The 70,841-nt window shown below is 45.8% G+C and overlaps 3 protein-coding genes across 3 annotated transcripts; all 3 read right to left on the bottom strand.

Annotated features, from left to right (window-relative positions):
* Positions 1–3,050: 3,050 nt before the first annotated feature.
* Positions 3,051–13,226, bottom strand: LOC142825328 (protein maestro-like). Its single transcript, XM_089775750.1, has 7 exons — positions 12,455–13,226; positions 11,263–11,445; positions 10,224–10,379; positions 9,057–9,191; positions 6,738–6,840; positions 5,700–5,765; positions 3,051–3,779 (listed from the first exon to the last, which is right to left on the bottom strand). Exons 1-7 carry the CDS (start codon positions 12,641–12,643, stop codon positions 3,706–3,708), a joined length of 906 nt encoding a protein of 301 aa, XP_089631876.1. The 5' UTR covers positions 12,644–13,226; the 3' UTR covers positions 3,051–3,705.
* Positions 13,227–16,221: 2,995 nt separating this feature from the next.
* Positions 16,222–28,413, bottom strand: LOC142825339 (maestro heat-like repeat-containing protein family member 2B). Its single transcript, XM_075917295.2, has 9 exons — positions 28,295–28,413; positions 26,714–26,837; positions 25,362–25,471; positions 23,110–23,262; positions 21,149–21,303; positions 19,468–19,630; positions 18,828–19,024; positions 17,398–17,535; positions 16,222–17,189 (listed from the first exon to the last, which is right to left on the bottom strand). Exons 1-9 carry the CDS (start codon positions 28,409–28,411, stop codon positions 17,072–17,074), a joined length of 1,275 nt encoding a protein of 424 aa, XP_075773410.2. The 5' UTR covers positions 28,412–28,413; the 3' UTR covers positions 16,222–17,071.
* Positions 28,414–35,356: 6,943 nt separating this feature from the next.
* On the bottom strand, positions 35,357–40,323 carry LOC149525967 (maestro heat-like repeat-containing protein family member 2B). The gene is made up of 4 exons (XM_089776540.1): positions 40,223–40,323; positions 39,624–39,722; positions 37,970–38,121; positions 35,357–37,036 (listed from the first exon to the last, which is right to left on the bottom strand). Exons 1-4 carry the CDS (start codon positions 40,308–40,310, stop codon positions 36,872–36,874), a joined length of 504 nt encoding a protein of 167 aa, XP_089632666.1. The 5' UTR covers positions 40,311–40,323; the 3' UTR covers positions 35,357–36,871.
* Between the last annotated feature and the right edge of the window lie 30,518 nt (positions 40,324–70,841).

Here is a 70,841-nt window from a genome sequence, read left to right as displayed (position 1 = left end):
CGTACATCACAGGGGCTCCATGATATCCAGGAAGGGCATATCCAGCCTGGGCTTTGTAATAGTTGCTGTAGACTTTGGAGTCACCGTAATTTTTTACGATCGCCATAATAGTGTTTTGCTTTTTAGAAACCTCGCTCTTTCCGGGAACGCAGGTGCAGCTTCACAATCACCTTGCCAAAGCGAAATGAAACGCATCTGTTTTGATCCGTCTTTATTTCAATGGTGATGGTGTCGATGTGGTGTTGACTGATGGGTACGTAATGAGGCTTATCGTAGGTGATGGTAACAAACTCATTGTTATTTCCTCTGACAGGGACGCAGCGTAACAGGGGGACAGAAAAGTCCCCCACAAACTGGTGTTCTACAATATCCGTGTATAGATACAAGGAGTTGAAACCCCCTGTGATGTCTGCTGAGAAGGGACTCTTCTGGACACTGTGCCCGGGGGCCAAACCCAGAATGTTAGCTAGCTCCCCGAGGGTAGAAAACGTAGCAGTAGCATCGGTGGATTTAAGTCTACATTTTCTACTCACGGGGTCATAATTCATGATAACATCAGGCGGTCCAGAATGACGTGCCACAATGCTATTCATATGTTCCAATAATTCGGGTATAGTTGAGTAATAACCTCGCCGTAGGATATAACTCCATGGTTTATCTCCAAAGGTGATTTGGAAAGGGGTGTCCTCAGTAATGTTGTTCCAGCTGTGTGGATATTGTATTTCCGCTAACCCCACTTCCCAGGCCCCCGGGAGATCCAACGACTTTATTAGCTGTATTGTAAAGGCCGAGCTGGTGTTTTGGGGAAAAACCCCAGAGCTGGCGTTGCTGGGCAGAGTGATGTAGAAGCCCCCGTCCCCCATTTCTCTCCTTGCAGGTGGGATTGTTTTTATTCTCGCTTAAACGTTACAGAGTTGAGAAGCTTCTACCCAACTGTTAAATTTGTTGGGCCACCCCAGCCATTTCACCAATAGCTGCTTTTTTCTTCCTTTCCCTTTCTCTGCTAGAACTTTTTCAATCCTGTAAATCCTGTCTTGTTTGGGGTTCACCTTTTGTAATTCTTCAGGGTAAAACGACCCCGTCACTGTCTCACCCTCGTAATCTTTTAATCGGTAGACAGGTCTCTCACCCCTGGTTAAGGCTTCATCCACTATGAATATCTCATCGGTAAATGTTTGTTCATAACCTTTTTTAAAGGCACCTTTGGTTTTAGAGAGTCTCACGTGGTCCCCTTTTCTAAAAGGAACAACAGCCTGTTTTATTTTAACATCATCTCCATAAACAGTTTTCCAGACCTTCAGAGAATTTGCGGGGTTCACATCAGCAGGTCTGGTCCGTATAGTTCTGTGAAAGCTCCAGCTGTAACTCTTTATAAACTCAGATAATATGTCAATGTAGCGAAAGGTATTGTGGGCTGTAAAATATCTCCACATCCTAGATTTTAAAGTTCTGTTAAATCGCTCCACAACCCCCGCTTTGACTTCATTGTTAGTAACAAAATGGTGGACACCATGCCGCTTTAACAATCCACTTAAAGGTTTGTTTAAAAATTCTTTTCCCCGATCCGTTTGTAATTTTTGAGGCACGCGACCTTCGCTGAAAATAGCTTTAAAGGCCTTGGCTACCTCCTTGCCCGTCTTGTCCTTTAGGCCTAAGGCCCAGGCATATTTTGATAAAATGTCTATCACTGTTAAAATATACTTAAAACCGCTGTTGCGTTTGGAGAACCGGTGCATATCCACCAAATCTGCTTGCCATTGTGCATCCACGTCTGAGACAATGGTCTTGTCTCTTTTAAAATGTATTCGAGCAGGCTTGTGCAAAGAGTAAGCGTCTTGGTCCGAAAGCCATGATGTTACCTGTCTTCTGTTCAAAGTTTTACTGTGCTTTTTGACTGCTTGAAACAGAGGGTTCACCCCACCAAAGCTGCCAGCTTCCCTGGGGGTGTAATGTATTTTCTCTAACAGAGCAATCTGCGTAGACATGACTGTTATTTGTGTTAATAAAAGATGCTGTAAGTATGGAAGGAACACATTCACACCAACACATTTCATACAAGTTTTATTAAGCATCTGGATTAACACACCCTTTTACAGCCATCTGCAAATGGGCACCATGACACCCCCACCACTATCGCTATTAGGGAGTCCGAGTTAATTCATTCTTGCACGTTTGTTCTCGAGATCCATGTGTCAGATATGAGCAAAAAAAGCGGGCACAAGATAGATTTACTCCCACAGGATTACCGATGTGCAATTTCTCAAAGGTTTCTAGAAAGTCATCGTCGACCTGGCAAGAGATTGTCAAAAAAGAGAATAAGCTACAGCTGCTGGTTTTTAGATTCACAAAACACCCATGATGCCCCCCACCTCGATTTTTTCATTTACCTGTTTGACTTCTTTTCCGTTCACCTTGTCCGACTCCTGGGAGAGATGGGCAGCATCCTCCACAGGGACAGATAACGAGAGGCCGTCTAGCTCGTCAGGCTGCCGTGGGAGGAGTTGGGTTTCGGGATCAGATCCTGGTGTATCCAATAGCAGAGGGGGCAAAGGGCCCCTTTTTGCCTCTCCCTCGTCCTCGGAACTGTTGCTGATGTGGCACTTTCTTCTCATGTGGTGGAAGGCCCTCGTCACCAAAACAAACTCCAAACTTCTGGTGGGGGTGGTGAAAGAGTCCATGTTTCTGCTCAGCGTTTGCACGCTCTCTGAAACACGCGCTCTTGGAACAAGATGGCTTCTTTTGTGTGGCGCTAGAACTTATGGGGAAGTGCTATGCTCTGATTGACAGAGGGTGTCACGGGAAGCTCTTAGAGGGGTCACACGACCAGCTTCCGGTCTGGTCAACGGGTCCCAGAACTGCACCCCCCAAATGGTCAAAGCGATTTGTGGGGCGGTCCTACAGGGAAAAAAACCCTCCTGATTGGTAGAGGGAGGCAGGGTGAGTTCTTAGAGGGGTCACACAACCCACTACTGGGCGGGTCTTCCGGTCCCGGAACTGCCCCCTGATTGGTCAAAGCAGTTCACGAGGCAGTCCTACAGGGAAAAAACCCCTCCTGATTGGTGGAGGGAGGCGGGGCGAGTTCTTAGAGGGGTCACACGACCCACTTCTGGGCGGGTCATCCGGTCCCGGAACTGCCCCCCGATTGGTCAAAGCGGTTCGCGGGGCGGTCCTACGGGGAAAGCCCTTCCTGATTGGTAGAGGGAGGCGGGGCAAGTCCTTAGAGGGGTCACATGACACCCCTTACTTCCGGTCACCTGCCCCTCTTGACCCCGGATGTATTACCCCCAAGGGCGGGACTTCCGGTGACAGGGGACGGGCCTAACGGGGGTCACATGACATCCTTTTTTACTTCCGGTCACCTGTCCCTCTCGACCCGGATGTACTACCCTCCAGGGGCGGGACTGCCGGTGACAAGGGAGAAGGAACTTCCGGGGAGTCGGGGGGGGGGGACTTCCAGGGTCAGGTGGCAGGGCTAATGTTTGATTGATGGTAGGGCCCTTATACTACTCTCCTACCCCATAGCAGAGCTGGCCGCATACCACCAAGGTCTAGCTTCCCACCGAAGTATATGAGGTGCAAGCTGGAAACAAGCTGGCACAGACAGAGCACATTGTCCTCCAGCAATCCCTCTCTTGTTCCCATTCAAGGTAGCAGGAGCTCTTTGATCTATTTGTCTGTGCTTCATTCCCCGAGCACTCATCCAGGTCAGATGTCTCTTAGGACCTGAGTTGCCACCATCTGGACAATGGGACTTGGGTCATTCTGTAGTACCTGGAGAGCTGGAATTACAGAGAATATGACTCACTTTTCATATAGTCACCTATGCCTGCAGTAGCTGGAGATTTAGTACCAGTGAGTACCAAGCTACAGAAGCTCTCTGTACAAACAAAGCTTTAGGTTCCTCCATTGGGATCCTTCCAAGCTCCAAACTGAGATGGAGGAGGGGGGAGAGGGGAGACCCTGACCCTACCAGAAACTCATCCAATTGGAAGGTGCTCCATTGACTCAATAGCTTCTGCTTTTAAGTTATTTTACATCTCCTGACAGAAATAAATCTGATGGTGTGGAGTTTGGGGTAGCAAAAAGTGGCTTCCAGGGAGCCGATGGAGCCCAAAGAGTGGATCACACAGGTTGGGAAGAGGCATTGCCAGGATAGCCAGGAGATGCACTGACTTATATCACACTGGCTGCAGTTTCCTCCAGGTACGTCTACACCGCAAAGTTAATTCAAAATAACAGCTGTTATTTTGAATTAACTTTAATAGCATCTATACATGCAAACCGCTATTTCGATATTAATTCGAAATAGCAGAGCGCTTAATTCAAATTTGGTAAACCCCAGAGCTATTAAAGGGATAGACCCTGGCCCGTGCCAGATCCAAGCCTACCAGCCAAGAGCCAGCAGTGGCCACTGGGGCCCCTGAGCCAGTAGCCACAAAACGTGAGCCAGCAAGGCACTGGCAGCCAACCCTCCACTGCTCCTCAGGAGCAGTCTGCCAGCACCCAGGAGCCTGACAGGGGCTGGAGAAGGCGGGTGCCTTCCTGGTCCAGGGTGGAGATCATGGACCTTATTCAGGTTTGGGAGGGATGCCCCAGCATCCATGATCTCCGCACTAGACAGAGGAACACGGCCGTCAATGGCAGGATAGCTGCCAGCCTGGCCACCAAAGGCCACATGCGAACCCAGGAGCAGGTTTGCATGACATTCAAGTTGGTGCGGTGAGACCCCCAACCTTGGGCCCTGATCTTCCCTTCTCCTTTCTTCCCTTTGCTTCTCCCTTCCAACTTCCTCCTCCCAGGTTTCACCCTCCCCTCTCCCACCCACTCTATTCCTCTCTCCCACCTCCTTTTCCCAGTCTCCCCAGAGGTTCACCCTGTTGTTCAATAAACCCAGTTTCTATTTTTGAACATACATGTCTTTTATTTGACATCAGGAAGGGAGGCTAGGGAGGAGTAAGTAGATGGACGTGAGGGAGGAATGGGGCACGAGCCCCCGGTGGGGAGGACCGGGGTGGTTCTGAGGGCTCCTCGGGGTGGACACTCTCCTGCAGGGCCTCCTGGATCCTGACAGCCCCCCAATGGACTCCCCGGACGGTAGCCTGCAGCAAGTGCAGCTGGGCTGATGGCAACAACCCTACGAGACGCACCGGTGTGCCCAGGGGCAGCTCTGGCTCCATGTGGCCGAGTGCTGTGGTGTCCCGAGTGCAGGCACTCAGGGCACTCCAAGACAGGACTGCTTTGTTGTCCCTCATCGGGGTAGACAAGCGAGCGGGGAACCCGGGGTGGGGGTAGGGTCCCGTGAAGCACGGAGCTCAGTTAGCCTGAGGCAGCAGCCCCACACACTATGTCCTAACCTGATGCCCTGCCAGCACTGGTTCCGGCCAGCCTGAACTTCGGTTCAGGGTCCACTCAGTGTGGACGCGCTATTTCAAAATAACAAAATGCTATTTTGAAATAGGTTTTGTGTATAGATGCATAATTCGAATTAGCTTAATTCAAATTAACTATTTCGAATTAAGTTAACTTGAATTAACGCTGTAGTGTAGACGTACCTCTTTCAGAGCAGACTAAAGCTGAATCTGTCCTTTGATGTGTGGCTGATGCACTTCACACCTGTGGTATCAGTTACTGCTTGCTTGTCAGCTAAATTTCTTTATAACTCACTAATGAATAGGATTTCACCTGTATTTGTTACTTACAGGTCAACAGATGTTCCATGTCCAGCCATTTCATATTTTTGGTGTCCGTATGTTCCAGGATGATGCCTAAATAAGCAGTGTAAAATAAACATCAATAAAAAACCTTCTCTTGTTAAGTGCAAGGTGATAACATTGGCCCTTTGGCTTCTATTGTGGGTCTAAGGTGAGCTGTAGGCAAGAAAATACTAGAAAAGTTTAGCGTCCACACTGAAGAGAATAAGAGAAAAAAATTAAGAATGTTTACATAAAACCTCATTTGCTTTAAACAATCTATGTTCCTCTTGCCACTGCTGTCAGTTATTGGAGATATACTAGGATAGTGTATTAATCTAGTGGTGTGAACAAAGGGCTGGGGCCAGGAATAAGTGCGTACTAAGCAAGGATCTCACATGGATAAATTAATTAGGCCACAATGCTTGCCTGGCTTGCATGGGTGTGCTAAGGAAAGGATGGCACAGGGCCAAAGGGGAGGAATCTAGTGCTTCCTGGGCAAGGCAATCAGGAACCTGCAACAGCAGGCACTGTGTGGCGGTGGCCTGCCTACCTCCCAGTGATGAAGCACCAGTAAGGAACAGTGAACAACACTGAGCTTAGGTCTATCGTTTGAGTCCACACTAACTCTGACTACTAAAAATAGAGTGCAGGTAAGATGACAGAAGCAGTCGGAGGAGCTAGCCACCTTGAGAACAGACTTTTGGGTTTGGATGGGATCATCCTTGGAATAGTTAACCCCTCCTGCTACTCCTGCCACAGCTACTCTATTTTTAGCACACTAGTTTGATCGGAGAATAAACATACCCTACGTGACAGTGTGCCAGCCTCTGCTACTAAATGACTGCGCCATCTCAAAGCATTCTATTGCAACTTACAAATTCCTCCTAACACCACACTGGAGAAGTAGGAGAACATTAACATCTCCATTTATGCATGAGAAGTCACAGCACGGAGAGATTAATAGTAGCTCAGTGCTGCACACAGGGACTTTTTCTGTCTACCTCAAAGGGAATACCAAAAGGGACACGGCACACTTTCTCTCACCAGCTAACTTGGCTGCAACTGCCCGGATCTCTTCCCAGCTGCTGCAGAAGTATGTGATGGTAGTTTTGTAAAAGTTCTCCAGTAGCTCAGCCTTCTCTTTGGCCTAGAGAAAATCAGGGACACATGAGCTCTCTCTGGCTAGAAATGCCCTTTGACTGCCAACACATGCCTTTACAAACCACAAGTAAACAGTCTGTGTTCCTCTTGCCACTGCTGTCAGTTATTGGACTCACTCAGACTTTTTTTTTAATTTAAACAAGTAAATAAAAGAAAGGACAGGAGGCTGTGTAGAAGTGGGGAAAGTGGGAATCTATGGCAGATTTACATTCCTCTCACCCTCAGTCCTGTATCCCACTCTAATAGGGTACGTCTACACTACAACGTTAATTCGAACTCACTTAGTTCGAATTACTTAATTCGAACTAAGCTAATTAAAACTAACGGATCTAGACTAAAAAACTAGTTCGAATTAGCGTTTTACTAATTCGAACTAGCATGTCAACATTAAGTGGACCCTGAACCGGGCTTAAGGATTGCCGGAAGCAGTGCCGGCAGGTCATCAGAGGAGGACTTAGAGCGTGGAGATGCTGTCTCAGGCTAGCCGAGGGCTGTGCTTAAAGGGTCCCAACCCCCACCCCGGACAGACAGTTCTCAGGGGTGCCCCGCTTGCAAAGCAGTCTTGGCTTGGAGTGCCCGGAGTACCCACACTGGGCACATCACAGCACTTGGCCATCAGACCGGCTGCACTTGCCGCAGCCTGCCATCTGGGGAGATGGGGCAATTGGGGGGCTGCAGGAGAGCTTCCACCACAAAAGCCCGCAGAGCCAGCCCAGTCCTCCCCATCGGGGGCGCGTACCCCATTCCTCCCTCAACTCCTTCCACTTACCCTTCCTAGCCCCTCTTCTTGATGTACAAAATAAAGGACAATTGTGTTCAAAAATGGAATCTGTCTTTATTGAACAAAACTGGGGGAGACTGGGAAAAGGGGGTGGAAGAGGGGAAGAGAGAGGGTGGCAGAGGGGAGGGCAACTAAAATGATCAGGGGTTGGGAACAGGTCTCATATGAAGAGAGGCTAAAGAGACTGGGACTTTTCAGCTTAGAAAAGAGGAGACGGAGGGGGGACAGGATAGAGGTCTCTAAAACCAGGAGTTGGGTGGAGAGGGTGCATACAGAAAAGTTCTTCATTAGTTCCCATAAAGAAGGACTAGAGGACACCAAAGGAAAGGAATGGGTAGCAGGCTTCAAACTAGTAACAGAAAGTTGTTCTTCGCAAAGCACAGAGTCAACCTGTGGAACTCCTTGCTGCTGGAGGCTGTGAAGGCTACAACTAGAACAGAGTTTAAAGGGAAGTGAGATCAAGCCATGGAGGTTGGGTCCATGGAGTGGTATTAGCCAGGGGGTAGGAGTGGTGTCCCTGCCCAAAGTTTGTGGAAGGCTGGAGAGGGATGGCACGAGACAAATGGCTTGGTCACTGTCTTCGGTCCATCCCCTCCAGGGTCCCTAGGGTTGGCCGCTGTCGGCAGACAGGCTACTGGGATAGATGAACCTTTGTTCTGACCCAGGATGGCCATTGTAAGCTCAGTGCTCAGGGTCGGGGGTCTCAGTGGACCCCCTTGATTTTCATGCACACCTGCTCCTGGGTGGCCAGGCTGGCAGCTCTCCTGCCCTAGCCGGCCACCTTCCTGTGCCTAGTGCGGAGATCGTGGATGAGGTCCACGATGTCCGCACTAGCCCAGGAGGGAGCCCGCCTTTTGCGGTCCCGGGCAAGCTCCCAGGACCTGCCAGCCTGGTCCCGGGAAGAGGGGGAGGGCTGGGGGGCATCGGGTGGGTGGCTCGATCCGCACCAGGTGCAGGGTCTGCTGGCTGGGTGCTGGCAGGCTTGCACCTGGCACGGGCACCGTAGCCAGCCCGTGCCCCTTTAAGGGGTCCGGGGCCGGGAGGGGGGCATAGAGTTTCCCTGGTGTTGGCCGGAGTGGCCACCAGGGAAACCTGGGGAGGGCTAGCCTCCCACTAGTTCGCATTAAGGGGCTACACAGCCCTTAATTCGAACTAGTAAATTTGAACTAGGCTTAATCCTCGTGGAATGAGGATTACCTAGTTCGAACTAAGCGCTCCGTTAGTTCGAATTAAATTCAAACTAACGGAGCGCTAGTGTAGCACCTATGAAAGTTAGTTCGAACTAACGTCCGTTAGTTCAAACTAACTTTGTAGCATAGACATACCCATAGATACTTACATTGCCCATCACACATTCCCCCTGCTTCTACACCACAAGCCTATGCTGTCAATAATCTCATATAATTCTGTAGGTCACTCACAAGGTGTCTGCAGATATCCATCTGGAGCTCCTCAGGGTTCAGCTTGGTTCTCCAACTAAGATGCTCATTAAGTATAGTTTGGAGCCTCTTCAGTCCCAAAAATGGGGCACAGAGATGAAATGTAGCTCTGCACTCCTGAAAAAGAGGGTTGCACCATTGAATTGTTCCATAACACGTATTGTGCTCATTCAAATGGAACTCATGTCCTTGACTGCTCATCTACCCCAAGAATAAAAGGGATTCCCCTGAAGTAATAGACAGAAAATATGCCAGCATGACTTTAATAGGGGGAAAGGGATTCTACTTCTGGAGTATTGCATCCAATTCTGGGCACCCCATTACTTAAAAAATGTTGATACATTGGAGAAAGTCCAATGGAGGGCAACAAAGATGATTAGGAGGCTGGAACACATGATTTACAAGGAGAGGCTGAGGGATTTGGGATTATTTAGTCTTCAGAAGAGAAGAGTGAGGGGAGCTTTGATAGAAGGCTTTAACTACCTGAAGGGGGATTTCAAAGAGGATGGAGAGAGGCTGTTCTCAGTGGTACTAGATGACTGAATGAGGAGCAATGGTCTCAAGTTACAGTGGGGGAGGTCTAGGTTGGAGATTCGGAAAAACTATTTTCCTAGGAAGGTGGTGAAGCACTGGAATGGGTTACCTAGGGAGGCAACGGAACCTCTAAATCTAGAGTTTTCAAATCCTAGCTTGACAAAGCCCTGGCTGGGATTGTTTAGTTGAGGCTGGTCCTGTTTTGGGCAGGAGGTTGGACTCAGTGACCTCCTGAGGTCTCCTCCAAACCTATGGTTCTATGATTTTATAATACTGAAAACTGGAGATAGCAGCAATGTTTTTTCAGAACAGATGTAGCTATGAAAGCTGCTTCACTAGGCATAGCTGTGGTCTTTCCTCTGTTGTGGGGAGGCAGGAACGTGGGGTGCAGAGATAGGCAGGAATGAACTCTTGGGATCAGACCCATGACCTATCCTGAACTCCAGTGAGACAACCCTGGCTGCTAAGGACCAGCCTGTCTGGGATTGACTCAAAAGGAGGGCAATGAACTGAGGGAAGAATTTAGGTCTCCACTGCGGGAAGGAATAGCAGAGCTCCCCTGGCATCAGGAGGAAGATTCTTTTTGCTTAGTAATTAAGTCACTGTCATTCTTACCATTGAAACCTCAGGGCTTGGATCTTGCAGGTGCAGCAGAAGCGTGACCCAGCTCTGTCTAACCTGCTTGGCAAAATAGTCCTTCCATTTTCTCTTTGCAGAGCCGGCCAGGATACCAAACAGGACAAAGGCCAATGCACGAAGAGTGTTGTCCTCCTATAGCCAAGAAAGCCACACAGGTTGGTAACGAAGAAATAACCACATCATGTATCTAGCACAGCTGTCTCTTCTACATTAGGGTAGAGTGATTCCAACTACAGAAGTTTAAAAGAACTGGAATTAATCAAGTTTGGGCCAAATGTGTTGATTCATCAAAATACTTTGAAGACAGTTCAATTTTGACAACATTCTTCCAGAAGCCAAGTAGGGGTACTTGGTCAGCTTCTTGGTGACCCATCTAGCAGGCTAACTGGGATCTTGGGCTTCCTGGCCCTCACCTTCAGAACAGCCTGTCTGGCAGGCTGACAAGGAGCCAGGAAATGTGCACCCTGGCACCTCTAATTCCCAGTGTTTCCAGGTTCCCTGTCTCCAGCATAGTCTGCCAGTAGACTGCCCTCAGGCAAGGCTCCCAGTAGAGCTGGGTTGAGAATAGTATTACGGTTTCACAAAGAGTTTTGAAATTTGGGCTGGGGGGTGTGTCCCCCAAATAGGAACAAAACCAAAATTTGAAATCTCAAACTTCTCTGCAAAATGGAATAATTTCAACCATCTGACATAAAAATCGTATGGAGCAGGCCCAAAACAGTCTATTACACCCTGTATGCCCATTTTCCTTGTATGCAGCTACCTAATCTAGTATTCATACTTCCTTTGCCATTCTCATTGGAAATAAAGATGAACAGAAGGGTGAGACTGAAGGAGCAGGGATGGCATCCTCATTTTCTTAATTCTCTGCTCCTCCATAAAACACATCTCTTCCCTAAGGCCTAAAATCACTTCATTCTGACATGAACAATGCCCAGTGAGGACACATCATGCATTGTAAATGGAGCCTCATCAATGTCAGCTGAACTGGGGTTGAAGGCTTCTGTTCACGTACATTATCGAAGTACTTCCGGATCTGTGTGGTGAGGTCTCTGAAGGAAGAACCTATGTCCTTCCCTTTCAGCTCGTTCAGAACGTTGGCCAGTGCCTTCAGGCTTTCGGCAATGACTTCAGAACTGAAAGTGTCTTCTAAAGTCCTGATCAGTGCCTCCAGAAGAAACTTCTTGTACTTTTTCACCTGTTCAGACGTATGACATTAAAAAACACTTTCCACTAACCACATTTCTAATATGTTTTTTTAGCAATTATGAAGCAGTGGGAATTTCATCTGCCCCCCTAGTGACCTATAGCTATATTTTACATCAGGTACTAGCTACAATAAGCCAAACTCTGTGCCATATTACACCTATGTAATCCTATTAGATTTCTAATTACTTAGATTTGAAGGCCAAAAGGGACCATTGTGATCATTCAGTCTGACCTCCTTCACAACACAGAACCTCCCCAAAATAATGTCTGTTTGACTAGAGCACCTCTTTTAGAAAAACAGCCCATCTTGTTTTTAAAGTTGCTACTGATAGAGACCCCACCACAACCCTTGGTAAATGGTTCCAATGATTAAAATTACCATTAAAATGTATGCCTTACTAGCAGTCTGAATTAGTTTAGCTTCATTCCCCCTCCCTCCCCCATTGAATCTAAAGGCACATTTTCTAGCCCTTTGAAAATTCTTGTGACTCTTCTCCAATTTATCAACATCCTTCTTGAATTGCAGGCATGATCCTGACATAGTATTCTAGCAGTTCTCACACCAGTGCCATAAGCAGAGGTAAAATAACTTCTTTATTCTTATTCAGAATCCCTCTGTCTATGCCTCCGAGGATCACCTCAGCTCTTTTGGTCACAGCTTTGTACTGGGTGCTTACGTTCAGCTGATTATCTATCATGATTTGAGTTTTTTAGTGTCTCTGTTTCCTGGAATAGAATCTCTCATCGTGGAAATAAAGCCTACACTCTTCATTCCTAGGAGTATACATTTACATATGATCATATTAAGTACATATTGTTTCCTTATGCCCAGCTTACCAAGAGAACAAACCTGCTGTGTATTGACTGCAAAGAGGTTACAGGGGTATGAGAGAGCAGACATTGGCCTAGTGCATTGTGCATGGCCTCTGTAAATCCTGAGCAATTGTTTCCTTTAGTTTCTCTAGTTATGCTGCATTGTATTCAGTATTCTATCTTACCTTCTCAGGTGCCCCATAGACTAAATTGCCTAGGCCTCTTACAGCCATTTGACGGACAATGCTGTTATTGTCCCGTGACCTTTCTTCTAAGCTATGTAAGATAGACTTAAGGATCTTCTTCTCCCTGAGTATGGGATCAGTCATTAGCTGAAATAAAATCAACATGTCCATTAGCTCTAATATGTTCATTAAGATAGCGAATATAATTTGAGGAGACACGTAATACACTGTAATTTATTATTCTATATGAATGAGTACTGTGTTAAAAACATGGATTTTTCCTTTTAGGCACTATAATGGGTGATTGCTCATCCCTTGAAAGCCTCTCAGTGACTGCATTTGATACCACAATCCTTTTCTCGCCCAGGTGCATCCTGCCAGTCGATCTTAGTGAGTCTTCCATGGCTCAGCCCTCTGGCCAAGTCCCAAAGTCCAAACAAATGCCTTTTAGGTCCTGTTGCCCTCACTAGGGTCTTCAGCCCCAACTCTGGACCCTTTATAGTCTGTTCTTTGTTCAACCTCTCCATAAGCCTTGTCCCCTTCATCGGGTTTATGCCACTGGGGAACCTGAGCCTGCCCACTACTCTTGGTTCCAACCTAGAAATAGCAGCGAGTCATTGCTTCATTTCAGTTTATTGCTACTTTTTCCTTGGGTTCTTCCTATGGGGCCACTTTCAGTTTCTCCCTCTAATTATATGTTTAAGGCTCGTAAGGACTCTCTCTCTGCAAATTCAGCTTCAGAAAATGCTGCCTGAAATAAACCCCTGTGAATTGGTTTGGCCAGAGAATAGCATCTTTTCTTGGCCCTCCACTTCCTGAAAGGAACTGACCTAATAAAGCCCTGTAGCTCCATATATCTGAGCCAGCTGGGCTCTGATTGGCAGCTTTCATGAGGCCTCTCTAGGCAGACCTTGAAAACCCACGTTTGTGACTCCTTTCCTAGGTGGGGTGTAGAAAGATTTTGGGGCACAAACAGATTCCTAGAACCACCAGATGAGCCTCTAAAATAGCGACTTAGCGTAAATGTGAAATATGACACAGACGTTATAGCAAGGCTGTGGAGAGGGAGGATGCTCCAGTAGTTAGCAGCCTAGGACTTAGGAGGTTCCAGTTCAATTTCCTGCACCCTCAAAGACTTCCTAGATGATGTTGGGCAAGTCACTTGGGCCTTCTGTGCATCAGTTTCCTGTTTGCAAAATGGGACTAATAGTGTTTCCCTGCCTCACAGGGGTATTGTAGGGATACATACTTTTAAAGAGTTTTGAGGCACTCAGATACTACATTATCATTTTGAAGTACTCAGATAATACAAGTTTCTAAAAGGATGTTTTAAGGAAGATGGAGAAAAATTGTTCTCCTTGGCCTCTAAGGATAGGATAAGAAGCAATGAGCTTAAATTACATCAAGGGAAGTTTAGGTTGGACAGCAGGAAAAACGTCCTGCCTGTCAGGGTGGTTAAACCCTGCAATAAATTGCCTCAGGAGATTGTGGAATCTGCATCACTAGAAATATTTAAGAGCAGGTTAGACAAACACCTGTCAGGGATGATCTAGACTGTGCTTGGTCCTGCCGTGATGGCTGGGGATTGGACTCGAAGACCTCTCAAGATCCCTTCCAGTTCGAATGTTCTATGAATCTATTATTCTAGATTAATGAGAATCTAAGATAGATGTTAATGTATTTGTATGTTGCTTATTTTATAGTATTAGGACACTAGATTCATTTAGAAGATTTGCTGAGCTAGACCAAAATCAGGAGCTGTTGGTCAGTATTAGCCCTAGGAATTGTCAGAAAAGGTCTAGTAATGCAAATTCTATGGCTACATCTACATTGGCATGATTTTGCGCAAAAGCAGCTGCCAGTCTACACTGGCGGGGAGTTCTTGCACAAGAACACTGACATTCTAATGTCTAAAATCAGTGCTTCTTGCGCAAAAACTATGATGCTCCCGCTCAGGAAAAAGCCCTCCTGTGCAACTGTTCTTGCGCAAGAGGCCAGTGTAGACAGGCCACATTAATTTCTTGTGCAAGAAAGCCCAATGGCTAAAATGGCCATCGGAGCTTTCTTGCGCAAGAGAGCGTCTACACTGGCACGGATGATTTTGCAGAAAAGCGCCTCTTAGCACAACAGCACATGCCAGTCTAGACGCTCTCTTGCGCAAATATTCTAATGCAAAAACTCTTGCGTTAAAAGTATGGGTATGTCTACACTACAAAGTTAATTCGAACTAACAGCCATTAGTTCGAATTAACTTTAATAGCGGCTATACATACAAACTGCTAGTTCGAATTTAAATCGAACTAGCGGAGCGCTTAATTCGAACTAGGTAAACCTCATTCTACGAGGAGTAACGCCTCGTTCGAATTAAGTAGTTCAAATTAAGGGCTGTGTAGCCACTTAATTCGAACTAGTTGGAGGCTAACCCTAATCAGGTTGCCCTGATGGCCACTCTGGGCCAAACCAGGGAAACTTTTCTGCCCCTCTCCCAGCCCCAGAGCCCTTAAAGGGGCATGGTCTGGCTACAGTGCCTGTGCCAGTGGCAAGCCTGCCAGCACCCAGCCAGCAGACCCTGCACCTGGCATGGCATGAGCCAGCCACCCGCTGCCACCCAGCCCTCCGCCTCTCCCCAGGACCAGGCTGGCGGCTCCTAGGAGCCTGCCCAGGGCCACAAGAGGCAGGCGCCCGCCTGGTCTAGTGCAGAGATCGTGGACATTATCGAGGTTTGGGGGGAGGCCTCCAGCGTCCACGACCTCCACACTAGGCACAGGAATGCAGCCGTCTAGGGCAGGATAGCTGCCAGCCTGGCCACCAAAGGCCACATCCAAACCCAGGAGCAGGTTTGCATGAAAATCAAGTTGTTCCAGTGAGACCCCCGACCCTGAGCCCTGCGCTTAGTACATAAGAACATAAGAATGGCCGTACTGGGTCAGACCAAAGGTCCATCTAGTCCAGTAGCCTGTCTGCCAACAGCGGCCAACACCAGGTACCCCGGAGGGGATGGACCGAAGACAATGACCAAGCAATTTGTCTCGTGCCATCCATCTTCAGCCTTCCACAAACAGAGGCCAGGGACACCATTCCTACCCCCTGGCTAATAGCACTCCACGGACCCAACCTCCATGAATTTATCTAACTTCTCTTTAAACTCTGTTATAGTTCTAGGCTTCAAAGCCTCCTGTGGCAAGGAGTTCCACAGGTTGACTATAAGAAGAACTTTGTGTGAAGAAGAACTTTCTTTTATTAGTTTTAAACCTGATGTCCATTCATTTCATTTGGTGACCTCTAGTCCTTATATTATGGGAACTAATGAAGAACTTTTCTTTATGCACCCTCTCCACACCACTCATGATTTTATAGACCTCTATCATATCCCCCCTCAGTCTCCTCTTTTCTAAGCTGAAAAGTCCCAGTCTCTTTAGCCTCTCTTCATATGGGACCTGTTCCAAACCCCTAATCATTGTACTTGCCCTTTTCTGAACCCTTTCTAAGGCCATATCTTTTTTGAGGTGAGAAGACCACATCTGTAGACAGTTCTGAAGATATGGCGTACCATAGTTTTATACTTCCCCTCCTCCTTCTTCCCCTGGCTTCCCCCTTCCAGCTCCCTCCTCCCAGGTTTCTACCTCCCCTCTCCCACCCTCTTTCTTCCCCTCTCCCACCTCCTTTTCCCAGTCCCCCAGAGGTTAATCCCCCCCGCCCCCAGTTTTGTTAAATAAAGAGAGTTTCTTTTTTTGAACACGTGTCCTTTATTTTTTACATCAGGAAGAGGGGGCTTGGGAAGGGTAAGTGGAAGGAGGTGAGGGAGGAATGGGGCACGAGCCCCCGATGGGGAGGACTGGGGTGGCTCTGCGGGCTCCTCGGGGTGGAAGCTTTCCTGTAGGGCCTCCTGGATCCTGATAGCCCCCTGATTGACCTCCCCCGGATGGCAGCCTGCGGCAAGTGCAGCCGGGCTGATGGTCGAGTGCTGAAATGTGCCGAGTGTGGGCATTCAGGGCACTCCAAGACAGGACTGCTTTGATGTCCCCATCGAGTTAGACATGCAAGCGGGGAATCCTGAGAACTGTCTGTCCGGGATGGGGGTCAGGTCTTTTTAAGCACAGCCCTCGGCTAGCCTGAGGAAGCAGCTCCACACCTTAAGTCCTAACCTGATGCCCTGACGGCACTGGTTCTGGCCAGCCTTAACTTCGGTTCAGGGTCCACTCAATGTGGACATGCTATTTCGAATTAGCAAAATGCTAATTTGAATTAGTTTTTAGGTCTAAATGCACTCATTCGAATTAGCTTATTTCAAATTAACTAATTTGAATTAAGTTAATTCGAATTAGTGCTGTAGTGTAGACATACCCTATTTGCGCAAAATCTTGCCAATGTAGACGTAGCCTATCTATATCTTGCTCACTCTCTCTTAACCAGCAACTAGAATAGGCAGCTAGGCTAGGCTAGTTTAGGCCCCAAAAATAACAAAGAGAAAATGATTAAGAAAGGTGTAATGAAGTTCCTTATGAGATTTCCTTATAAAGGACACATTCTACTATCTAAAATGAATTCCTGTGAACTGAACTGTACAATTCCCCAGAGAAAGGTAAACAACAGATAACAGCCTAATGGTGGAACTGCTCATACCTGAGCAAAGAAAGCTGTGCTGGTGACTCGCTGGTTTTCTGATGGGGAATTTACCCAGGGAAGGAGGCTCTGTATGATCTCCACTGTTATTACTCCAGATCTTTGCAGAACCCTGGAAGACAAAAGGAACCACTTATGGGGCAGACTGTGCACTTCAAAAGCTTAGCTGCTATGACCATACAACTCTAAAACCTACGCATGGAAGCTCTGTGTTTCTCACCCAGGGCACCCCGCACAAAGCTATACCTGAAAGTTCCCTGTCAGTCACTCTATTTGTTGCCGATCCCTGAGGATGAAGTGCTGTCTCCTAGATCTCTTACCTCACCAGCAAACACACCCCCTCGTGGTGAGTCTGCGGATTTTCAAGAAGCATCCAAGTTTTCTGCATCCAGAGAGTTCTTATCAGTTTCTCATTCGTAGCCTTGAGAAGCACAGCCTCTAATGCTTCAATAGAAAGCCTGGGGGAAAAGAGGCACAGAACTGTAGTAACCAATAGAAAGGCACAGCCTAAGCAGTCAGGAAACCCCAGTTACTTGTCAGGTCTGTTGTTCATTGACAGTTCATCCATTGACAGTATCCTGAGGACCACTCTTTTTGGAAGGACTTAATTCCAGGAGGTATTTCAGTCTCATACATCTCATATTACTAGTGTTGCTATGGACAACATTTTGCAGTCACTTTCTCCTATCTGCAAGGTGTATGGGCACTAGCACAGTACAGTAATATGGAAAAAATACACAACCAGACCCCAAAAGCTGGGACACAGAGAGATTAGTGATCACTAATGGTTATTTTGGGGCCCTATGTCCAGCGAGATGTGACAGGGTGCTGAGAGCTTGCACTTGGGGTCAGCACTCTGGTAACTACTAGTACTAATTAGCTTCCCCAGAGAAAGCCTAATTGGATAGAAATGTACCTGATTGCCTGGCTAGAGTGGGGCTATAGAATCAACAAACCTATTATCCCATTAATAAGGAATCTGCCTAAAGGGACACCCACAGGAGTGTTTGAGGGAAACAGAGAGCAAAAGAGACAAAATGCTAGAGGCATCTAGATAGACTTATGTGTAGTGCTGGGGAGGAGCCGGTGGTCGTGGTACATGTAGGTCTCAATGACATAGGGAAGGGTAGGAGAGATGTCCTGGAGGCCAAATTTAGGTTGCTAGGAAAGAGACTGAAATCCAGGACCTCTATGGTGGCATTCTTGGAAATGCTTCCAGTTCCACGCGCAGGACCAGGTAGGCAGGCAAAGCTTCAGAGTCTCAATGTGTGGATGAGACAATGGTGTAGGGAAGAGGGGTTTGGATTTATCAAGAACTGGGGACACTTTTGGGAGAGGGGGAGCCTATACAGGAAGGATGGGCTCCACCTAAACCAGGGTGGAACCAGACTACTGGCACTAAACATTTAAAAGGCTGTAGAGCAGTTTTTAAACTAAGAGATGGGGGAAAGCCGATTGGTGGGGAGATGCAGGGAGACTTCTCTTAGAGGAGAATCCGTTGATAGAGATTCTCTAAGCTGTAGTCAGAAAGAGAGGACAAAGAGACTGAGGCCTGAGGAGGCCTAGATAGTAGTGTTTGTGTTGCCAGAGGTTGGTGGTTTCAGGGAACTGACCTATAGCAAGCACAAACAAGACTTTCTCATATTAAAAGCAGGTGATGGTAAGGTGCCTCATAACCCTGAGAACTCCTGGGGAGTGTCACACAAATGTACTGGGATTCTCTTTGTTTTGCTCCCTTTCTTCTAATTACCTGCAAGGGTTGCCCTCACATAGTTGTTGTCCTTTTCTAAATAACCTCCTTCGGCTGCTCATCCTGGGCAAAGGCATCTTTTGTCCTAGGGTTTGGCTGATCTGCTGCAGAAGAACAGTGAACAACTCCGGGAACAGCTCCTGCACAGTTTTGCTCAACTGCAATGCTGACACCACTTCAAAGATGGCACATGTTGCCTGAAAGGAGAGCATGGTAAAAGAAGAGGTCTCTTCCTAACACTATCACACTCTCTCCCCTTCTGATACCTGCTGGACTAAATTCCCACTCCTGTCACTAACTTGATGAATGACCGAGAGCAATTCACTCCATGTGTGCCTTAGCGTCCCATATCTGTAAAAATGTGTACGACCTATCAAGGCATGTTATGAGTTGCACAAAACATTTGCAAAGCACTGTAAGAAATCTGATTCAAAGACTTTCTAATTGCCAGATATTATTAAGTGAATCAGCCACATACTCTAAATCTGCCATCTGTTGTTCCACAGAAAGCACAGCTGGAATCCAGGAAACAGTACTTCAGAAAAGAAGTGCCCATATGACAATATTATACCACTCATCTAGCTTTCCATCAGCATGTGTGTCACAAGGCAGAGAAATACATGTCTGTCGTCTAACTTACTGTGAGAGGTTCAGCAGCTGCTAAATGCAGGTCAGTTTCTGTCTCTGAGGTCGTGCTTCCTTCTTGGCTTGTTGGAGTCTTTATTCTTTCTATTAGGACCTTCAGGACTTGAGGGGCGAGCAAGGGATCTGTCCCCAGAGATCTCCACAGCTCAGTGGTGTCACTGCAATTTAACATAAGTTATATGTGACCCCTGGAGACTTTTGTGGCTCTGACTATATGCATCATATTCAAGTAAAGAACAAATTTTCTCCTTGACTATGATCAGGGCTCACCAACCGCGCTGTCCGGCGATCTGCGCATGCACAGATCGCCCAAACCTGGCTCTTCCAGGTTACAATCTACACGCCATGGGTGAGTAGATTGTATTATTTGTCAAGCCCTGCCTATGATGAGCAAGTTCAGAGTGCTGTCCTCCTTATATGGTCCTCATGTTTTACATATTGAGTTTCTAGTTACAGAACTAAGTTAAATTACATTTCAGGTTACATTTCTACAGTGCATGACTATTTGGGGATCCTGGAGGTATCCTGAAATAGCTACCCCACATTTACACAAGCAGCCCGTTATTTTGAAATATTTTTCAAAATAATGGGCACACTATTTTGCCATCCCAATAAACTTTGTTGCATGAGGGATAAGGGATGGCTTGAAATAGCACATTATTTCGACATTTGGTGCTGTGTAGAAGCGCCACATTTCAAAATAGGCTATGCAAAATATGATACGCAATTTGCAGAGTGCATATTGTGCATCTTATTTCAAGTTTAGGGTGCTGTATAGACACAACCCTAGTCTTACTGCACCATAACCATTAATGCTAGACTTCAGAAGGAAAGGACACAGAGCTCTAATCACAGTTCCTGTTTTCCTACTTCTCAGTAGATATGGAATCATGAGCATGTGATGCCCAAAGATCTACGGCCTGGGAGACAAGTTGAAGAAAGAAAAATGATCTTCCTACTAACTGGATGTACAACTATGAGAACAAATATTTGTGGCTAGCCCATGACCTCTTCACAAATGGCATTCCCTGGCCTCTATTTGCCAGAATGGGCATGTTCTGTTCACTCCCTATGGGGCACCTGGCATTGGCCACTGTCTGAAGACAGGATCCTGGGCTAGATGGACGTTTGGTCTGACCCACTACAGCCGTTCTCATGTTCTTAGATTCCTGCACTGATGACTGATAATTCAGCTAGGGATGTTTGAATGAAATGATAGATATGCTTACCACCCTGTCTTTAAGTACCAAGAATGACAATTCCATTCCAGCAGCCATACCCTTGCTGATACCAAAAGCCTGGTGCCCTATCCTTGCTAATCAGCCAGGAATTTGGATTTGAAGCTTTCATGCTACCAGAAAACGAACAGTCACTGGCAATTTCCAGGGTGATGTTAGTTCAGGGGTCTGGAGAGGCAAAAGTCCACTCCAGTGATGCCAGTAAAGGGAAGTCTTTAGGATGCCAAAGCAACTATTAATTAATGGAAACAGAATGACACTTAATTTCTCCCTGCACCCACCTTGACATGGTCTTGGACCTTTCTGCAGAAAGACCCAAGCTATTAACCTTTAGGAATTATCTCAAACTGTCTGTGGCTTAAATGAAGCCTTACATCTTCCAGTGAAGCCGTGGGATCCATGGTTACCAAAATGAACACTGTAAGGAGCACTATATACCTGTCCATCGGCAGACGTTTGAGGAGGAGGCTGAAGATCACTGCCTCTAGGTGATGGTGACCTAGAATGGACACTGCCTCCACCAGGAACTGCCTCAAGCTACCCTGCTTGATGGTAGGCATGTGAATGTATATTCTACTCAGGATAGCTGGCACCTGGACAGAATAAAACCAGAAAAAATGTCCCTTTTCCATTCTCTCCATTCATTCTGCAGAACCAAAACGTTTATTTAGTCGTTTAGCAATTTGCTGTTCTTGTAGAAAATCCTTCCTTCAAAAAACAAGTATTTAGACATGGCTGCATAGATTTAACCCACAAAAATTATACATATCTCTGCCCATACCTGGCTGCAACACCGGGTTAAGACATGCTGAGGCCCTAAGCTATGTCAAGTTAAAGAGGCCTCATTGCATTTCCAAAAAAACATGTATTATTCTAACAGAAAGGACAATGAAAATAGAAATAATCAAGTTATCTATCTATCTATCTATCTATCTATCTATCTATCTATCTATCTATCTATCTATCTATCTATCTATCTATCTATCTATCTATCTATCTATCTATCTATCTGTACATAGGCAAAGAGGCAAGTAAAAACTAGTAATTTGGGGGTATTTTTAGAGACCCCTCATTATCTGAGGCCCTAAGACGTAGTTCACTTAGCTTGTCTCTTGGGGCCGGATATTCTCTTTTTGCATTTTACTCGGAGTCTAATTTTTCCAAGCCTTTCATGGCTGGAAACTGTGACAATAAGATAGACAACTAATCAAGCATCTTCCTTTTCCCTTGGGGTACGGCTACACTAGCTCGTTAGTTCGAGCTAGGTAGGGTAATGAGGGCAAGCAGAGTTGCAAATGAAGCCCAGGATTTAAATATCCCAGGCTTCATTTGCATGTTCCCGGGTGCTGCCATTTTAAAATCCTCCTTAATCCGAACTCCGTGCCCGCGGCTACACGCGGCACGGAGTAGGTAGTTCTAATTAAAGATCCTAATTCCATGAGGAGTAACGGTAGTTCGAATTAGGATCTTTAATTTGAACTACCTAGTCCAGGGGTGTCCAAACTTTTTTCAAAGAGGGCCAGATTTGATGAAGTGAACATGCGTGAGGGCCGACCATTTTGCCTGACATTCTTTGAACCATTAAAATTAAATGCAAATTAACTATTTTATGCAAAGTTTATTGCAAACGGCATACTTTTCATTTCGTCACATGGATGACAAATCTAAACAGGTGTTAAATCACTCTGCCTTTCATATCTGAAGGCCAGATGAAAAAAAAATCCAGGAAGCTGAAATATATGTCAGGAACATTGTAAATACATTACATATTATTGGTAATAAAGGTTGTCTGTCAACTTTTAAGTTCAAAAAATATGAACAGGAACATAACACCAAGTATACATGTTGTGTCCAAATATATTTATAACTGATTTAGACCAACTGACATTAACTGAGATTTTACAATGTATTCATCTCAATACATATGGATTCGTTGGGGGCCATAAAAGATAGATATTGCCAAATTACCTGTGGGGCCGTATTAAACTGGAACACGGGCCACAATTGGCCCGCGGACCGGACTTTGGACACGCCTGACCTAGTCCATGCCGCATGTAGCCGCGGGCACGGAGTTTGGAGTAAGGGGGATTTAAAAATGGTGGCGCCAGGGAACATGCAAATGAAGCCCGGGATATTTAAATCTCGGGCTTCATTTGCAACTCCGCTTGCCCTCATTACCCTACCGAGCTCGAACTAACGAGCTAGTGCAGATGTACCGTTAGATTATCTCTGTCTTCTGCTGTTGATTCCCCCATTGCCTGACTCAGGATAGGAACACAGATGGAATTAACTTCCAATCCCAGGGGGAGAAACAGCAAGACTTGTGTTCACTGCAAATGATGGCAAAGACCTGAAAGCCTGCAGGTTAGCCAGAAAAACCTCTCCAGCTTCTATTTTACCTCATCCAGCATGGCACCTCCACACTCCTTCAGGATGATCTTCATCCACAGACCGGCTGCTGTGGCACAGGAGGGGCTAGCAGACAGCATACGATCCAGTATGGCCTCAATAAAATCTGTGGCTTGTTCAGAGGGAAAGTACTTACTAACCACCTGTGGACAGATCAAAAACAGGAAAGATTGCAATGATAGTCGGCTCCAGTACTTTTAAGAAAGGAGGCCTAAGAGCTGTATAGGAAAATAATGTATTCATCAGCAAATTGCTAATTGGGCTCATATCTGGCAAGGCAGTTGCAATTAAAATTTTCTCTGTAATCTTTCTAGCTACCACATCTCTATTCTACACTAATAATATCAGGTTAGATCTTAGGTTGTACAGTTAGCACAACATTGTATGGGACAAACAGGATGTAAATTTCCAGTTTATATTCTATTATGTACATGACATCTTTTCACAAAATATAAAAATATGCAAAGAGATGCATGCACACAAATATAGGTTCAGGTAAACACACAAGGTGCCAAGACTGGTTTCTCAGCTTGATGTCCCGCTCACATATTTTCCCCCTGGATGGATGGATGGATGGATGGATGGATGTGCGCGCGCACATGCATGGGCATGTTCATGCAACTGTCTGGAATCTGTTTGTTTTTTACATGGCATTCATAGCATATACCTATGAAAAGCATGTTACTGATTACCCATGAATGCCTCACTCCCATAGCTCGCTCCAAGTGTGGAAAGACATCACAAAAGCATAAAACAATCATAGAATCATAGAATACTAGGACTGGAAGGGACCTTGAGAGTTCATCGAGTCCAATCCCCTGCCCTCATGGCAGGATCAAATACTGTCTAAACCATCCCTGATAGACATTTATCTAACCTACTCTTAAATATCTCCAGAAATGGAGATTCCACAACCTCCCTGGGCAATTTATTCCAGTGTTTGACTACCCTGACAATTAGGAACTTTTTCCTAATGTCCAATCTAAATCTCCCTTGCTGCAGTTTAAGCCCATTGCTTCTTGTTCTATCCCCATAGGCCAAGATGAACAAGTTTTCTCCCTCCTCCTTATGGCACCCTTTTAGATATCTGAAAACTGCTATCATGTTCCCCCTCGATCTTCTCTTTTCTAAACTAAACAAACCTAATTCCTTCAGCCTTCCCTCATAGGTCATGTTCTCTAGACCTTTCATCATTCTCGTTGCTCTTCTCTGGACCCTCTCCAATTTCTCCACATCTTTCTTGAAATGCGGTGCTCAGAACTGAACACAATACTCCAATTGAGGCCTAACCAGCGCAAAGTAGAGCGGAAGAATGACTTCTCATGTCTTGCTCACAACACCCCTGTTAATGCATCTCAGAATTATGTTTGCTTTCTTTGCAACGGCATCACACTGCTGACTCATATTCAACTTGTGGTCCACTATAACCCCTAGATCCCTTTCTGCCGTACTCCTTCCCAGACAGTCGCTTCCCATTCTGTATGTATGAAACTGATTGTTCCTTCCTAAGTGGAGAACTTGGCATTTGTCTTAAACTTCATCCTATTTACCTCAGACCATTTCTCCAATTTGTCCAAGTCATTTTGAATTAGTGACCCTATCCTGCAGATTAGTCGCAACCCCTCCCAGCTTGGTATCATCTGCAAACTTAATAAGCGTACTTTCTATATCAATATCTAAATCGTTGATGAAGATATTGAACAAAGCCGGTCCCAAAACAGACCTCTGTGGAACCCCACTTGTTATGCCTTTCCAGCAGGATTGTGAACCATTAATAACTACTCTCTGAGTATGGTTATCCAGCCAGTTATGCACCCACCTTATAGTAGCCCCATCTAAGTTGTATTTACCTAGTTTATTGATAAGAATATCATGCGAGACTGTATCAAATGCCTTACTAAAGTCTAGGTATACCACATCCACCACTTCTCCCTTATCCACAAGACTCGTTATCCTATCAAAGAAAACTATCAGATTGGTTTGACATGATTTGTTCTTTACAAATCCAGGCTGGCTGTTCCCTATCACCTTGCCACTTTCCAAGTGTTTACAGACGATTTCCTTAATTACTTGCTCCATTATCTTCCCAGGCACAGAAGTTAAACTAACTGGTCTGTAGTTTCCTGGGTTGTTCTTATTTCCCTTTTTATAGATGGGCACTATATTTGCCCTTTTCCAGTCCTCTGGACAAGGGAAAATGAATGGTGCACAGCCACTAGGACAGTCACCTAGTGTTTGTTACCTTAGCCATTTTGGAAGATGCTTGAAACAGAGCCTCAGGGTCTGGAGTTGTTAGTGCCTCACGGAGACAACTCAGCTCCTCCTCTGCTGACCCCAGGTTAGTGCACTGACCTAGGATAGAGAAAAGGAGAAAAAGTATGGCAACATTTAATAAAACTGAACCTCTGATCCATAGATAATCATACAGGAGGATCTATGGGGTATGTTATTACCAGCTGTGTGTGAAATTTTGGCCCCACTAAAGCCAATGACGAAATTCTTGTTGACTTTAACGGAGTCAGAATTTTACCGTCAGGCTATGTCTAGACTACATCCCTTTTTCGGAAAAGGGATGTAAATTAGACGTATCGCAATTGCTAATGAAGCGGGGATTTAAATCTCCCCTGCTTCATTAGCATAAAAATGGCTGCAGCTTTTTTCGGCACGGAGCTTTGCCGGAGAAAAGCGCCAGTCTAGATGCTGATCTTGCGGAAAATTAAGCCTTTTCCGAAAGATCCCTTATCCCTCCGAAAAAGGGATGTAGTCTAGACGTAGCCCCTATGTCTGAAAGTTAACAGTAATGGCATGTGATTCATTGTGATTCGTACAGGATTAAACAGGCACTGTATTCTGTGTGGAGCATCTTTCTCTGTATATCTGGTTTCAGTAGCCACTCTGCTCTCAGTCTCTTTAAGGGAAAGCTGTCCTGCTCTGTCATCTCCCTCTCCCCACCCCACTCTGCAGAGCGGGGGCATATGGGCATATGGCGGGGGAGAGAGTGTGTGTGAGACAATGTGTGTGTGTGTGTGTGTGTGTGAGAGAGAGAGAGAGAGAGAGAGAGAGGGACATGCTGGCTGCCAGAGAAATCTTAGAAACAGTGCACTGCCTCTTTAGATAGGCACTCCGTTACTCACCATACTTCAGACTGGAGCAGCACTATCGTATGTGTCCCTCTCCCCAAACTCTGCTCTGCAGAGATGATGACAAGGGCAAAGGGGTCACCCTGACTTCTGCACGTCTCCCTGCTCACCTCCCCTCCACACACCACTAGCAGCAGATAGGATGGAGCAAGGTCGGAGAGGGGCAGCTGAACACATGCTGCTGGCATGCTTGCTAATCAGCTGAGCGCTCCAGACAGAAATTCTGGGGAGAAGGGCAGATCTGGCCTGTGTGCTATATTTTGTCCACCCTCTAATATTTGCAGATTATTTATTATTTGTGCAGTTCTCTTCCAGCAATGTACTTACAAGGCCCCAATCGTTCTGTTATATAAGTGTTGCTAACAAGACAGAAAGAATTACAGATGGAAAAAATGGTCATTACAACAATGAAAGAAAGTGAAGAGTTACTTACACCTGCTCATGGTCTCCTCACCTTGTATATTGAGAAGACAGTTGATACAGTCAACCACCCTCTGACGCGATGTCGTAACTGAATCACAGGTGTATGGTGCTAACAGCCCAATCAGAGATCCAATCTGATGAAAAGTTTCCTGAGGCTAATTTTAAAAGAATGAAGAATGAAAGTTCTCCGGCTATACTGGACATTATTTGCCTTCTTTATTGTGAACTCCATTACTGTACCTGGGTACGGCACATTGGAAAACATAATCCTTGTTGTACATGCAAATTGATGGGGTCTAAATTAGCTGTAGCACTCAAGAAAAATCTCAGAGTCATTGTGGATAGTCCTCTAAAAACATCTGTTCAACATGCAGCTGCAGTTAAAAATGCTAATGGTATGTTAGGAACCACTAGGAAAAGGGATGAATAATAATATGATAAATATCATCATGCCACTGTTTCAAATCCATGGTACACTCACACCTTGAATATTGCAAGCAATTGTAGTCCTCCAACTTAAATAAAGTTAGGTTATAATTGGAAAAAGTTCAGAGAAAAGCAACAAAAATGATATGGGATATGGGACAACTCATACAAGGAGAAGTTAAAAGGACTGGGACCATTCATCTTAGAAAAGAGATGCTTACAGGGGGGTATGATAGAGCCATATAAGATGATCAGAGATGCATGATATGGGTGTCCCTATATCTCTGACTGCCTGGGGCTGGGACTGGACAACAAGGGAGAGATCACTCAACAATTGCCTTGTTCTGTTTGTTCCCTCTGATGCACATAACACCCACCACTGTCAGAAGACAGGCTACATGAACCATTTGTCTGGGGGATCCAGAATGGCCATTCATGTTTTATGTTCTTATCTGATTAAATAGAAATAGAAATTCAACTTTAACAGCGATAGAAATGTAGCTGTGTTAGTCTGGGGTAGCTGAAGCAAATGCAGGACAATGTAGCACTTTAAAGACTAACAAGATTTATTTATTTTTATTTTTTTTTAAGATGGTTTATTAGATGATGAGATTTCGTGGGCCAGACCCACTTCCTCAGATCAGGAAGTGGGTCTGGCCCACGAAAGCTCATCATCTAATAAACCATCTTGTTAGTCTTTAAAGTGCTACATTGACCTGCATTTTGCTTCAACTTTAACAGCCTGAGAGTATAGGAATGCATCTATGACACTGACACAGCCAACCTATGTGTGACCACAATAACTTAACAAGCGGCACTGCAATTGTATCAAGAGTCTATTTATAAAAAAGATGTGCTTCCTTATACAAGAGCATTTCACTGAAAGATTGTGTTGTCAGAATTTTCACTGACTTGCCCGAGGTCTAAGGAATGTAGGTCGCACTGTCAGATGTAAATATCCAGAATCAGATTCTGGTCTCTGTTACACTTGTGTAAATCCAAAATAATGCCACTGAAGTCAGGGGCATTACCCTGGCTTTACACGAATATCACTGATCAGATTCTAGCTCTAATCCTTCAGTCCAGCTGCATCCTTGAGCATCCAAAGCTCCCACTGAAGTCAAGGGGAACAATCAGCATGCCAGAATGGCAGAACTGAGTCCTAAGTGTTAAGAACTCTCCTTACCAGATTTCTGGTGGACACATCGAACTCTCTGAATACATAGGCGACCATATCCCCTGCTGCACAATTCTCCACACTTCCTGAACTGAGCAGCTTCAGGACAAAATGGAGAGCTGCCATCCTCACCTGCAAGGGTAGAGATTATGCACGAGTTATTATTATCTCTTCTGCATGCAATATGAGACAGGATATGAGAGTCCTTTTGCTTTTGCTTTTATCTCTTTGGAATAGTGGCTGAAGTACAACTGATTAACACATCTGTTATGTAAATTCCTTGCAACACTGGCTACAGAAGTACCATGCAAATGCCAGTTTTCACTTTCAGGTGACACTGTAATTAGGAAAAAGGCAGCATTTTCTCCTATAAATGTAAACAAACTTGTTTGTCTTAGTGTCTGGCTGAACAAGAAGTAGGTCTGAATGGACTTGTAGACTCTAAAGTTTTACATTGTTTCGTTACAGTTAACAAAAAATATCTACATTTGTAAGTTGCATTTTCACGCTAAAGAGATTGCTCTACATCACTTCTATGAGATGAATTGAAAAATATTATTTCTTTTGTCATTTTTACAATGCAAATGTTTGTTATAAAAATAATATAAAGTGCATAGTACACACTTGTCATTGTGTTGTAATTGAAATCAATATATTTGAAAATGTAAAAAACCACAAAAATATTTAATAAATTTCAATTTTTAATCGCATTAATTTTTAGTTAACTGTGATTAATTGAAACCCTATTAATAATCTCACCCTAAAAATGTGTCTCATTGCCAGACTCTCCACTGAGTGAAATACTTCCCAGATATTAACAGCAATACCACTATTCCACACACAATCTTACCTTAGCACTCTGATCACTGAGAGCAGATTGCACTGCCTTCACAATCAGAAACTTTCTAACTCTTGTCTCAGGCACTGAAAGATAAGGAGAAGTGTGCAATATAGTATATCTTTGTTCCAAACACTCATGCTCCACATTAGAATGTGTCCTGTGCCCTATTTAAGAGTACTACCAAGCTTCACTCATATACAGAATCAGCGGGGAAAATATAGGACCAGACTCTGATCTCAGTTACACCAGTCTAAGTCTGAAGTATTTCCACTTCTGTAAATAGCACCATCATACTATCCTGATGGAAATATTGTAAGAGAGTTAGACAAATGGAGGTTAGTGAAGTTAGTCTGTGTTTACCACCAGTATAGCAGAATTCGGAATCTATTCTAGAGTGTCTAATACTTATTCAGTCAGGAGTACTATTTTGTTTTTATCTCATTATTATTAACATGCATCCGCCACAAGATTACATTTGTATTTGTACCTTGAAAATATTTTAGGCTACATTCAGCACTTAATTAACCCTGTTGATTTCTGTGTGACCACATGGGAGTTACTTAGCGCAGCACTGGGTCCCTTTAGTGAATTTCCAACCCTCTGGTGAGCATGCATCTAAAAGGGTGTCGCAAGGAGAAGGGAGAAAAATTGTTCTCTTTGGCCTCTGATGATAGGACAAGAAGCAATGGGCTTAAATTGCAGCAAGGGAGGTTTAGGTTGGACATTAGGAAACACGTCCCAACTGTTAGGTTGGTTAAACACTGTGAAAAATTGCCCAGGGAAGTTGTGGAATCTCCACCACTGGAGATATTTAAGAGCAGATTGGATAGACACCTATCAGGGGTGATCTAGACAGTGCTTGGTCCTGCCATGAGGGCAGGGGACTGGACTTGATGACCTCTCAAGGTCCCTTCCAGTTCTAATAATCTATGACTATATGACTCTATGTGTTGCAGCAGGGGCAGATGACCGTTTTGCGGGGCCCCGGGCAGCATAATTCCGCGGGGCCCCCCCTTTGCCACGGCGCATGCACAGTGATGCCATGCTCATGCGCGGTGGCACCACGGCGCGTGCGCGGGGCTTTTTGAAGCGCGGGACCCGGGGCGGCCACCCCGCTCGCCCTGCCCTATATCCGCCCCTGTGTTACAGATCCTCTGTGCCCCATTTGCAGAGATCATGAGTATGTTATAGCCCTACCATGCCTGCAAAGCCTTGGTTCTTTAGATCAACCTATAGCAGCTCATGCTTTTAGCTCTGGATGTCCCCAACTCAACCCCCAGCACGATGGCGATGATCGCAGCAGTCACAGTTACTCCTGTGTTACTTACAGTCAGCACCAATAATAGCTGTGAGCAGATTCAGGGATGCCACACGAACAGTCTCATTCTCAATCTTCAGCTGCGAGTGCAGAAATGCTATGAGGTCATCAGGAGAAGAACGGGCTGCAAAGGAAGAAATCACATCCTCACTAACAACTGAAAGCTCATTCTTACCACACCTACAAAAGAAGGAAGTTACAAGGAAACTACTGTGTAATTTGGAGTCTCTTCCCCTACCTAGCAGTAGGATACAATAGCACAGCTCCATTTGATTTTCCATGATGAGCTGCTGAGTTGGAGAACAGATCTGTGGGAAGAAGAGAAGTGATCAAAGGAAAACTAATCAGAACAAGCAACTGAAAAGAAGATGCTCAATTAATTTCTAAGCACTCACTTCCTACCTTTCCAAATAGAGCTCTGAACCCAAAATAAATGGTACTGACTGCACAACAAGAATCAGAAACAATGACCGATACACTGGATAACAGAAGTTCATGCTTTCAAAGTGTTTTTAGCAGCAGAGCTAATTGAATCAAGACTTGACCCTTGGTAACTGGTTCAAATGGTTAATTATTCCACCATAAAAATGTAGGCCTTATTTGCAGTCTGAATTTGTCCAGCTTCATTTTCTAGTTATTGGCTCACGTTCTGCCTTTCTCTGCTAGATTATTACATATGTTTCCCCACATAGATATTATAGACTGCAATTAAGTCACCCTGTCACAGGATAGGTCCTCCCCATTTGGATGGGATCAGTTTTTACTATATAACTCTAACTCCCTCTAAGAACTGGCTTATGCTAAAATTGCTTTACAAACTGAGCTGGATTTTAGCTAATAAAATGAGACCACTATCTGCTTATTCTTAAGCCAGCAGAAACCAATAAGGCATGAGAAGGTCTCCGGGCTCTTCACTAGCATTCAAAAGATGTTTATTCTTAATATGCTTCAGATCTGCTGTGCTTAAGCTCAAGTGATACAAGAACAAGTTCCCCTCACCTGGTCGTGCAGAGCACTGCAGATGGCTTGAAATTTCCCTTCAGGTAGAAGGATCTTATATTCACCGGAGACTTCCAAGAGCTGCCTCAGACTCTACAACAGAGGGTGAAAGTTAGAAGGTGGGCATACAAAGGAGCAATATGCAATGACTGAAGCAGGTTCATGGAATTCATAGATTCCAAGGCCAAAAGGGATGATTGTCATCAACTAGTCAGGCCTTCTGTATGACACAGGCCTTAGAAATTGCCAAAATAATTCCTAAAGCAGAACTTTCAGAAAAAAATCCAATCTTGATTTTAAAATGATCACCTTGACTCTTGGTAAATGGTTTGAATGGCTAATATCCCACCACTGAAAAGGTAGACCTTATTTCCCATCTGAATGTATCCTGTTTCAGCTTGTAGCCACTGGATCATATCATGCCTTTCTCTGCTAGGTCATTACATATATTTCCCCATGAAGATATTATAGACTGTAAGTAAGTCACCTGTCACAGGGTAGGTCCACCCTGTTTGGATGGTATCAGGTTGTGGAGGAGTTAAAGAACTAAGGCAGCCCAAGTGACCTAGTCTCCCCAACCACCATAGCAGGCCTGGTTCTTAGAGCAGCATTGCCTAATAGTCAGGGTCAGTGCAGCAGCCCTTTAATGAGGCTCTTCAGCTCAATGACCCAAGCCCTTCTAGGTACGACCGTGCAACCTAGTGCTCAACCACCCTTTGGGGCAAACCAGTGTTGCCTAGTGGCCAGCCCTTCTCCACCAGGCTCTACCTACTCCACAGGGTCCCAGCCCAGGGCCTTGTCTTGCAGCTCAATGGGGTTTCTTCCAAAACATGCAGAGTCAAAGCCTAATACCTCAACTCAATAATGCTTAGTTCACATAGATTACTTCCCACCATTCTTCTGCAGCAGGTCATCTCAGTAACTCCGTGGTCTCTCCTCCATCTGTGGCATTGGATGGTTGTGGGGGGGTCAACTGGAACCACAGGCTGGCTGGTTTCTGCATCCTAGGGCACTGGCAGTCCCTCCACAAAAGCCTGCAAAGCACCTCTGCTCCCTTCAGCTGTCAGCCTAGACAGAACTGAGCTGCTCCCTTTTATATCCTGATTCCAGTTGGAGCATTCCCAGCAAGTATGAAGGGGCATAGCCCACAGATCATGATTAGCCCCCGCTGAACCATGCATGGTGGGTATCCTCTGTCACAAACACTCCCCCTTAAGAGGGTGTCCATTGGTGGACCTTCCTCTTCATCGTCTCCTTCCACTTGGGAGAAGTCTGTGTTTGCATGAGCCTTCCCTGCCCCAGTGTAACATACAGAAGTCATAGGGTTGGAGCGGGAAGTACTACCTCATGATTCAGGCACTGGTGTCCTTCATGTTATTAATCCATCTGAGGGGTGCATGGTTGGTGACCAGTTGAAAGGGCTTCCCCAGTACAGAATATCCCAGGGTATGTCTACACTACAGCGCTAATTCGAACTAACTTAGTTCGAATTAGTTAATTCGAACTAAGCTAATTCGAACTAATGCATCCAGACTAAAAAAACTAGTTCAAATTAGCGTTTTGCTAATTCGAACTAGCATGTCCACATTAAGTGGACCCTGAACCGGGGTTAAGGATGGCCGGAAGCAGTGCCGGCAGGGCATCAGATGAGGACTTAGAGCATGGAGCTGCTGCCTCAGGCTAGCCGAGGGCTGTGCTTAAAGGGACCCGACCCCCACCCCGGACAGACAGTTCTCAGGGGTGCCCCTCTTGCAAAGCAGTCCTGGCTTGGAGTGCTCTGAGTGCCCACACTGGGCACATCACAGCACTCGGCCATCAGACCGGCTGTACTTGCCGCAGGCTGCCATCTGGGGAGAGGGAGCAATTGGGGGGCTGCAGGAGAGCTTCCACCCCCAGAAGCCCGCAGAGCCAGCCCAGTCCTCCCCGTCGGGGGCTCGTACCCCATTCCTCCCTCACCTCCTTCCACTTACCCTTCCCTAGCCCCCCTTCCTGATGTACAAAATAAAGAAAACGTGTGGTCAAAAATAGAATCTGTCTTTATTGAACAAAACTGGGGGAGACTGGGAAAAGGAGGTGGGAGAGGGGAAGAGAGAGGGTGGGAGAGGGGAGGGCAACTACAATGATCAGAGGTTTGGAACAGGTCCCATATAAAGAGAGGCTAAAGAGACTGGGACTTCTCAGCTTAGAAAAGAGGAGACTGAGGGGGGATAGGATAGAAGTCCATAAAAGCATGAGTGGGGTGGAGAGGGTGCATTAAGAAAAGTTCTCCATTAGTCCCCATAATAGAAGGACTAGAGGACACCAAAGGAAAAGAATGGGTAGCAGGCTTCAAACTACTAACAGAAAGTTGCTCTTCACAAAGCAAAGATTCAACCTGTGGAGCTCCTTGCTGCAGGAGGTTGTGACGGCTAGAACTAGAACAGAGTTTAAAGAGAAGTGAGATAAAGTGATGGAGGTTGGGTCCATGGAGTGCTATTAGCCAGGGGGTAGGAGTGGTGTCCCTGCCCAAAGTTTGTGGAAGGCTGGAGAGGGATGGCACGAGACAAATGGCTTGATCACTGTCTTCGGTCCATCCCCTCCAGGGTCCCTAGGGTTGGCCACTGTCGGCAGACAGGCTACTGGGCTAGATGGACCTTTGGTCTGACCCAGGACGGCCATTGTAAGCTCAGGGCTCAGGGTCGGGGGTCTCAGTGGACCACCTTCATTTTCATGCACACCTGCTCCTAGGTGGCCAGGCTGGCAGCTCTCCTGCCCTAGATGGCCACTTTTCTGTGCCTAGTGCGGAGGTCGTGGACGAGGTCCATGATGTCCGCACTAAACCAGGCGGGTGCGGTCCTGGGCAGGCTCCCGAGAGCCGCCAGCCTGGTCCCGGGAAGAGGGGGATGGGTGGGTGGCAGCGGGTGGCTGGCTCGAGCCGTGCCAGGTGCAGGGTCTGCTAGCTGGGTGCTGGCCAGCCTGTGCCCCTTTAAGAGGTCCGGGGCCGGAAGGGGGGCAGACGAGTTTCCCTGGTGTTGGCCAGAGTGGCCACCAGGGAAAGCTGGGGAGGGCTAGCCTCCCACTAATTTGAATTAAGGGGCTACACACCCCTTAATTCGAACTAGTAAGTTCGAACTAGGCTTAGTCCTCGTTCAATGAGGTTTACCTAGTTCGAACTAAGCACACCGCTAGTTCGAATTAAGTTCGAACTAGCGGAGCGCTAGTGTAGCACCTATCAAAGTTAATTCGAACTAACATCCGTTAGTTCGAATTCACTTTGTAGTGTAGACATACCCCCAGGGTGTAGATCACCCACTTGATGGCCAGGGCCTCCCTTGCTATAGTAGGGCGGCAGGTCTCTCAGGAGAACAGCTTGCAGCTGAGATAAAGGATCTGGTGCTCCTTCCCACCTATTTCTTGAGATAGTACCACTCCTGGTCCTACCTCCGAGACCTCCATTTGAAGGATAGAAGGCTTTGTGAAGTTGGATGGGATAGGACCAGCTCTTGGTTCAGCTGTTTTCACAGGGCCTGGAAGGCTTCCTCACAGTCTTCTGATTACTGGACTTTCTGTGATTGGGTGTTCTTCATCAGGTCCAATAATAGGGTGCCCAGTGTGATGAAGTTGAGTACTAAGCAGCCACTGTGTCTGAAGTATTGTGGCACCTGTTTCTTTGTCATGGAGGTGGGGCAGTCACACAAGCCTTAGACCTTATTTATCAAGGAGCTATAGTTTTCCCCTTCCTACTGTGTTCACTAAGATGGCACTTGGCTGGATTCACAGTGAGTCCTGCATCTATTGGGGCTTACAATACCTTGCTAAGATGTCAGAGGTGTTTCCCCCAGCTGGTGCTGTGGATGACAATATTCTTAATGCACACGGCTGTATATTGCATATATGTTTGCAATATTTGGTTCATGAGCTGCTGAAAAGTGGCTGAGGCTCTGTGCAGCCCAAATGGCATCCTGCTGAATTGCTATAAGCCAAGCAGGGTGTGGAAGGCACTCTTCTCACAGGAAGCCGGTATCAGGGGTATCTACTAATAACTGTTGGTCAGTTCTAGTGTGGAAATGAACTTTGCATTTCCCACTATATTCCTCCTTGAGATTTCCCCATGTATGCATCCCAGTATCACTTCAGCTTTTTTGGCCACAGCATCGCATTTGTAGGTCATGTTCAGCTGAGTATTCACCAAGTTTCCCAAAATATTTTTCAGAGTTACTGTTTCTCAGGAAGCATCCCTCAACATGTATGTATCACCTACATTGTTTTGTTCCTAGATGCATCTATTTACATTCAGCCATATTTAAATGCACATTTATTGTTAGCACCCAGTTTACCAAATGATCTATATCACTCTGAATCAGTGAGTTGTCCTTTCCATTATTTACCACTCCCCAATTTTTATTTCATCTGCCAATTTTATCAATGATGATTTTATGTTCTCTTCCAGGCTATTGATAATGAGATGACAGTCTAACTCCTTCCGGTACCTACACACTTTTCTTCTTTGCTGCTTGAAGCTTCCAGGATATCTCTGATGAAATCTACATATTTTACTACATTTAGGCTCTTGTGTAGTCCTCTGATACTTTTAGTCAAGTCCATGAGACATTGATTCCCTCAAAATCATGGGCATTCCAATCCCAAAAGCAACCACATATTCTGGACCAGAAAGCCAACATAGATTGGGAGTAAACCATGGAGGAAGTGGGGAGGGGGGAAGGGCAGCAGGGTTGTGGCCCTGGATTTGCTGCTTGGCTTGTACTGAGCCAGCTCACATAGACTGAGCATGCTCAATCATACTACTGAAGCCAACTGCCCTCAATCCATCCTCTCACTATCAGCAGACAAGAGTTACCTTGGTCATGTGATACTGAGGGTAGATGAAATAAGAGAGACAAGGTGGGTGAAATAATATCTTTAATTATATTATCTCACCCACCTTGTCCCTCTAATATCCTTGAACCAACACAGCTACAACAGCCCTGTACACAACGGTAGATGAACTAGACGGTGATTTTATATCTATCTAGTTATATAATCTAAAGCAATGCACTTCAGGCCTTCTTAGTATTAATTTTCAGCTACTGGCAGTTTATTTAATACTGCCCAGAGACAACACACAGCAGCCCCTGCTCTGAGGAGTTTATTTATAATCTAAAAGAGAGACACAGAGTTGATAGGATGTACCAGTAAATCACAAGGAGGGAGTATCTTATGGGGGGGCGGGGGGAGGGAACAGGTGTTTTGTTTCTTACCTCCTTATCATCTCCAGAAACAGAAGATACTTTTCATGAGAGGCTTTTACCTACAAAACTTGTCACCTGGGTCACCATGTCTATAAAATCAAGACTTGCGTGTTTATCTATTATCTAACAAGTCACTATGTAGACCAGGAAACGCCACTGGTAGCAGCTAGTGCAGTTCACCTATGCGCACACATTGATAGTTATTTTAATAAGTATCTCACCTTGGTGACATGAAAAACATTAACATCCTCTTTATATTGCTCAAGGAGCCATGGGATCTGTTCGAACACCTTATCTTGATGATCTTCTTTATGCAGGAGGAGGCTCATCATAGTACCAAGGGCTTTGATAATGGCCTGCTTGACCTACATAGAGACACAGAATTTATGTTCCTACAAATTCATTCAATATCATGCAATGGGCCCATCTTTTCTACTTCTGACGAGTGCAATTTCCCTTTTCCACTGTTGAAACAGCCCTATCTCAATATTTCCTGGTAAAGAGTTAAGACTCATGGGCTTCGTCTACACTGGCATGATTTTCCGAAAATGCTTTTAACGGAAAAGTTTTCCGTTAAAAGCATTTTCGGAAAAGCACGTCTAGATTGGCAGGATGCTTTTCCGCAAAAGCACTTTTTGCGGAAAAGCGTCCGTGGCCAATCTAGACACGCTTTTCCGCAAAAAAGTCCCAATTGCCATTTTCGCGATCGGGGCTTTTTTGCAGAAAACACTACTGTGCTGTCTACACTGGCCCTTTTGCGCAAAAGTCTTTCGGAAAAGGACTTTTGCCTGAACGGGAGCAGCATAGTATTTCCGGAAAAGCATTGACGATCTTACATGAGATCGTCAGTGCTTTTCCGGAAATTCAAGCAGCCAGTGTAGACAGCTGGCAAGTTTTTCCAGTCTAGAGACAGCTATGGTGTTGGTTTCAGAATTATATTCTACTGCACCTCACAACTTTCCCAAGTGGGATATTTCCCCAGATTAGTATGCACACTAAACCAACTCATTCCTGCTGTAACTCTACTGGAACTGAATAGACATCTGCCAGGAATGAATTTAGCCCATTCTCCTATATTCATCTGCATGTCAGGTGACAAAACTGGAATCTATGTACACTATGTACAGACAGAATTTCCATGAGATTGTGACATTATAATCTTTTTTAAATGTTTTACATCATACTCCGTTCTATCCCAAAGAACCTGCCATTGAACTCCATCATCACAAAGAGTGCCATACACAGAGAATTTAACAATATAATTTCTCATAAAGGTTTAGAAAGCCTACAATTCTCACCTCCAAATCTTCACATGTGGTCCATTTGCTTGTCACATGACGATAGAGGGGAAGAATTTCATCACAGAATTGAGATTTACCCATTTTGGGAAATGGCCACCTTTCCCAGTTCCTAAAATATAGATTTACTGCCCTTGACCATTTTTCCAGAACTGCATGGAAGGAAAAAAGACAGGCAATATGAAAAGGATGCAATAGTAATAAGGATACGTTGTTTTATCAGTGAAGACACCCAGGCTTGTAGTTTATTACAATTCCATGCCCAATTCAGGAACAGCTGATGAAATCCAATAACAGTTTTGAATTATTTCTCTTCCCTCCTTTCCGTTTCTTGTTTCTCAAAAGGCTTTCTTCTCTTTTGTCTCTCTCCATCTCTTTTTAATTCCCATCATTTGAAAACATATTTTTTTCTCCCTTGTTACCTCTTAATTAGAGCTGATTGTAAAGGTAGTTTAAATTAAATTAAAAGTGTTTACTCTTGTTTTTTTCAAAATTTCAAATTACAAAGATCATTCACATGTTTCAAAAATCAACAAATTTCAGCCACCTTTTTAGCTGTACAAAAACACTGAACACATCCTGATTAAAACTGTCATTGACATTTTTTCAGTTTAATATTCCATCAACTTGGAAAAAAATATGAAAAATGTAATAAAAAAACAAAATATTTTGACCAGCTGTTTTCTGAATGATTCATGTCCTCTGCAGTTATTGCTTATTTAGCCCTAAAACTGTATGATTTCCTATTGGGTTACAGTTTGTCTGAAAGATGTTCAGTGCCCCTAACTCCTATTAGCTATACTGAGATTTGACAGCATTTTGCCCTAAAATTAGATGCACCCGCTGCCCTTGAAAGGAAAATTAAGGCTCAATCCTATGTTCTATGAAGCTGATGGCAAAATTCCCATTTATCTCAAAGGTGCAGGATTAATCCCTTAGGCCTGATCTACACTAAAGGGGAAAGTTGACTTAAGGTACGCAACTCCAGCTATGTTAATTATGCAGCTGGAGTTGACGTATCTTAAATCGTGTTTTCAGACTGTCCACACAGTGGAAGGTTGACAGGAGTGTTATTCCTCATGAGAAGCAGGACTACCGGTGCCAACGGGAGCACCCACTCAGTTCGAATTAGTGGGTCTTCACTAGACCTGCTAATTTGGACCCTGGTGATCAACTGCAGCAGCATTGATCTTCTGCATAGTGTAGACGTGGCCTTACTTGAGCATCAACTAAAAAGCAAAGGAAGAGAGAAGTGGAGAAGACCAGAGGACAGAGAAAGAGGGTGAAAGGAGATGATAATTAAGAAACTAAAGAGGAGGAATGGGTGGAGGGGTGGAAAACGGGACATTTTTAAATGTAATTCAGTCTGTTGCCTGCACATTCTCCCCCAGGAATTTCCTGGCACATGGGCAGCATCAGCTTTTGTTTATTTTTAAAATATCCACAAGTCATAAAGGGCCTGAACTTACAAATGCTCAGCACCTCCAGCAAAGTAAGGAGCACTCTCAACTCCACTGAGTGCCACAGGAGCATGAGGACTCAGCCCCTGGTACAATCCAGTTCAGAGCCTGTTTGTAAACGATCAGTCACTTAACTCTGTACCAAGGCCCCTAAATATCCATTTTGGACATCTACAATAAGTGCTGGCACTTACCACCACAAAATGGTTGCCTCAGCCTGCTCTCGCCGACTAACATCCGCATGGAGCTCATGCTGTACAGGGTCATTCCCTCAAAAGGAATGCACTTGAGTGCTGAAAAGAAGGACCAGAAGAAAAGGAAGACAGTCAATTGACTGTTATCTGCCTTCTTACTATCGCATTTAGAAACACCGCTGGGTCGGATGCTATGGGCTCCTAGGTCATTTTGTGCTGCGTACACAAATGATAAGGCAGAAGTAAAAAATCAGTGGGGGATTTACCCTGAGGAGGAGCATTCTCTACCAATGTGCAGCTGTGCCAGATGCCCAATCCTCTCCCAGAGTAGGAGAGAGAGCACTGGGGAGGGATGAGAAATGGAATGGAGAAGAGCTCCACTAGACCTGATTTTCCTCAATCCTGTCCTTTAAGAACTTCAAATGGGGCATAAGAGCTTGCACCTTGGTGTGGATAGCTCATGGTCTAGCAACTGGAACCAGCCACAGCAGTTCATCTCATGCCCCCCAAATAGCACTCTGTGTAGCTGTACAGAGCGTGAACCTCTCTCCTTAAATGGAAGACAATAACTTTGAAACAAAAGATGGAAGTTGACATACGATAGGCTGATGATAGGTTGTCCAGCGTAATCAAAGTGAACACGTCAGACAGCTTCAGTGGTTTCAGATGACATTGAAGCTCATACATCACCTCATTGAAATAGCAGCATGCCAGAGCCACTAATGTGTTGCTCGCTGCCACTTTTAGTTCATTTGTTGCTTCCTTAAAAAATACAAAAAGAGAGAGACTGAAGTGATTAAAGCCAACTACACCAGCCAATGCTGCTCAAATGAATCAAGTTCTTATTTCTGTTTTCCACCCAACTTTCTGAGAACAGAATCATGAGTCATAAATAATCATTGAATCGTTTGGCTAAACACTTGTCAGCCTTTCAGTTGTTTGCAAGCTGCTTAGACTATTCGCTATTAGCTATTTGTGGTGGATGATTGGCTATCATAGTGACATGATATTTTTCCCTCAGAGGAGGTGGGCAGCTTCAAGATATTCAGAGAATTTTCCTGAATAAACTATCCCCTAAATCCAAATACTGCTTCTTTTGGAAACAGCTCAGATTCTGTTTAAAGGTTTCATCCTGCTGCTTAACACCATAGTATCAGAGCACCTTCCACACAAAATCAGTATCAATAATGAAATCCCTAGTAGACTTCACAAAATACTTGCTTGTTAAGAAACGGTAGGCCTCTCTGCATCTGATATATGTCACAATATCCTGACCTTACAAAGCACTTAAGCACATGTGTAACTTGAACAAGATGAAACTAGTCACATGCTGCTTAGGACCTGGGATTTCTGGAGGACGGTGTGGGGATCTGTGGGCCCCTAGCAGTCATTAATCCTGGAGTTTCAGTATATAGTTTACAAAAAATGTTTTAATTAGTGTTTTAATGCTTTCATTCCTGTCATTAGCATATAGGGAAAACTAACTTACCTGAGTATCAGAGGGGTAGCCGTGTTAGTCTGAATCTGCAAAAGCAGTGAAGTGGGTCTTTGACCACAAAAGCTTATGCTCCAACACTTCCGTTAATCTAACTTACCTGAGTCTCTCTCATGTGGTTTGAGGCAAGTGTTATTATTTTGCTCAGTAGCCTTCTCTCTAGGACCTGGGCATCCTGCTGTAATACTTTCTCCAGGATACAGTAAATGTCTACTCTGTTTTTCTGGGGACAAAACATAAAAGAACAATTGGGGAAAATGTTTCCTTGATGACAATATAGTAATGCTATAAGCTAATATAGTAACGCAATATAGTAACACTTACGCTAATAAGCTTCTGCCCAAAAGAGTTTACAATCTAAACATGAAACAACTAGCCCAGGCTAAAAGAGCAGATCAATAGCCAGGAAAATAATTCAGGTCTTCTGATTCACTATCTGGAGTCCTCTCCACTAGACCACACTGATTCCACAGCCTGCATACTCACTCAAGTAACCCCTAGTCTTCATTTGTATAAAACTTGCTATGCCCTCCACAATCACCCCAGCTAGCAGCATTTCAGAAGAAGCTGAGCAATTTACAAATTTTTTAATCAGAAGAAGGGCCCTGCACTGCCCCCTTATCTAATTTCGTTTATTATTATTATTATTGTTGTTGTTGTTATTATTATTGTTGTTGTTATTGTTGTTCTTGTTATTATTAGCATCATGCCTTTTTTTATCCACTCCAGACAGAATTTGTAAATACAATTATAAAATACCCAACTCCTGCAGTAAATCTTCTGCAGCTTTTAGGGAAAATTAGCTCAGGAGTTACCTCTACATTGACAGTAGCACACTTGAAGGTCTCTTTTATGGGGTCCATCAAAGTTCAAATTCACAGATGATACTAAATATGGAGGAGTTGAAGGTATGAGTTGTGACAGAGAAATAATCAAGAGGGGCACAGAGAAATTAGAAACCTGAGCAGAACAAGACTGATTTCAGAGAACTGCAAACTAGCGCACCTAGAGAGGGGGTCAATATAACTGACATAATGAGAGGGAGAAAAGTGGGAAACAACAAGTGACCTGGAGTGACAGTGAAAAAAAAAGTCAGCCATCTGGGTTGGGTTTGTTACATACAGGAATCTTGTCATAAAGCAGGAAGACAACAGTTTCTCATTGTTCATCTGAGGTGTGACTGCTTCTGGCTTATTTCACTTTTTTGGCACCACATTCCCCAGAAAAGATCAACAGCTTGGAAGTAATTCAGGAGAAAATTTTAAAAAGTGCAGGGAGGCCAGCAGAACTGACTTTTAAATAGAGACCTGCAACCTCTATGGGAACTGACCTCATGCATCAGGGTGAGGTTGGGTGGGTGTAGGGGAGCCTGCCTTGACAATAAATGGCCACGTCTCCCTTTGACACGTGCGGATCTCTAACAAGCAAAACCCAGGCCTGTCTCAAGTCTGGTGCACATAAGCATGCAGGCAAGGTCATGGGAGAAGCTGTGAGAGGAAGGAATGTTTTGCATAACAATGCAGATGAAGCATGGTACGTGAGACTATGTCAAGAACACATGGCAAGCAATCTTGTACAGGTACTTCTGTTTCTGATAACCACAAATTACAGATGCAGCCATACAACTGTCAACTATGCACATAGCAGCAACATCCTGAGTGACAGGATGTACTCCAGATAGGGTATTGGGCATGTTACATATCCTACACAATATGTAATCAATTGGTAAATATTATTAGAACAACCAAGTCTCGCTTTGCTATAAAATGGGCTTAGTAAGAACAATCAGTGGGAGGGAATGAGCAGGATTGACCCACAGGTACTGCTCGATGTAACTAGAAGTAAATAGGCCCTACACACCGGTGATCCAGTGCATGGTGTTCCAATGCATGGGAAGAAAATGAACCCTGACCTCCTGCCTGCTACTGTAGGTAGCATACGGGTGAAGTGTAAGTGAACTAGTCTTTATTATTGTATTATAGTAGCTCTTTTATTAATTGCTTTTGCATTGCTTTGCACTATATTATTGCTTTAGAATGTATGGCATTTAAGGTTTAAATTGTGTAGTAATTGTTTTTAAGGCTTGTAAAACTTAAACAACTGTCATAACTGCTTAAAGCTTGCAATAAATAAGAAAGTGGTTAAGTATCCCTGGAGTGTCCTGGTTTCTCTTGGATCTAAAATAAATCGTATCACATCACAGTGGGAAAACAACTGGACTCCCCTGGGCTCAGATCAGGTCAGCTCTCCTCCACAGAGTCAGCACAACCGTGACTGCCTACTCCAGCCAGCCACCACCTCCTTGCTGCATAGCATGCACTGTGGAGTGAGGATGCTTAGGAGTCAGTGTTTCTTACCCTGCAGCACGTACATTGCACAGCAGGGGGCAGTATCAGAGACATAAAATTTAGACTTTAACATCAGGAAAAATGCCCCAGCTATAAGACATCTATCAGGTTATTACATAGTCTTCATTGGAAAGTGGTGGAAACCCAGTCACTAGGAGCTTTTAAAATTGGTTTGGCCCCCAAAAATGAAAAAGGCACTGCTGGGAAATTGGATGATCCAACAAGCCTTTCGCATCTGTCTCCTGTGAGTCTATAACTCTGAATTCAGGCAGCTGAAGGTGTGAACTGCCTGCTAAGGTCATAAAGCACTTTGGAATGTTCAAAGCCAATGGTTGGCTACACATTCCAGTGGTTGTGCTTTTAAAGGATGCTGCTGCAAACTGCTATTATTACTGCTCTAGTGGGGAGAGGCTCTGCCTCTTTCCATTCATTTTTAAATGTAAGGAGGATTTTTAATTGAAAATCATAATTGATAACTTATGAATACAAGAGCCCCACACTATTCAAGCGAGCCAGAAATGAACTGCTTGTCTTGGCTTCCTGGTACTTGAAACTAAAATGCCTTCTGTGTTGACCCTTAATAGAGAAATGGACTTTGCTGGATGCGAGTATTAATAAAAGAAAAAGGGCTTTGGATTATTTAAGAACCCTTCAAAGCTATAGCCCAATCATATGTCATTATAATTAAGAAGTGTTGTCTTGGGTTTAGAGCAGAGAGTCAGTTCACATGGGTTTTATTCACCATTCTTCTACTAACTCACTATGTGGTGTTGAGCAAGTTATTTAATTCCCCATGACACAGCCCATCAGTAAATGGGGATGTTTATCACTCTCCCAAAGGTGCTGTAAAACCTAATTCATGAGTAAGTAGGTAAGTGCTTTGAGGTTTTTGGATGAAGATGCTAAAGGAGGACAAAATACTGCTATAAGAGATTATAGATACCCCTACAGTGCACTTTTATAATATACAGCCCATGTACTCCAGTGTGTACAAAAGGACAGTGCTCCTCTGAGTGTCTCTTTATTATATCATCCTGATCTGTAACAGAATTTTGCATGATGAGTTTTGCATGAAGACAGAAGGGTAAATATTGATTACACTGAAGGTGGGCTGAGCCAAGTTCTGTATTGAATTACTTCCATGAAGTCAAACAGAATTTGGAGTGGAAACATGGAAAACAGATGTGATTTGATGAAACTGCCTTACCTCATCCTGCTGAAGTTTTTCTAGCAGAACAGTCACAACGACAGCCAGTTTGGTCTCAGCTATCTTGACAATCTCAAGGGCAATAGAGGCCTTATCTTGATCGTCCATATGGTCCAGGAGGAGAACAACCTTGCTGTAAACAGCTGAAATTAAAGGAAAGGATTCTGCTGGTTATCATTGATGTTGGGATTCAGTGCTTGTGTCTTTAATTCACTATCTAGTAAAGACTCTGTAGGAGACCAGACATGGTGATAAGTGGACCTGGGAATCATGCAAATCCTTTTCTTCCCTCATGGTGACCATGTCTGTTTGCAGAGCTATTGTGGGGGGACGGATTATAATAAGGAAAAGCTGCTCCTTTTAAATAAGATCCCCACATAAACTAATCTTTTCCACCTTTACTATTAATTTAGGCATTTTGATAGCACACAGAATAATTTATAGCCAAGATTTTTAAAACTGGGTGCCTAAACTAAAACTCCTAAATCCATATTAACAGGCCTACATCCTGATTCAGCAACTTAATCACATGCCTAACTCTATGCCAACAAATAAATCTAAAGTTAAACACATGCATGCTGAAGTGTTTTGCTTAGTCAGGGTGTCATTTCCAAAAGTGCTGAGCACCCAGAATTACCTATGGATGGTGCAAAAATCTTCTAGGGGTTCAGTATCTCTAGAAAATCAAGCCACTTTTCAAAGACCCCACTGTATGAATTTAGAAGTCAAACTTTATGCACTCTGTTTTGAAAAAAGGCTTCAGTTTTATTTTATGATAATTTAAATACTTGCAGAGAAGACACACGGACTAGGTATTTGTCCAGTTGCCTCTAGAGACCCTAAAAGATTTTCCCCCAATGCACAACATAAGAACATAAGAACGGCCGTACTGGGTCAGACCAAAGGTCCATCTAGCCCAGTATCCTGTCTGCCGACAGTGGCCAGCACCAGGTGCCCCAGAGAGGGTGGACCGAAGACAATGATCAAGCGATTTATCTCCTGCCATCCCTCTCCAGCCTCTGACAAACAGAGGCCAGGGACACCATTTTATCCCCTGGCCAATAGCCTTTTATGGACCTAACCTCCATGAAATTATCTAGCTAGGTGTTTTCCATGGGTAGGGTGATTGCCCCATACCTTTATGTGAAGCCTCAGAGATTAAGTCTTGGTAAGTCTTGCTCACATAGTCAGGATCAGTGTTACCTGTAAACTGAGCACTTGGGTGGCAGACATGTGTTTCTAATGGTTGTACACATCCGTACATGCCTCAATGCACCTAAAATGTATTCTACACGTAGAATTGGAGAGAACATTGGTCAGGATGCAATTGATCTCCAGATTTGAGGGTGGGGAGGAATTTTCCCTGGGTCAGACTAGCAGGGATTATTGTTTGGGAGGTTGGGAATTTGTCTTCTTCAGGAGTATGGGGCACTGATCAACCACCAGGATCATCAGGGCTTTTCTGACCTAATCATTTCTCTACCATTGCAAAGGCCTCAGGCATTGGTAGCATTTCAGTTTCTCCTATCCTCTGTCTGCAGCACACAGCATCTTAGTCTCCTAGGCCTTGGGCACATCTACACAGCAGGGCTAAAGCAGAAATAAGCTACACAACTTGAGCTATCAATTGTGCAGTTTAAGTTGAAATAGTTTATTTTGGCTTTTGGCGCTGTCTACACAGCAGGAAGTCGGGGAAAGAGCACTCTTCCTCCTACTTCCCTTACTCCCCATAAAATGCGGGTTATAGGAGTCGGAGAAAGAAGTTCTCCAGCTTGACATTATTTGACATTATGTTGAAATAATGGCTTGCTGTGTAGATGCGGACTATGTTATTTTGCAATAACATCAGTTATTCCAAATTAACACTGCTGTGTTGACATACCCTTCAAGAGTGACAATTTTTAGTCCAAGACAAGTTTTGGTTTCAGCATAGGGTTGCTAGGTGAAACGTAATGGTTTGTGACATACAGAAGATTAAAGTACATGATCTAATGACCTACCAGCCTTAAACTCTATGAAACTGTGAAATAGTTGATGTATTAATAAAATCAGGATTTTATCTCCCATGTGTCTCTCAGCAAAAATTCTCCTGGAGACTTAATATTTAACAAGAAATCTGAAATGCCATATTTATCTGTCTCCATTGTAACAGCATTCCAAGGCATGGAGGAGGAATTGATCAGAATTTACCCTTCCCATGAAAGATTGCTCAAGATTAGGCGATTACCCATCCTTACCCTTCGATTCCAACACCCAGATGCAGATGGAATCAGAACTGTAACTTACATTGCCCATACAGTTGCAATAGTAATGGTGTAGGATTAAGAGCTAAGAAACGCTTTGTTATCCTCCATTTAATATGCTAGCTATCCACTTAATATCTTAAGTAGACAGCAGGTACATCTAGACTGCAGAGTTTTTCCAGGATACCAGAGATATCCCAGAAAAGCTCTGCCACGTCCAAGGAATGAGTCTGCTTTTCCAAAAAAATATTGGAAAAGCAGACATGTTTTTTCAGCATCTCTGTAAACCTTGTTCTACGAGGAAGAAGGGATGTTCTGAAAGAGGCTTTTTTTCTGACATTTGGCCCACTGTAGACGGGCCAACTGTCAGAAAAGCCTCTTTCAGAAGAAAAGTGATAGAACTTTGTAGTCTAGACACAGTCAGCTAGAAGAGAAGTCCTTCTGTGTTTTCTCTTCTAATTTCTCCCATCTCTGATGCTTTGCACCTCTAGATTTTGGCTCCAAGGATGCAGAAGTCATAAAATAAGGACCCATATTAAACATAAAACAACTGGAGAAAGGAAAGAAGACCTTCCCCATAACATCCAATAGTGACTCAGGTTGTCAGGAAAGTTTCCAGGTTCAGAGGCTGTAGGCCAGTCCTTCAACTCAAGTCAATTAAAAGGGAAGTCAGTAGAGGCTCACTGGATTTACAGCAGCTAATGATCTGGTCATATAAATGGAGAATATTACACGTTTCTATGCACCCATGCTCTTGAATGTGTATGTGTGGACACAGGTTGGATATAAAAAATACAATAGTGACCCTTACCTCTATCAATTACCTCCTGTTCACTCACAAATGTATTCATGGTTTAGTCTTTCCTCAACACCTTCTCTCAATCCTTTCTCCCTCCAACTAGCTCCAGTACTGAGAGATAGATGGCCTCTCAGTCTGTCAACCAGAACTTCCAGTTAAACTTACACAAGCACTATTGTGACATCCTTGTGACCAAAGCAAATTCCATAAACTGTTGATGACCAGGTAGGCACACAGGGACTCTGTCACTGTGCTGGAGAGAACTATGGTTAAGATGACCTGTCACCTGTCTATGACTTTTACTAAAAATGGCCCTAAATAAATTTTAGGTGCTGGGGAAAGGCAGCACTCCAGCAGACTCCACTGCTCTGAGAGCAGGCTAGGGTGCCACTACTACTTCCACTCCAGGTGGGTGAACTGCCTAGGGTACCCTGACTGCTCTCCAACCATTGCTCCAGCACAGCATCTGGCCCCAGGGATGCCCTGAGATGTACCACACCAACTACTGTGGAAGTCACAAAGGTCCCAGAAAGTCACAGAATCCATGATTTCTGTGATAGAAATGTAGCCGTGTTAGTCTCGTGTAGCTGAAACAAAAAACAGGACTATGTAGAACTTTAAAGACTAACAAGATGGTTTATTAGGTGATGAGCTTTCGTGGGCCAGACCCACTTCCTCAGATCAAATAGTGGAAGAAAATTGGCACAACCATATATACCAAAGGATACAATAAAAAAATGAACACATAAAATTTGATTTGTCCTTTTCATATGTGTACATTTTTTTGATTGTATCCTTTGGTATATATGGTTGTGTCAATTTTCTTCCACTATTTGATCTGAGGAAGTGGGTCTGGCCCACGGAAGCTCATCACCTAATAAACCATCTTGTTAGTCTTTAAAGTGCTACATAGTCCTGTTTTTGTTTCATGATTTCTGTGACCTCCATGAATGATTCACAGCCTTATTCATAATCACTTTCACCCAAATAGGCCTCTACCTACAGGTTCACAACCATCTCCTCCCTGTTGGTCAGAATCAATTCTTAAATGCCTATGCCCTGGGTTACTTCCTTCAGTTTCTGAAACAAAGCATTGTCCCCATGACATTCCAAGAACTTATTGGATATTTTGTGTTTTATCATATTACTTTTCCCACTGATGTCTAGGTAGGTAAAGTTCCTCATTACTATAAGGGCCTGTGTTCTGGATATTTGTTTTATTTGTTCTAGAAATGCCTCATCTCCCTCCTCCTCCTGGTTTGGATGTGTTTTCCCCACTTCGTCTTTACCCAGAGACTTTCAACCGGTCTGCCTCTTACCTCTTTCTGGAACTCAGAACAAGTGTACAATACAACACCACCTCCCTTTTATTCCTACATGCTCTTCCTGAACAAGATGTACCCCTCTATGCCAATACTGCAGTTATGAGATTTATCCCATCAAGTATCTGAGATGCCACTTAAGCTCAGTTATGACTTGTCTATTAGTACTCCCAATTCTAACTGCTTAGTCCTGTTATTCCTTGAATTTGTGAGTAGACGTCTAAAGCAGTGATACTCAAAATGGTCCATGAAACCACTTTGAGAAAACTGCTAACTGGCTACACTGGTGTGTTTATTTACTGGTGCCGCAGCCACAAAGCCTCGTGGCTCCCATTGGATCCGATTTGCTGTTTGCAGCCAAAGGGAGCCATGGGAAGCAGCAGCCACAGCTCCTTTTGCTATGACTGGCTAACCAGAGCCAAAGGGACCTGCAAGGCTCCGTGACCTCAGTGCTGGTAAATAAACACACCGGCGCAGCCAGTTAGCAACTTTCTCAAAGTGGTTTCACGGAGCACTTTGAGAAACACTGATCTAAGGTATTGATCAAATTCCCCCCAGGGATTTCCCTCTTGTTGCTCCTGTAATTCTACTCTAATTTTCCATATCTGATTCTCCCCAAAGAACTAGTCCTCTATTAAAGATACCTTTTGAACCTAGTTGCCTTTTGTCACCTGCCCCTACTCAACTTAGTTTAAAGCCCTTCTAATAAGATTGGTGAGTCACTGCATTAAGATGTCCTTCCCTTTTGTGGTCAGATCCACCCCATCTCTTCCCAGCAAACCACCTTCCTGCAACAGTATGCCATGACTGAGGAAGTCAAAACCTCCCATCCATCCATCTTCATCACACTATTATGTGGACATGCTTACCATTTAGAGCAGAAAAAACACTCAGTGCAGGAAACAAGGGGACTGAAACTGAAGCTGTCAAGTTCACCTGCTTCCATTTTCAGTAACTGATCCATCTGGATCTCTCAAGCTAGTGGGGATGTCCAAGGCAGAAAAATATTTCTGTAGATCAGCATGTGATTATTTGTATTGCGGTACTGCCTCGTAGTCCCAGTCATAGGCCAGAATCTCATTGCCTTAGAACCTGTACAAACTCAGAATAAGATGGTCCTTAACTGTCATTAAGTAATATTTATTCACAGCACAACAGAGAAGATAATTAAGCAAGAAGATAAGCCTACTTTGACCAGGTACCAACATGAAACTAGTGTAATAATACTACATATTTAGGAAACTTTATCCCTGATTCAGGGTCTGTCGTGGCTAAGCTTCAGTTCCATACCATTGTGCAAACTGGGGTCTTATACAACTGCGCTAGATAGAAAGTGTACAGCAGTACAGTTCAAGAGTACTCCATATTTAATACATGCACAGGAGGCCACTTCCACAAGAAGCTAAGGGCATGGTCAGCACAGAGAAACTTCCTGTCTCTGCTAGTTTTTCGCATCCCTCACTGTCTACACCTGCTCCATAAGTTCAGGCCTTTCAAAAACACAGCATCATGTACAGGTAACTGTAACAATGCTTGTTCGTTGTATCTGTTCACATGAGAGCAAGGCATCCAATATCAGTCCACTATGGGTGGATCAGCAATAGGAATAATGTTTGTGCATGTGACAAATAACCCCAGGACCACAGAACAGATTAAGGACACCAATGTGTGTGGCAAAGTCATCACAAACACCGTGCAGACGTCAGGGAGCTCATAAGTTAGCATATAACCTTAATTCAGATCTTGGTGCAATAGTATATCCTCAAAAGGAAACTTTACTTATTAATTGGTTGTATTTTACTTATCAGTTGGTAGTATTTTACAAGATAAAAAGCTGAATCGTTGGTTGAATGTTCGTTTATTTGCCCCAGGGCCAGATTTTTACAAAAACAAGTCATGTGCACATACACAACTAAGAGTTCTGCAGCAACGCACACTGTCCTGCAGCAATTAGTAGTGGGATCCTGCCCTTAGCAAGTCCTGGGCTTACAATTCACATGCTTATCTCACTAATAGGTATCAATTGATCAGCCTGTACTGAATATGGCTTGACAATTTGCCATCACTCAAAACACATTACAGTCAGAGAGGATGATAAATATACCATTTATTCACCATTATGTACAAAGTCCAACATGTCCAAGGAGGCAAGAAAACAAAACTGGTGAATACAGAAAAAACATTACAGCCTCTCTCTGAGTTACAGACCAAACACTTGGCTGTAACTCGATCAGTTTGTAACTTGGACCCCATTGAGTTACACGTGACCGCGCTGTTTGTAAGCGCGGGTCACATTCGTAACACGGGGACCGCCTTTACGACTGCTCCATGGGAGCTTTGGTCGTAAGTGCGAACGGTCGTAACTCGACCATTTGCAACTCGGGGAGCAGCTGCACTGCAAAAAATAGACTGATAGCTAGAAGCTTTTGTACAATGTGCAGTAAGATGCACACCTTAATCCCGCTCAGTGTTTGACTGACTCTAATTCAACCTAAGATTTGTCAGAGTAGGGTATGAGGCCCAGATCTTCAAAGGTATTTAGACTAATTTCCATTGAAACCAATGGGAGCCAGGAATCTCAATACCTGGGAGGATCTGAGCAAGGACGGCAGAATTTGATGCAACAACAATATGCATTTCTAGAGAGATTTTCCTTTTTAAATAATTTTACTAACTCTCTGATTCAAATATAAGCCATTATTAGCAAATAATTATATTTTTTCTATCCCTATTAGAGCACAGAGAAATAGGAGAGTGGAAATAACATGATTTATTTAAAAGATTTTAACCAGGTTCTTTCATGGAAAAAAATTAAAGATCCAGCATTGTACAGATCACTCTGCTGAGATGTGAGCCAAATGACTTAAAGCAGAATTCCAATATTACTTCTCTTTTTTGAAAGTTTTCTCACAAACTCCTCAAAATATCTGCCTCCACCTAGTGGTGTGGGTTTGTTATTTATATTCCCTGTTGTAGAAATACATCAAATTATACTCCGCATGATTCTATGATTCTATCTGTAGGGACAGGGACAGGGACAGGGACAGGGATAATCCTGGGAAGAGGCTCTTTTTTCCTTCACTACTCTATAGAGGTTCTTATACTGCTTGTTGTCAGCAAGACATGAGAAGTCATTCTTCCACTCTACTCTGCGCTGGTTAGGCCTCAGTTGGAGTATTGTGTCCAGTTCTGGGCACCACATTTCAAGAAAGATGTGGAGAAACTGGAGAGGGTCCAGAGAAGAGCAACAAGAATGATTAAAGGTCTAGAGAACATGACCTATGAAGGAAAGCTGAAAGAATTGGGTTTGTTTAGTTTAGAAAAGAGAAGACTGAGGGGGAACATGATAGCCGTTTTCAGGTATCTAAAAGGGTGTCATAAGGAGGAGGGAGAAAACTTGTTCATCTTGGCCTCTGAGGATAGAACAAGAAGCAATGGGCTTAAACTGCAGCAAGGGAGATTTAGGTTGGACATTAGGAAAAAGTTCCTAACTATCAGGGTAGTCAAACACTAGGGCTGTGTCTAGAATGCATCCTTTTTCCGTAAAAGGGATGCAAATTAGACACAGCGCAATTGCAAATGAGGTGGGGATTTAAATCCCCCCTGCTTCATTTGCATAAACATGGCTGCTGCTTTTTTCCCGCTCGGAGCTTTGCCGGAAAAAAGCGCCAGTCTAGACGCGGATCTTTCGGAAAATAAAGCCTTTTCCAAAAGATCCCTTATACCTCTTAAAAAAAGGAATAAGGGATCTTTCGGAAAAGGCTTTATTTTCCGAAAGATCCCCGTCTAGACTGGCGCTTTTTCCGGCAAATCTCCGAGCCAGAAAAAAGCGGCAGCCATGTTTATGCAAATGAAGCGGGGGTATTTAAATCCTCGCTTCATTTGCAATTGCGATGTGTCTAATTTGCATCCCTTTTACAGAAAAAGGATGCAGTCTAGACACAGCCTGGAAGAAATTGCCCAGGGAGGTTGTGGAATCCCCATCTCTGAAGATATTTAAGAGTAGGTTAAATGAATGTCTATCAGGGATGGTCTAGACAGTATTTGGTCTTTCCATGAGGGTAGGGGCCTGGATTCGATGACCTCTCACGGTCTCTTCCAGTCCTAGTATTCTACGATTCTATGATTCTTTTCATCCATAAACATTTTTACAGACAAAGGGAACGTGATGCAATTGACCTGGCCTTGGGATCCCCTCCTGGAGGCCCTATGGTCTGACCATACCCTAGAGACACAATAGAAAAGTCCTCCAGACAGACTGGAGTGGCTGTGGGAGAAGCAACCAATCAGAGCCAGGAAAGTCCTATAAAAGCAGCTGAAAGACCAGTATCAGTCAGTGTCTCTGGAGGCCACAAGGTATGCAGAACCAGGAGACAGGCTTCCTGAGAGAGTGGCAGCACTGCAGACAGCTCCTTGGCTATGTCTAGACTGCAGGCTTCTTTCGAAAGACGCTCTTTCGAAAGCATCTTTCGAAAGAGCCTCTTTTGAAAGAGCGCGTCTAGACTACAATACGCGGATCAAAAAATCGATCTGCTTTTTCGAAAAAGAGCATCCAGACTGCTGGACGCTCTTTCGAAATTGAAAGCCACCCGGAACTGCTTCTGCCAGGGCATGGGGGCAGCATTTCCTTCCGGGTGCTGCCTGCCTGCCCTTTGCAGAGACGCGTGGTGAGAGGGACACTCCTGAACACCCGTTGCTCTGCTCCTGCAGCTGCCTTTGCTGTCCCTCGAGGAAGTAAGCAAGGCATTGCAGTGCTGGTTTGGAGTGCTCAGCTTCCTGGGACACCCCAGCAGCTTTTTTCTTTTGAGGTTTTTCGCTTTGAGACCCTTTTTTTTGGCATGGAGCCAGAGCTGCCCCTGGGCAGGCGATGGCCCCACACCACCATACTGCAGCTGTTGCTGCATCTGCATGACACTGTCATGAGGCTACTTCCCGAGCTGGACCCAGACCAGAGGTACGAGGGGCTCCTCCGTCAAGCAGCCGCACTGCCCTTTCCTCCAAACTTTTTCGTGGACAGGCGTGTTTGGAGGTTTGACACCAGCTCTGACTGGTGGGACCGGCTCGTGATGGAGATCTGGGATGACCAAGACTGGCTACGCAACTTCCGGATGCGAAAGACCATTTTCCAGGAGCTGTGTACCTGGCTCACCCCTGCTCTGCAACGGCAAGACACCCACCTGCGGCCCGCCATCCCCCTGGAAAAGAGGATCGCCATTGCCCTCTGGAAGCTGGCAACCCCCGACAGCTACCGCTCCGTGGGACACCAATTTGGCGTGGGCAGGTCTACCGTAGGATCCATCCTAATGGAGGTAAATCATTGTCTGGGGACAGTCACAGTTTGGGGTGGGGGGAAGGGAGACTGTCAGGAAGGGCCAAGTGGAGTGGGAGTGGGAGGGAGCTCCTCCACTCACCCTGAATTGTTGGGGGGGGGGGTTCTGAGGAGGGGATTCCCGGGGTGTTTGAGAGGGAAGGTGGGCGGTGGGTTCTCCTCCTAAGAGATAAGGCACCCCTTCTAACATTTTGTTGTCTGTCTAGTTCTGCAGGTGGTGAGGGCCATCAATTCAGAGCTGCTCAACAGGCTCATCTGTCTACCAGATCTGGACAGCGTCATGGCCGGCTTTGCTGCCCTCGGCTTCCCGAATTGCGGAGGAGCGCTCGATGGGACACACATTGCAATCCGTGCACCGCCCCATCGAGCAGCCCAATTCATCAACAGAAAGGGCTACTTTTCTATGGTCCTCCAGGCCCTGGTCGACCATCGTGGCCAGTTTTCAGACATTTGTGTTGGGTGGTCAGGGCGGGCACACGATGCCCGGATCTTCAGGAACTCGTACCTCTACCGGAGGCTTCAGGCAGGAACATTTTTCCCGCATCGTGAGTTTGCGGTTGGGGATGTGCACATGCCGGTGTGCATAGTGGCTGATGCCGCCTATCCCCTGATGCCGTGGCTGATGAAGCCCTACACCGGCCACCTGGATGCGAGCAAGGAGCAGTTTAATGCTCACCTTAACCGGGTTCGCAACCAGGTGAAATGTGCGTTCAGACGTTTAAAAGGCAGATTCCGGTGCTTGCTCACACGCCTCGACATGGGGGAGAGCAACATCCCTGAGGTGGTGGCCGCGTGTTGCGTTCTCCATAACCTGGTGGAGAGGAAAGGGGATGCCTTCCTACCAGGGTGGGGTAGAGGTGCTGATGGCCAGGAGAGGCACTTTGCCCAGCCCCGGACAGCTGCCATCCGCCAGGCTCACCGGTCTGCTGTTGGCATCCAGGAGGCCCTCCGGGAGCAATTCTCCAGTGGAGGCCACTGACTCTACTGAGGGGCTTCTGCCTGGGGACTGGGCCCTGGCCCAATAGAAGCTTCCCTCCACAACCCATCTCCTGACCCTGTTTGGACACATCAGTAACACCAGGGTGTGTTGCAAAATAAAATGTTATGTTTAATTTTTGTACATATTCTCAAACAATAGTATAAATGTAGCAAACATAACAAATTTTTTTTTCATTTTTGTTGTTGAAAACACTATTTACAATAAAGAAACATTTTGTTGAACCCTTTGTTTGTGCTTTAACTGGGGTGATGGGGGTGCTTGAAACCTGGAGGGGGGAAGGGGACTGGAAACCTGGAGGGGGGAAGGGGACTGGAAACCTGGAGGGGGGAAGGGGATCAGGTTGCACGGTGCTTGCCAGATTTCCCTCTCCTGCCTGGGCCTCGTGTTTGGGGTGCTCCACGGCTACGGGATCGGGTGGTGCACCTGTCGGTTGGCTGGCTGGGGTGCTCTTGGGACGTGGAAGCCTGGGGGAGAGGAGGGCCAGGGGGAGAGAGGGGCTGGGGAACTGGGGGGGCTGGGGGAGAGGGAGGTCCAAGGAGGGAAAGGGATGCTGTTGTGGAAGGGGGGTTTGGTGGGGTGGGGTCATGGGGTGCTGGAGGAGCAGGACCAGGCACAGGAGCAGGCAAGCCGCAGACCTCCCTGAGCGTGGCACACAGGGACGTGCGCTGCAGGACCAGCTCGTCCATGAGCCGGTCACGCCAGCGATCCTCTGCCTCCGCCCTCTCTCTGAGGATGGAGTTCAGCTCCTGCACGGCCTCCACGTGCTGCCTGAGGATGTCCGCATAGACACGCCTGTGTCTGCAGCTCCCATGTCCCCGAGATGGAGATGGAGGTGGGGCTGGGGTGCTGCGGCCCTCTTCCACGGCTGGTCCGGCTGTGGAGGAAAAAAAGAACACACAATCAGTCCTAAAAACTGGACTCTGTAGCACTTAAAATACTAACAGGATGGTTTATTAGGGGATGAGCTTTCCTGGGCCAGACCCACTTCCTCAGATCAGAGTAACACGGCTACATTTCTATCACAATCAGTCATGTGTGCAACAGCTGTCCAAAAGGGCATGCCCTCTCCCTTGAGACAGGGGAATCAGACATTCTGAAGGTTACACTGTGTGTGACCTGGGCATCAGCCTGAGCATGACAGGTTTCCCTTGTGCATCACCCACTGTGCACCCACCTACCTCCCCCCCTCCCCCCGGGTGTTACACAACCTCACTGCACTCACCTGCTGCTTCCTCTCCTGCGCCAGATGACGCCTGGGAGGCCTCTGGGGTCTGGGTGACTGGCTCCAGGGTGAGGGTCGCCGTCTCCTCACTGTCCTCCTCCTCTGGGACCATGTCCCCATCTCCAGACTGCTCTGGGTCCTGCTCGGGAGCGTCCACCATGGGGTCTGCCAATCCAGACTGTACGAACCGCCGTGGTGTGCGTGCTTCTCCACTGCCACCCAGGATCTGGTTCAGCTCGGGGTAGTAGGGGCAGTAGTGGGGGGCTGCCCCAGAACGGGAGCTCTCCTCCCTGGCTTTGATGTACCCCTGGCGCAGCTCTTTTACTTTGGAGCGCACCTGGTCCTGGGTGCGGGGGTAGTGGCCCTTCTGGGCCAGGGCTTCAGCCATGTGGCCATAAATATCTGCGTTTCGCCGCCGGCTTTTGAGGGCCTGTAAGGCCTCCTCCTCTCCCCAGAGCTCCAGCAGGCTCTTGATCTTTGCGCCAGACCAGGATGGTGCCCGGCGTTTGGAGCCCTTGGCTGGGTCCCCAGAAGGCTCTCTGGAAGGGCCAGGAGGGTCTTGGGGCTGGGACATGCTGCAGCAAAGTAGCCATGTGCTCTGGCTCCTTCTCTGCAACAAGTAGCTGTGAGGGTGCCTGTCCCTTTAAGGAATGGCTGCAGCCAGGAACCACAGACATGCAACCCATGGCCCAGATTGTCCACCAGGGCTTCTTCCTGGAGGCCAATACTTTCGAAAAAAAGGGCTCCCCCCGTCCACACTCACTTACTTTCGACGGCTCTCCCTCGAAAAAGGCGTTCTTCCTCGTAGAATTCGGTGTACCGCCGTCGAAAGAAAAGCCGCATTCTTTCGATTTACTTTCGAAAGAACGCGGCTTGAGTCTGGACGCAGGGGAAGTTCTTTCGAAAAAAGGCCACTTTTTTCGAAAAAACCCCTGAGTCTGGACACAGCTCTTGTGAAGAGCTATTGGCGAGTGCTGGACTGTGATGGGACTTTGAAATAAAGCCCTGAGGTAAGGGCAAAAATGCTGTATTTTGGTGGGGTAGCTCTGGGGACACCACTCTCTTTGAGTGGGGAACAAACTTGAAAGGACATAAGAGAGCTAACCAAGATAGGCGCCGATTAGATGTGTACCCTGGAAGGGGTTTTGATGAGCACACACAATGAGTGAGACTCGGCCAGAGACTGTGTCACCGAAGTCAGACAAGAGAGTGCAGGCACATGTGCTTAGCCAGAAGGGGTACTCAAGAGAGGTGAAAGCTGCTCTGTTACAGAGAGCAGTCCAGTATTGTCATTAATTCCTGTTCATGGCTTGTTCCTTCATTAAAACCAGTTGTGTCTCTGCATATGATGTCCTTTGTGGACCCCGGGTGAGGTGAAGGGACATGGCTTCGCACATAAGGGGTGTGGCACTTCCTCCCTCCGAGCTACCCAAAGTGTGTGGTGCTCCAGCAGCAATTTATAGGGTCTTGGGCTCTGGCTGCTGCTGCATTAGCAGCAGCCCTTATTGGAAAACTTGAGAGCCCCAAGCCCTCTCTATCCCTTCCCCCAAATCCCACTCCTGCTTCACCCCACTGGGTACTGAGACTAGGGCCAGGACACTCTGCTTCCCGGCCACCACCATAGTGAAGTAGAGCAACCCAGCTGGGAGATGGTGGAGCACAGTAGGCTGTTGGTTGTTCCAGGTCCCACCACTGTGGTGTGTGCTTGGGGGCATGACCCCCTCTGACTGCCCTGTGCTAGATTTTCCCAGATAATTACCTGGGCACCATGGGTCCCATCCATCTGATGGTTGAGGCATCCACTGTGGGGCCTGGACAGCTCGGAGAGGCCAATATAACCGTGTCTCTCATGGGCCAATACAAACTGCCTCCTGTGTTGCATCATTTAATGAAGCATCTCTTGTAAACAGGCAAGACTAGGAAGAGCTGACAATCAGGCTTACCATTTTTCCCAACTGGATGGACTGGACGCCATTTACAGCAATGGTGTCCCATCCCTCTGGTCAGGAAAGATGATAACCCTAAGCTGACTCAATGCAATGGTAGCCACGTCAGGTGACAGAACAGTAGCACAAAAGAGTGGCAGGGGAAACTCAAAACAATATTTTTTTTAAAAAAAGAGAAAATTGAAAGTTTCAGCAACAAGACAAAAAACAGGAGAAAATGACTCAAGTGGAGAATTAGGTGGGAGTGAGGGAGTGTCATGTCTTTCTTAGTATACCTGCGGGGCAGGAAACCCTATTCAGACCTAAAGGGCAGACACCAAGTCTAAGGGCCTTATGCCCAGAACCTCAGAGGTATTTAGGCTCTTAGGGTATGCCTACACTGCAGTGTTTTTCCAGAATAACTGCCGTTAGTCCAGAAAAAAATACTTGCGTCCATACTGCTATTGCATTCTTTTGACAAAAAGTTGAAAGAACGGAGGGGTTCTTTCACGAGGAAGACGTCTTTGTCTGAAAGAGCAGAAGAGGGAGTTCTTTTGAAAGAAGAGGCCTCCAGGAAATAGCACAGGTGCCCTGGTGGCCACTCCGTCCAAACTAATCAGCACTCTATAGTCCCTGTCTCCGGCCAGCTCTTAAAGCTGCAGGCACCTGGGACAACACTTGTGGCAGGGGGCTGGCCCAGAGAGCTGCACCTCACTGCGTGGCTGTGACTGCCACACTAATTGGGACCCATAGCCCAGCCACAAGCCTCCTGAGACCTCTCTGGCCCTCACAGGGAGCATGACCAGGGCTCCCAGGACTCAGCCAGAGGCCCGAAGAGGTTTGTGCCATCGTGGTCCGGGGCAGAGATCCTGGCCTTCCTGTAGGTGTGGGGTGACCAGGAGACCCTGCAGGATCTCGGCTCCCAGTGGCACAACGCCGACATATACGGTCGAATGGCCAAGGCTCTGGCCACAAGAGGCCACCACTTCCAGAACCTCATACAAGTATGGAGCAAAGTGAAGGAGCTCTGCCAGGGCTATGCGAGGGCAAGGGAGCACAGCTCTCTCTCTGGGGCAGGACCCCACTCCTAGCCCTACTACGCTGAGCTCCACCACATCCTGGGGGGTGGTTCAGCCCCTTCCTCACCCTTGGTGGTGGACTTGGGGCTGGAGACGCTCATCTTTGCCAACCCAGGGCTCCCAGGCCAGGAGGAGGAAGAATCCGACGACGAGCTGGAGGAGGAGGAGGAGATGGCCAGCACAGTCACCCTCACCCTCAAGCCCGTACCCCAGGGCCTGGATGTCTTACACGCATTCTCTTAGGACGGGGAGGAATCATCAGGTGAGTGCTCTGTTTTTCACACACACAGGGCAGGGAAGGCGGGCGCAGAGGGGATGGGATGCAATCGTCGCTTGGTCATCTTGGCCTGGATATTGTGCTACACTCCGTGCACGTGGAACTACATGCAGTGCCAGTCTGCAACATGCAGCCCCAGGAGGCAGCCCCAAAGCACCTCCAGGCAGGGCCAGCCCGAGCCCTTTGGCACCCTGGGCCCAGGCATTCGGTGCCACCCCCAGGCGCAGGGTGCATGCGTGGGCCTGCCCCCTAGGGCCTCGGCGCATGCGCGAGCTGGTCAAGGCCACTGGTGCGCAGCCCGGGGCCGCCCCCAGGATGCACAGCACATGCGCTGCCCAGCCTGGTCCGGCCAGCGCTGCTGGCACGCACGCCGGGCCGTGCAGGGCCCCGCAGCCATGGGTGGAAGGGTGCCGTTGGCCAGCGCCGCGGGGCCGGCGCTGCGGGATCCGGGCACGTGGCTCCTGATGGCAGCTGTAAGGGACGCCATGCACCCCTTACAGCTGCCATCAGGCGCCCCTCATCGGCTGGCGCCTTGGGCAGCTGCCCGGCTCACCCATGCCTCCATCCGGCCCTGTCCCCAGGGTCCTGTTCACGGGCTCTGGGGAGGCCACACACACATCTGACCCCTGTGGGAGATGCCCTCCCACCACTAACCACTGCTGGAAGCAGGCTGGGGACAAGGGCACACACATGGCTGCACACAGACTTAGGAGTGCCGCACACGACACACGGAATGCCTGCACACTTGAGGCACCACCCACTTCCACGGACAGCGCTGGCAGGTGTGCGTGCAGCCCCCATGGAAGAGCAGATTGCTCCAGGCCCCGCTCCTGCCCATGGCATCCCACTGTGGCCGACCACTTCCCTTGCCCTGCCTGTCTGTGGGATGAGGATGGGGGGGAGCAAGAAGCATGGTCCCCTGGGCACCTCAGGGCCTCTGTGAGGCAGGGCCGATGTCCAGGCCACACATAGCCTTGCTCCTGGAACATCCCTGCCCTCTAGCCTGAGGACTCTTGTTCTCAGCTCACAGAGGAGGGCACAGACTCAGGGACAGTGTCTGCATGGATGACTGACCGCCTCTTCCTCTTTATTCTCCACAGCCGGACTAGCATCACTAATGGGCGATCACCGCCAGCTGAGGCAGCCGCCTGACCCTGAGGGAGCTACAAGTGCAGGAGGGTCCAGGGGGACCTGATGAGACAGGACGTGGTCATCCTCCAAGGCATGCAACGGATCCTGGCCCAGAAGGACCAGGAGGACGCTCAGGGGCCGTGTCTACATTTGCGAGATTTTGCGCAAAAACTTGCCGCCTGTCTACACTGGCCGCGAGTTCTTGCGCAAGAACTATGATGCGCCCGCTCAGGAATAAGCCCTCTTGAAGAAGTGTTCTTGCGCAAGAGGCCAGTGTAGACAGGCAACATGAATTTCTTGTACAAGAAATCTCGATGGCTAAAATGGCCATCGGAGCTTTCTTGCGCAAGAGAGCGTCTACACCGGCACGGATGCTTTTGCGCAAAAGCACATCTCTTGCACAAAAGTACATGCCAGTGTAGATGCTCTCTTGCACAAATACTTTAATGCAGAAACTCTTGCGTTAAAAGTATTTGTGCAAAATCTTGCCAATGTAGATGTAGCCAGGGTGTGTCTAGACTACAGGGTTTTTTCCAAAAAAGTGGCCTTTTTTTGAAAAAACTTCCCCTGCATCTAAACTGCTGCCATGTTCTTTTGAAAGTAAATCGAAAGACCATGGCTGGTTTTTTAACTATGGAAAACCTCGTTTTACGAGGAATAACGCCTTTTTTCAAAAGTGCTCTTTCAAAAAAAGGAACTATGTATTGCAAACTGTGCTTTCTCGAAAGAGAGCATCCAGACTGTCTCGGTGCTCTCTTTTGAAAAAGTGGCTTGCTTTTTCAAAAGTACCGGTTGTAGTCTAGATGCTCTTTCGAAAGAGGCTTGCAGTCTAGATGGGACCCAAATATGGGCTCAGATGGTGCAGCAGAGCCAAAACATGTGTGCTACCATATATGAAATGATGGCACACCCAGCTCCTGTCCCTGTCCCTGTCCCTGTCCCCGCTGCTCCCACTGCCCTCCCTGCTCCAGCTTCTCCTGTTGTCCCAGGCCCCACCCACCCCCCGAGGTTGCCGAGGTCCTGAGACCTGAGGTGGCACTTCCAGCTGCACCACGCACCACTCCCAGCCCTGAGTCCCCCTCCTCCTTGGCCCTATCCAGGGAAGAAAAGGAGGAGTTGCACTATATGTAAGAGAGCACTATGACTGCTCTGAACTCCAGTATAAAGAGGGAGAAAAACCTGTTGAGAGTCTATGGGTTAAGTTTAAAGGAGCAAACAACAGCAGTGATGTTGTGGTTGGTGTCTGCTACAAGCCACCGAATCAGGTGGATGAGGTAGATGAGGCTTTCTTCGGACACCTGAGAGAAGCTTCCAGATCTCAGGCCCTGGTTCTTGTGGGGGACTTTAATCACCCTGACATCTGTTGGGAAACCAATATGGCAGTACACAGGCAATTCAGGAAGTTTTTGGACAATATTGGGGATAACTTCTTGACACAAGTGCTGAAGGATCCAACCAGGGGCCATGCTCAGCTTGACCGTCTGCTCACAAACAGGGAGAAACTAATAGGGGAAGTAGAGGTGGGTGACAACCTTGGAGGCAGTGATAATGAGATGGTAGATTTCAGGATCCTGACCAAAGGAAGAAAAGAGAGTAGTAAAATACACACCTTGGACTTCAAAAAAGCAGATTTTGACTCCCTCAGAGACCTGATGGGCAAAATCCCCTGGGATGCTAACATGAAGGGGAAAGGAGTCCAGGACAGCTGGCAGTATTTTAAAGAAGCCTTATTGAAGGCACAGAAAGTAACCATCCCGACACGTAGCAAGAGAGGCAAACATGGTAGGAGACCGGATTGGCTTACAGGGGAAATCCTTGGTAAACTTAAGCACAAAAAGGAAGCTTACAAAAAGTGGAAACTTGGACAAATGACCAGGGAGAGCTATAAATGTATAGCTCAAGAATGCCGGGGGGTTATCAGGAAGGCGAAAGCGGAAATGGAATTGCGATTGGCTAAGGATGTGAAGGATAACAAGAAAGGTTTCTATAGGCATGTTAATAATAAGAAAGTGATCAGACAGGGTGTGCGGCCCCTACTGGATGAAGGAGGTAACCTAGTGACAGATGATGTGGGAAAAGCTGAAGTACTCAATGCTTTCTTTGCCTCTGTATTCACGGACAAGGTGGGCTCCCGGACTAATGCGCTAAATGACACAAGATGGGATGAAGATGGACAGCCCTTGGTGGGTAAAGAACAGGTTAGGAACTATTTAGAAAAGCTAAACGTACACAAATCCATGGGTCCAGACTTAATGCATCCGAGGGTACCGAAGGAGTTGGCAAATGTCATTGAGGAGTCTTTGGCCATTATCTTTGAAAAGTCGTGGAGGTCGGGAGAAATCCCGGATGATTGGAAAAAGGCAAATGTAGTGCCCATCTTCAAAAAAGGGAAGAAGGACGATCCAGGGAACTATAGGCTGGTCAGTCTTACCTCGGTTCCTGGAAAAATCATGGAAGGGATCCTTAAGGAATCCATTTGGAGATACTTGGAAGAGAGGAAACTGATTAGGAATAGTCAGCATGGATTCACAAAGGGCAAGTCATGCCTGACCAATCTGATTAGCTTCTATGATGAGGTAACTGGCTCTGTGGACGTGGGAAAGTCAGTGGATGTGATATACTTGACTTTAGCAAGGCTTTTGATACCGTCTCCCACAATATTCTTGCCAGCAAGTTAAGGGAATGTGGATTGGATAAATGGACGGTAAGACGGATAGAAAGATGGCTAGAAGGCCGGGCCCAGCGGGTAGTGATCAATGGCTCAATGTCAGGATGGTGGTTGGTTTCTAGCGGAGTGCCCCAAGGTTTGGTTCTAGGACCGGTTTTGCTCAATATCTTTATTAATGACCTGGATGAGGGGATGGATTGCACCCTCAGCAAGTTTGCAGATGATACTAAACTAGGGGGAGAAGTAGATACGCTTGAGGGCAGAGAGAGGGTCCAGAGTGACTTAAACAAATTGGAGGATTGGGCCACAAGAAATCTGATGAGGTTCAACAAGACGGAAGAATCCAAAGCATAGTTACAAGCTGGGGACCAACCAGTTAAGTAGTAGTTCTGCAGAAAAGGACCTGGGGGTTACAGTGGATAAGAAGCTGGATATGAGTCAACAGTGTTCCCTTGTAGCCAAAAAGGCTAATGGCATATTAGGTTGCAATAAGAGGAGCATTGCCAGCAGATCCAGAGATGTCATTATTCCCCTTTATTCGGCTTTGGTGAGGCCACATGTGGAGTATTGTGTCCAATTCTGGGCCCCCCACTACAAAAAGGATGTGGACGCATTGGAGAGAGTCCAGCAGAGGGCAACCAAAATGATTAGGGGGCTGGAACATATGACTTATGAGGAGAGGATGAGGGAGTTGGGTCTGTTTAGTCTGCAGAAGATAGGAGTGAGGGGGGATTTGATAGCAGCCTTCAACTTCCTGAAGGGAGGTTCCAAAGAGGCTGGAGAGAGGCTGTTCTCAGTAGTGACAGATGGCAGAACAAGGAGCAATGGTCTCAAGCTGTGGTGGGAGAGGTCCAGGTTGGATATTAGGAAAAACTATTTCACTAGGAGGGCAGTGAAGCCTGGAAGGGTATGTCTACACTAGACGTTAATTCGAACTAACTTAGTTCGAATTAGTTAATTCGAACTAAGCTAATTCGAACTAACTGATCTAGACTAAAAAACTAGTTCGAATTAGCATTTTGCTAATTCGAACTAGCAAGTCCACATTAAGTGGAGCCTGAACCGGGCTTAAGGATGGCCGGAAGCAGTGCTGGCAGGGCATCAGAGGAGGAATTAGAGTGTGGAGATGCTTTCTCAGGCTAGCCGAGGGCTGTGCTTAAAGGGTCCCTACCTCCACGCCGGACAGACAGTTCTCAGGAGTGCCCCGCTTGCAGAGCAGTCCTGGCTTGGATTGCGTGGACTACCCACACTGAGCACATCACAGCACTCGGCCATCAGACCAGCTGCACTTGCCGCAGGCTGCCATCTGGGGGGAGAGGGCAATTGGGGGGCTGCAGGAGAGCTTCCACCCCCAGAAGCCCGCAGAGCCAGCCCAGTCCTCCCCATCGGGGGCTCGTGCCCCATTCCTCCCTCACCTCTTTCCACTTACCCCTCCCTAGCCCCTCTTCTTGATGTACAAAATAAAGGACACGTGTCTTCCAAAATGGAATCTGTCTTTATTGAACAAAAGTGGGGGAGACCAGGAAAAGGAGGTGGGAGAGGGGAAGAGAGAGGGTGGGAGAGTGGAGGGCAACTACAATGATTAAGGGTTTGGAAAAGTCCCATATGAAGAGAGGCTAAAGAGACTGGAACTTTTCAGCTTAGAAAAGAGGAGAGGGAGGGGGGACAGGATAGAGGTCTCTAAAAGCAGGAGTGATGTGGAGAGGGTGCATACAGAAAAGTTCTTCATTAGTTCCCATACTAGAAGGACTAGAGGACACCAAAGGAAAGGAATGGGTAGCAGGCTTCAAACTAGTAACACAAAGTTGTTCTTCACAAAGCAGAGTCAACCTGTGGAACTCCTTGCTGCAGGAGGCTGTGAAGGCTAGAACTAGAATAGAGTTTAAAGAGAAGTGAGATAAAGTGATGGAGGTTGGGTCCATGGAGTGATATTAGCCAGGGGGTAGGAGTGGTGTCCCTGCCCCAAGTTTGTGGAAGGCTGGAGATGGATGGCAGGAGAAAAATGGCTTGGTCATTGTTTCGGTCCATCTCCTCCAGGGTCCCTAATGTTGGCCACTGTCGGCAGACAGCCTATTGGGCTAGATGGACCTTTGGTCTGACCTAGTACGGCCATTGTGGGCTCAGGGTCAGGGGTCTCAGTGGACCACCTTGATTTTCATGCACACCTGCTCCTGGGTGGCCAGGCTGGCAGCTCTCGTGCCCTAGACGGCCACTGTCCTGTGCCTAGTGCGGAGATCGTGGACGAGGTCCACGATGTCCGCACTAGCCTAGGCAGGTGCCCGCCTCTTGCGGTCCCGGGCAAGCTCCTTTGGAGCCGCCAGCCTGGTCCTGGGAAGAGGGGGAGGGCTGGGGGGCTCGATCCGTGCCAGGTGCAGGGTCTGCTAGCTGGGTGCTGGCAGGCTTGCACCTGGCACGGGCACCGTAGCCAGCCCGTACCCATTTAAAGAGTCCGGGGCCGGGAGGGGGGCAGACGAGTTTCCCTGGTGTTGGCCAGAGTGGCCACCAGGGAAACCTGGGGAGGGCTAGCCTCCCACTAGTTCGAATTAAGGGGCTACACACCCCTTAATTCGAACTAGCTAGTTCGAGCTAGGCTTAATCCTCGTAAAATGAGGGTTTCCTAGTTCGAACTAAGCGCTCCGCTAGTTCGATTTAAATTCGAACTAACGGAGCGCTAGTGTAGCGCCTATGAAAGTTAGTTCAAACTAAAGTCCATTAGTTTGAACTAACTTTGTAGTGTAGACATACCCTTAGAGTTCTTTGAAGAGGTTAACAAACATGCGGACAAGGGGGATCCAGTAGATATAGTATACTTGGATTTTCAGAAAGCCTTTGACAAGGTCCCTCACCAAAGGCTCTTGGGTAAATTACATGGCCATGGGATAAGAGGGAAGGTCCTTTCTTGGATTGCGAACTAGTTAAAAGACAGGAAACAAAGGGTAGGTATAAATGGTAAATAAATGTTAGTTTGTGAGGTGCCACAAGATTCCTTGTTGTTTCTGCAGATACAGACTAACATAGTTACCCCTCTGAATCTTTATTTTGTAATTTATTTTTAATTACATTGGTGAAATTCCTAATGTGACTCTATAAAGACTAAGAAAATGCTTGCAACTATTAAAATATGCCAGTTACTTGCTGTTTGATGCACAAAGCTATTTTTAAAAAATTCCAGAATGTAATAGGTACTTTCCAGGCAGAAAAGAAAGAATCATCCCTGCTCCAAACAGCTAACAGTCTAAGCTTAGGTTATTGGACAAATAGACATTGAATTATAGATTCTTTACCATTCCTGCCAATCCTTTTTTGTATGACTATTCTTTCTGCTTCCAAATCAAATTTAATACAACAAAAATTGCTTTCCAGAAAAAAAAATCGTATATAACGCTGGTATGGGTCTGTCACCATGAAATAAAGAGATTAGATGTCTATGTAGATCAGGGTCTTGCCTTGATCTGGCCCCAAGACTCAGGGTTCCCATCTTCCTTTTTTTTTTTTTTTTTTTTTTTTTGCTTCTCTTTTGTGTGTAGTTCCCAGCTGGCTTTTCTGTGGGTCAATGGCCCCAACCCAACTGTAGATGATCAAGGAAGTACAAAATGAAATAGATAAAATATCAGATCTAGGTATAACGTAGGTAACATTTTCAGGAATGCACATCCTGTTGTGGTTTATTGCTTAATTTGATTATTGCAAAAAGATACTGCTGTATTTAGGCATTTTGTTTTATAGACAAAACTCACTTGCACTGCCATACCTCCATTAACAACAAATGACTGCAAATACGATAAGAAGATTGTGAATCCATAGGGTGAAAGACATTCTGCCCTATTGCTTAATTAGTGAGGGCTCAAGTGTTTCTCCAGTGTCATAGTAACAGGAGTGGTCTCAGAGAAGATTTTGGGGCCTTATTGCAATAGAATGTGCAGAAAGAGGATTTAGGGGAGGCTAGAGGATTTAGGGGAGAAGGTGGCCTCCTTACTAGCCCCCAAACTAGGCAAAGGACAAGCACACTGGCCCATATTCTCAAGATATTTAGGCACCTAATTCCCATTGAAATCCAAGGGGAGTTTGGCACTTAAATATCTTACACAAGCAGGGACAGTGCCTCCAAGCCTTCTTGAGGGAAGGTGACTACTAAACACCTTTCTAGAAGATGAGGCATGTAATGTAGTAAATAATGATGGTGAGAGACCAGCATTGCACAACATCTTGGCTGCATCTAGACTGGAAAGTTTTTCCACAAAACCATGTGCTTTTATGCAAAAACTTGCCAGCTGTCTACACTGGCCGCTTGATTTTGCGCAAAAGCACTGACGTCCTACAGTCCGAAATCAGTGCTTCTTGCACAAATGCTTTGATGTTCCCATTTGGGCAAAAGCCCTTTTCCGGAAATGTTTTTGCGCAAAAGGGCCAGTGTAGACAGCTAAAAACTGTTTTGAGCAATAAAGCCCCGATGGTAAAAATGGCGATCGGGGCTTTCTTGCACAAATCCGCATCTAGATTGGTATGGATGCTTTTCCTCAAAAAGTGCTTTTGTGGAAAAGCGTCCGTGCCAATCTAGACGCTCTTTTCCACAAATGCTTTTAACGGAAAAACTTTTCCGTTAAAAGCATTTGCGGAAAATCATGCCAGTCTAGACGTAGCCCTTCAGCAAAGGATTCAAATCAGTCTTGAGCTTAATTTAGTTAGAGCACAATGACACTCTCTGGTTCTGCTGGCAAAACAGACTATAAAGTTGACACCCTGTTACTTGTCACCTACAGAATCGAACAACAGTAGAACCTCAGAGTTACGAGCACAGTCTGGGAATGGAGATTATAACTGAAATATTCGTACTACTGAACAAAACAATATGGTTGTTCTTTCAAAAATGTACAACTGAGCACAGACAAGTATAACTTTGAAAATTTACTAGACAGAAGAAAAATGCTGCTTTTAATCATCTTAATGCACATGAACAAGCACAGAAACAATTTCCTTACCTTCTCATTTTCTTTAATTTCCCCCCTTTATTGTTTTAGTCCTAAACATTTTTCATGGTACTAGACTGTATTTTTTGGGGGGGGGGTGGTTTTTTGGGTGTTTTTTTTGTCCCTTCTGCTGCCTGATTGAACAGTTTCAGTTCCAAATGAGGTCTGGGGTTTGACTGGTAAGTTTGTAATTCTGGTGTTTGTAACTCTGAGGTTCTACTGTATTTCTAATTGTTAGATAGCTAGAAATGGGCATATCTGCTGAAAGAATGTGAGTTTGAGAAGACAGCTGTCCTTTCCCTCCCTGAGAATCCTTTGGTGTACAGTGAAAGTCAGTGTTAAGTTAATTTTTTTTCCCCAACATTACTATGAGGTGGTTTACACTAGAATATTAGACCAGTTTAACTACTTCAGACAGAGGTGTGAAGAATCCACACTTCTGAGTGGAGTGAGGTGACAGAACTAGCTACTGCCTCATGGGAGGGCGGATCACCTACTTTGGCACGGTAATCCCTTTGGTTGGCATAAGTAGTATCTACACTTACCTGCTACAACGGGTCTCCTGCAGTGGTGCCACTATAGTTTAAATGTAGACAAACTATTTAAAAGTGCCTCCACACTCATCTGTTCTGTCAATCTGTCCAGTCAAAGCAATATTCACTTCCTTACTTCCCAAAATACATTTTTACCATCTTTAACACCAGGTACCACTGCAAAACCAATACAGATATGGGAGAGTCTAATGTGGCTGCCCTGGTTCATCCACTTCTAATGGAGCAGTTAATTAAGTTTCCTGTGCATGTGCTTAGCTTTTCCTTCCCAGCTCCAATAAAGACAATGAGCTTCTGTGGGTGTAACTGAACACACATATTGAAAACAATGGTATTGAATAAGTGTAGCAGAGTTATCATCAGACCTGCAAAGTCTTTATTACTGGAGACAATGAGCAAACTAGAAAGAACATAACCTGAGTTCCTATTCCAGGATAGAATTTGTATGGATGGCAATTAGGAAATAATATATGTACTCATAATTGGCATAAAACCGACATGAAAAACTTTTATTATTAACAACAGCATCCCAGTAATGCCTAGAGACCCCAGATAAGATCAGAGACTCATTCAAATAGGAATTGTGCAAGTATGGAAACTACACCTCGCCTGAGGAACTTTCAATCTAAATAGATCAGCGGAAGTGAGGGAGAAAAGAAGCAATCTGATCCCTATTTTACAAATGAGGAACTGAGGCAGAGTCATTTAAGTAACTTAGTCTAGGTCACACAGGAACTTTGTAGCAAACCCAGGCATCAAACCCGGAAGGCCAGGAACAATGATTTAACCACATGCTCAGACTTCTTAGGTAGATTCACCATACTGAAAAAATTACCCCTCCCACGTCATTTATTTTAAACATAGATTTTGTTCAGTTCCATAAAATCTATGTGGGTTCTTGAAAGTCATGAGCTTCCAAAGGCTACTTCTACACTGTTCGTTTTTTGCAGAAAAGGAAATGCAAGTGAAGTGCTCATTAGCAAATCTTGCACTCTCATTTGCACATTCTCTTCCGATCCTTTTTGTGGAAGAGGTTTTTGAAAAAAAAACAAAAAACCCCACAGTGAATAGGAATAAGGGTTCTTGCGCAAAAGGTTTTTTTTTTTCCCAAAAAATGTCCCCATTTACACTGCATTTTTTCCATAAAAACCTCTTCCGCATATGCAAATGAGAGCGTAAGATTTGCTAATGCACACTTCATTTGCATTTCCATTTCTGCAAAAAACGAATAGTGTAGACGTAGCCAAAAGGAAGCTTAAAAACCTGTTAAAAAGGGAAGAATCCTACGCACTGGGGTTATAATAGTGGAGATGTTTGCAACAAAGGGAGACAGTTTACATAGAAGCTGAAGTTAACCTATGGAATTCACTCTTGCAAGAAATAAGTCTGATCACAGACTTCTCCCCACTTGCAGCAAGAAATGCAAACTCATTTATTTGACTGAGCTGCTTGTGACAGATGCAATAATCACAAACAACAAAAAACCCATAAGCCAACTAAACATTTTCTCCTAAAAAAAAGAAAGAAACATTTTGCATACCGTGATAAGGATTAGAAAAACAAACAGAGTAATGAATAAGTGGCACCCAGTGTGAAGTTAATGCATGGGAAATCTTGTGGGGGTTGCCTCTGCTGAAATAAACTTGGTTAAGAAT

Source organism: Pelodiscus sinensis, chromosome 1, assembly GCF_052426305.1.
Source record: "Pelodiscus sinensis isolate ZL-2025 chromosome 1, ASM5242630v1, whole genome shotgun sequence".
Lineage (NCBI taxonomy): Eukaryota > Metazoa > Chordata > Testudines > Trionychidae > Pelodiscus > Pelodiscus sinensis.
This window is presented reverse-complemented; position numbering and strand designations above follow the sequence as displayed.

Excerpts from the sequence above, each read along its gene's own strand:
- LOC142825339 (XM_075917295.2), bottom strand. The coding sequence starts at position 28,411 with ATGGCAGCTCTCCATTTTGTCCTGAAGCTGCTCAGTTCAGGAAGTGTG. Across the intron at positions 23,263-25,361 it reads CATCTTCCAAAATGGCTAAG|GTGGTTAGTAAGTACTTTCC; the intron begins GTAACAAACACT and ends ATCTGTCCACAG. Across the intron at positions 19,025-19,467 it reads CAGCTGCTGAACCTCTCACA|GCAACATGTGCCATCTTTGA; the intron begins GTAAGTTAGACG and ends CTCTCCTTTCAG.
- LOC149525967 (XM_089776540.1), bottom strand. The coding sequence starts at position 40,310 with ATGTATGAGCTTCAATGTCATCTGAAACCACTGAAGCTGTCTGACGTG. Across the intron at positions 38,122-39,623 it reads GAGGCAACCATTTTGTGGTG|TTCTGGAAAAATGGTCAAGG; the intron begins GTAAGTGCCAGC and ends CCTTCCATGCAG. Across the intron at positions 37,037-37,969 it reads CCACATGTGAAGATTTGGAG|GTCAAGCAGGCCATTATCAA; the intron begins GTGAGAATTGTA and ends GTCTCTATGTAG.
- LOC142825328 (XM_089775750.1), bottom strand. The coding sequence starts at position 12,643 with ATGAACATATTAGAGCTAATGGACATGTTGATTTTATTTCAGCTAATG. Across the intron at positions 11,446-12,454 it reads TCTATGGGGCACCTGAGAAG|GTGAAAAAGTACAAGAAGTT; the intron begins GTAAGATAGAAT and ends ACGTCTGAACAG. Across the intron at positions 6,841-9,056 it reads TGGATATCTGCAGACACCTT|GCCAAAGAGAAGGCTGAGCT; the intron begins GTGAGTGACCTA and ends GATTTTCTCTAG.